The sequence below is a fragment of the Gossypium hirsutum genome, chromosome D11 (assembly GCF_007990345.1).
Source record: "Gossypium hirsutum isolate 1008001.06 chromosome D11, Gossypium_hirsutum_v2.1, whole genome shotgun sequence".
Lineage (NCBI taxonomy): Eukaryota > Viridiplantae > Streptophyta > Magnoliopsida > Malvales > Malvaceae > Gossypium > Gossypium hirsutum.
This window is the reverse complement of record NC_053447.1, coordinates 2,290,788-2,344,659: the sequence shown is the minus strand read 5'-3', so window position 1 is coordinate 2,344,659 and position 53,872 is coordinate 2,290,788. Positions and strand designations below refer to the sequence as shown.

Genomic DNA, 53,872 nt, shown 5'->3' with positions numbered 1-53,872 from the left:
ATCTTTGTTAAATCATCTCAAAATGGATGAAAAAGTTAACAAATTTTAATTTTGTTGACGTGGCATTCACGTGGATTGCCACGTGGATGACATGACAACATTTAATTATTTTTTAAAAATTTTAAAAATTCAAATATATATAAATTATTTTTTAAAATAAAAAATCATTAAAATTAATTAAATACTAACATGTCATCCACTTGGCAACCCATGTGTATGCTACGTTAGTGAAGTTCATAAACGTTAACTTTTCAATCCATTTTGGAGTAACTTGATAAAAAAATGTAAGTTGAAGAGATAAAAGAGACGAAAAATTAAATGAAGAGTTGTTTTTTTTTTTGTAAAGTTTGACTGTTAAATAAGTCATTATGTCAAAATTTAAAGAATAGAATTAGGTATTTCAACTAAAGGTGTCCATGGGTCAGGTTGGTCGGACCTATGCATGATATTAACACACTTTATCTTTGTCCAATCCCGGCCCAACTCGAGATATGGACTTAAAATTTTATCCAATTCTATTTTAAGCTCGCCTATATTATTTTAAAAAAATTTAAAATAAATATTTATATTATTTTTATTTTAATATTTAATAATTTTATATATTAAATTTTTATATATAGTCACTTTAACAATTTTTAATATTTTACATCATAGTAGTAGTATTATATACTACTATATATTTAATTTTTATGTGTTATAAATTACATAATATATAAAAAAATTATATAATATAAAACATTACTAACTTAAAAATGGGTCAAGCCGAGCTTGGGCCTTAAATATTTAAGCCTGAACCGGACCTATATTCTAAACATACTTAATTTTTTTTATTGAAACCCATTTTTCAAACCTAATATTTTTACCTAAACATTCTCAAAGTTAATGTTAGAAGTTGGACACATAACCCCATCATCTAACAAGTCTAATTCCAGCACATCTCTCATCCCTTTTTTGGTGGGTTTTGCTTAGAAATTAAATTTATTGATTATTTATATTCTTATGATCATGTTAATCATCAATCACTAACCTCTCTCCATCCTTTATTTTTTTCTGAAAGAAAGTTCATCAACCAATTAAAGAACGGCAAAACCTATATGAGGTAATAGTTGAGTGATCCAATTAAGCTTGAATTAGGTGCCAATTCATGACTATATTGTCGACAACTACATCACTAATTATTCTCCATTTCCTCTCATTTGTTAGATCATAAAATACCCATGAACAATTTCTACAAAAATAAAAAAAAACCCCATGAACAATAAGATAATATATTATATTGTAATTATTGTTATTGGCTATAGATTAATGGCACTTATACTATTCCTTTCTTTTCGTCTTCCAACAAAACAAAAAAAAAATGAAAAAAGTGCAATTAGTTTGTGTTAAATTGATAGTATGAGAACAATGCCTTTTGCTTTTGGTGATGCCATTAGGTTTTTAGCACTTATGAAAGCAAGCTTAGAGGAGTTGTTCATTGCATATATATACATGGAAAGTGATAAATAATAAATTGATTAATTAAATGAAAAATAAAAATAAAATAGTTTCCTTAAAAAAGAATGTGGGTGGGAATTGGGGATGGTTGGCAGTGATTTTGGTGTGAAGAAAGCCATGAGTAGTGGGTAGAGAATACTTACAATCACCCATAATTATTCCTCAACTCATAAATGGAAGGATGGTGCGTTTCAACGCACTCGAATTCATGTCCTCCTGCGTTGGCGATAATACCCATGTTAATTGAGTTAAGACTCAATTGACTATATTTTCACATTTTTAAAATTCTATATGTTTTAAATATTTGATTATATTATATCATGAATATGTATCATTATATGAATATGTTTATTAAAAAATTAATATGAATTTTAATTTTTGTTGACATTATTATTGTTACAATAATTTAAAAGAAGTGATTTTAAATAAACAAGCAATATAATTTAGATATTATATAAAAAAATCTTAAATATAATTAATAATTTAGATATTATTTCATGTCATTGTAAGATTGATCACTTGATGAAAGCTATAATGGATGGCTTTGATATTTGAGATAAACTTTAAAAAAATGTGAAATAAACATTCTCTTTTCCAAACTCTAATCATTCATAATATCATTTACTTTAAGAAATAATATTATAATATTAATATAATTGAGGGGTCTATTTGCTTCGTCTTGATTAAGTGATTGTATACATACTCTTGGATGCCATTTAAAAATTGGGTTGAAATAATTTATCAATGAAAAATCGCCACCATTTTCTATGGTTCTTTAAAAACATCATTAGGAACGATGCTCATGGCAATCGAGTTAAGATTCAATCGGTAATAATAGTCTTAATCATGATGGTTTTTTTAATAAAAAGAAAAAGAAAAAGAAAAGGAAAACGAAGAAATCGATTAATGAAGTTTCCAGGTTGGTCACTTTGTTATTTGTAATTAACTACTTTTTATCTTTATTCCCATGCAAAATAAGGAAAATTACTATTGGCAGATTCTTCTTGAAGACGAACGTTAAAAAAGAAAGAAAGAAAAAGAGTAGAAATGATTTTGATCCCAAAACGTGTTGACTCACCATTGTTTTGGTTGTTTGTAAATTGAGTCGACAGCCTTTTTCTCATTGTTTTTATCAGTCAATTTATACATTAATCTAGAACATTATGATTAACTCCAATTTCAAATGCTTTGATTAACACATTATGATAACCTCGAAGATGTTGCAAATGTTAAAAATTCAAATATCAAATTTAGTTTGATTTTCATGAAAAACATTGGTTTGGTAGAAATCAACTTGAAGTTTCTCCTCAAATATGTATTAAACAAAAAATCCAAAATCTTATAATATAAAATTCTATTGGTTGCATGTAAAGCAAACATAAAAGTTTTTCATGTAATGTAAAAGCAAATTACCAAGTAAAAACGACAGAATTGATGCCGTTTTCATTCATTTCCAAGTACGAATAAATTTTAATAAAAAGAAGGGAAAAGGAAATGCCGTGTTTGAGAGAAGGAGAGTGATGAAAGTGAGTGAATGGAAGAAGCAATTGCCGTGCAACTTTGTAATTACTCTTCATATTTATGATTAAAAAAGAAGAAGGAATAATGCAATATTTTAGTCTTCGATTTTGGCAGTTATCTAATTTAGTCCCTATTTTTTTTTATCTTGACAATTTTTTTATTTTGGTCTTTGTGATGACATGGCATTTTGAGATTGCGACACAATATCGTAGTGTCATGTTATCACAGTAACCAAAATTGAAAAAAATTGACAAGCTTCAAGATTAATGTGAAGCAAAATTAAATTCAAGGACTAAGTTGAAAATTTTTGTCAAGTTCAAAGGCTAAGTATTGCTTTATAACTAAAAATACAAAATATCATGGTTTTGGAAACATAAAATTATTAAATAAATTTTTAAAAAATATATAACAATATTAAAAAAAACATAAAACACAATTTAACTTAATTGATTTACATCAATTTGCGGGTCAATCAATTCTCTCTTTTACTTCGGACTTACTATCGATTCTTGATATAGTTTCAAAAAGTGTGCAAAATGCCAAAATGGGTAAGAATGGGGCATGGTTATAAAAAAGTTGAAAAATACTATAGGTCTCCATACTCTTCATAAATTTGAAATTTAATCACTCTATTTTTATTTTTAATAAGTTAATCCCTTTACTTTTTAAAATTCAAAATTTAGGTCTAATTGCTAACATTTGTTAATTTGTTTTTGCTAAATTGGTTGGCGAGACATTTTGAAAAAAAAAAACTTACTTAGTAGTAATGTAACTAAAAATTTGAGGTTGTAATAAACTTAGATTTAATAAATAATTTTAATGATATTAATAGTTGGACTTAGATTTTAAAGTCTAAAAAATATAGGGACTAAGTTCCTAGAAATAAAAATACAAGGATTAAACTTTGAATTTAGGAAAAGTACAAACTTTATAAAAAAAAAGAAATGGTGAAATTAGAATTACAAAAATAGAAAAAAAAAATAAATTCTATTTAATAGTAAATAATTGAAATTTTAAAAAGAGAGAGAGAGTCCTCGTGAAGAAAAGCCAAGCCACCCACACGAAGAACAAAGAGGAAGCAAAGGTTAAGGCACCCCCGTCAAAAAAACAAACAAACAAAAGAAAGAAAGAGCAGAATAAGGCGTCTCTCTCTTGGACTGATTCTTTCCCATCGCATCTCTTTTTCTCTCTTTTCCCCTTCTGCTACCTATATATGGAAATCAACGTCCTAACATGCCCATGCCATGGGGCAAAAAAAGTAGGTCAAAAACCATCTCCACCAACAAAGATGAAGCCATGAGAGAATTTTGGGTGATTTTGGGTTATCTTTCGCCTACTTGTTCTTTCAGTTTATTTATCCCTTCCTTCTTTTGATTGAATCCTAATCTTCTCCTAAGTTTGGTATCTGCTACAATGGCCGTTCAAGCTCAATACCCTTCTAATGTTCTTCTTTTAAACAGGTTCATCTTGGCCTCTCCCTAGTTCTCTGTTTCTTTCTTTGCTTGCTTATTATTTCTGGTCTAATTTTGTTTTGGGGGTTATGTATTTGCAGAAGTGGACAAGAGGGGAATGAGTTTCCATTGCAGCAACAAGCAGGAGGAGTTTTTCTCGATCAATCCCATTCTCATATGTTGTTCAACAATAATAATAATAATCCACGCAAAAGAGGAAGAGAAGTTGCAGGGGCGGCAATAACAGTGCCGATCAATTCATATTCCATGCAGACTCAACCGCCTCAGCTGATCGAGCTTTCTCAACTTCACCACCCAAATGTAGTCTCCACCGGCCTCCGCTTATCTTTTGGCGATCAACAACAAAAGTTACAGCAACATCAAAATCAGAACCAAAATCAAAGCTATGGGCAACAACAACAGCAACAAAATCTTGTTTCAAATTCCTCTGTTTTTGCATCCGATGATCTGGTCACCCAAATCAAACGCCAGAGAGACGAATTAGACCATTTTCTTCAAGCCCAGGTATTGGGTTTTCTCTTTTTCTAAATCGGGTTTTGGTCAATTTTTTTAGTTTTGGGGAAAATGTTGATGTATATTTGGGTTGTTTTTTGTTATTTACTGAAGGGCGAGGAATTACGACGTACTTTAGCGGAGAAAAGGCATAGGCATTACCGTGCGCTACTAGAGGCAGCGGAGGAATCGGTAGCGAGGAGGTTTAGAGAAAAAGAAGCGGAAGTGGAGAAAGCAAAGCGCCGGAACGTGGAGTTAGAGGCACGTGCGGCGCAACTTGGCGCGGAGGTACAGGTTTGGCAGGCGAAAGCCAAGGCACAAGAGGTGACGGCGGCTTCGTTACAAGCGCAGCTCCAACAGGCCATAATGAACGGAGGAGCTGGTTTGACGCAGCAAGATAGCAGGAGAGGTGGGGAAGAATGGCGGAAGTGCGCCGGCGGGGAATCAGAGGCGCAGGCGGAGGACGCCGAGTCGGCTTACGTGGACCCGGAACGTGTCGTAGCAGCTGCTTCTGGCCCATGTTGCAAAGCGTGTAGGACACGTGTCGCGGCGGTGGTGCTGCTGCCTTGTCGGCATCTTTGCTTGTGTACGGAGTGTGACCGAGTGGCTCAAGCTTGCCCGGTTTGCCTCACCCTCAGGAATTCTAGCGTCGAGGTTTTTCTTTCTTGAAAATTAAAAAAAAAAAAATCTTAAAATAATAAAATTAACGTTTCACTCTTTTTATTTTTGGTCTAATATTATGGTTGTTCACTTAAGAGCCGAAGATTTTACCTTTTTAACTTTTATTTTTTAATTTTTACTCGATTCCCCCTCTTGGAGGTAATGTACATGGCCACTTGGGCAGTGGCATCGTTTTTTTTCCTTGCCCTTTATTTTATATTTAGATTTTAATTAATAAATAAAATTCTTTTATTTGATAAATCCTTTGATGTTAATTATTTTTTATTATTTTACATTTGCATGGTAAATAATTATTCAATTGCCCCTCTCCAATGTGATAAATTGCAAAAAATGCGATAGGTATATTAAAAATTATCCTACTTAACTAAGTTTTTGTTTTTAATTAAAATAATTAATTAAACTTTTTTATTAACGATTTTCGTCACTGTCAATTAAATACTAACACATTATAATTTCTAATTTAATATAATATTTTTGCATAAAAATGATTAAAAATTATAAAAAAGAAAGAAAGTTATCAAATATTAAATACATATTGAAAAAACATGAAAATTAATATCAACTTATAAAAATTATAAATTATAAAAATCTAGTAAAATTATAGTTTTTTCTATCAAAGTAATAAAGCATATTTAAAATTTTATAAAAAAATATTAAAATTCTATAAAAATAATAAACAATAAAAAGTTAATAAAATTTATTAAAATCATTAAAATTTATATAAACTTATAAAAAAATCATAAAAACTTGAACTGGACCGGATCAGATCAGTCAGTTGGGCTAATTAGATCGAAATCGACAACGGTATCAATCCGAAGAATTAAATTTGACTAAAATTTGGATTAAAGTGATCTAAAAAAGAAAAAAAAAGTAGAACTAAAATAAAAATAAGTAAGGATTAGAGTACATTAAAATAACAATTTATCGAGTTTAGATGTTTACCCATATAGTTTGTTTAGAGTTGGAGAAAAGGGAAACATGGTATACCATATGTATGATATATAATCTGTTGAAAGAGTTAGTGAAAGAAAAGAAATAAATACCCCTTACTTTTAATCTTCGAGTTTTATTTTCACCTATGCCGAATTTACAGAATGGAAGTATCTTTAACACTAAGAAAATTTCAAACATTTGCTTTTGGTAAGCCTTGATGTTCATTATAGCATATAAGAGTTGAATTGGCAACTTGGGCACCACTTCTTTGTGGTAACATGCTCCCCCAACAATGGCCTATAAATTATAGAATAGGAAATCAAACTTTTCTCAACGAGGCATTCCTGTTCTGTGAACCTATTGTTTCTTTAGGTAATCTCAGACATTCAAGAGAGACAAAACTTCGACTAGAGACAATATCAACCTGTTAAAGTATCTATCGTTTTCAAGCAACCGAACTTCTTCAATACTGAAAGATACAAATAGATAAATGTGAAATGTGATTCATTTGCACTGAATTCAAAATCTGTGGAACAAAACTGATGAGAACAGTGAGAGTCAATAATTTGGTTTGTGTAGAAAAGTAAACCTAAGACTTTGTTAGGGTGCTTTGTTATAGATTAGATCACAATTTACACTTCAAATTATTCTGCAGCCTTTTAACAGTTCCTTAAGCTTGTACTTTAAGCTGGAATCTGATTATCATCACATGCCCATCACGTTGCATCGTCCTTCCCACTTCCCTCGATTATCATGGATTATTTCTACTTTGGTTCATGAAACTGTTTCATATTTTACTTTTCATCATACATGTTTATCACCATAAATATGATGCGAATAAAAATTATATTTGTTACCCTTATTTTAGTGAGATTTTGCATCGATTAAAGCTATAATTAGCTCTCATATAGGTCAAGCTTGTAAATGGCAAACTAAAACAAATATGGGTAAATTTAACCTAGGGTCATTAAACTATTAGTAACTTTATGTTCTAGTCACTCAACTTCACAAAGTTATAAAATGATCACGGAATTATTCGAAAGTTTTCATTAAGTCATTAGACTATTCAAAAGTTTTCATTTAAGTCATTGGGCTATTAAGTTTTTCTTTTCTTTTCTTTTCTTAAGGTCTGATTATCGAGCTCCAAGTGACAATTCAACAATTGGTATAGTGAATCGGTACCCATCAACGAGTAGAAGAATATATCTTAGATCCAAGTCGATCTGACGGTCACTATCGAGATTGGAGAAAAAAGATGTTTGGATTTTGATTCGTAGATTCATGAAATTCAAAGTTGTTTTATGAAAAAATTGAAATGTAGAAAAGAAAGGGAAGAAGAGCTTTCGATTGGTGTAGGCAGTGCGAACAGAGAAAACCATTAAATGAATTTTTTTGAATAATTTAGTGACCATTTTGTAACTTTTTGAAATTGAGTGATCAAAACGTAAACTTACTAATATTTTAGTGACCTTAGGTGCAATTTACCCTTTTTTAACCAGTAGACTGTTTTCAAGTGTAATGAAATCAAACAGACAACATCTGAGAAGCCAAGGCTGTCAAAATGGGGAGCAACGAAAGAGGACAAGAAAGTACATATATTTATAAGAGCAGTGCCCCATGTTCCCATCCCATGAATTGCTCTCCATTGCCTCCCTTTAAAAGACCTCGAAGTACCCGGACAATGTACCGACAGATGGTCTTCTTACAAATTTTCACAAGGACCAAAAAATTAAAATACCATAAAAAAAATAGTGTGAGATTCATGGTTATGATGGATTGGAACAGCCATAACCCTACAAAATGACTTGAAACATATCGAGAGAGGGAAATGGAACAGCCTATCTTGATTCTTTCCCATTAAAATCCAATGTTATACGAAGCCAAGTTGCCACAGCTAATACAGGGACATGAAAAATCAATCCGATCCATATATCTTTTTTTGTCCACATTTTATGGCTAAGATGCATGCATTGCTTTGAGTACAGACTTTGGCATTCTCTTTCATTTTTCGATGAGTTTTTGAGTAAGATTCATGGGTTCAAGTGCATGAACTTTCTCTGGTATCTCACAAATAAGTAAAAAACCATTGGGGGGGTTAGTGGGTCATTGCTTCTTCGTGTTTGGATGTATTTGGATGTATGGGGTGATGGTGTATGGCTAGTTTATGGTTGCATTGGGTGCCCCATTCCCAGCTTAATTTTTTCTAGTAGAGTCGGCCTCATTCTTTTTGGGTAAACTATATCTAATGTCACTAAATTATTAGTAAATTTGTATTTTGATCACTTAATTTCAAAAAACTATAAAATAGTCACTGACTTATTTGAAAATTTTCATATAAGTTATAAGGTTGCTAAAATCATTGTTATATGGCTTTCTACGTTTGCATCACCTGCACTAATTAAAAGCTCTTCTTCCCCTTCTCTTATTCATTTAAGTTTTTTTCATGAACCAATTTTAGACGTCACGAATTTGTGAACCAAAATTTAAACAACTTTCTTCTTCAATATCTGACATAGACTACCAAATTGACTTGGATATATATTCATTTACTTGTTAATAGGTACTAATCCATTGTACTGATCATCGAATTGTTACTTAAAACTTGCTAGTCGAACTTTAAAAAAGGTTTAACAATCTAATAACTTAGACAAAATCGTTTACCTTTCTTTTCCTTAATTGCAGGTTGAAGCCATCAAATCACCCTTGTGCTTCGGTAAAGACCATACAAGTGTTGGCTTGATCGATGATTTTAGGGTTTAGGTTTTGAAGCCCAATCTTTAAAGCCACCTATGAAATTTATTGGGTTTCTTTGAACAACTCAATTACAATAATTTGTGGAATTGAGTAATTATCAAAATTATACTATGATTAAATATTTTTTACTTTACTTTTATTTTATATTTCATAACAATAAAAGTGTATCATTAAAGTGAATGCCATTATACCATATGATATGGTATGGGAGGGCCTAATTAATGTCATTAAAGTTAATCAACAGAAATGATTCCACTTTCTTCTTCTTCTTCTTTTAAATAAAAATGGAGACTGTCAATCCAAATCAAAGTTGTGTCATCAGAATCAAATTCCACTTTAAATGTGCTCAAAACAAGGTTTAATTTTAACAGTTTCCCATCTTGCACTATTTTTAATTCATTCCATGTATTAGGTTTGCTCATCAATCTTATTGTTTGATAACAATGTGATCTTATCATAGTTAATAATTAATCTGATAAAATCTAATATATTAAATCATAATTTATAATGTTTATATGTATTCATTTAATCACCTTGTATCTTTGGATCAATTTTTTATTAGATCAGTGATGCACAAATTTTAACTGATTTGTTTCAGAATAAGTTGATTATTAACATTACTATCATTATATTAGATCTATACCTGATCATGGGCCGAGTCACTCATTTAGGTCTGAAGGCACGCCTAAAAAGTGAGAGGATTTGGGCAAAAATATATACCGAAAAATAGACCTGGACACAAAAATAAGGCCCGTTTTCCAAATAGACTCAACATCGGGTAGAATTTTTTGACTCGAGGCCGGCTCGAAACACATGCATGTACTTTTTCTTTTTGTAATTTCAATTTCTTGGAAAACATATTTTTAGTCTATTTAATGTACTATATTTTTAAAATTTATTTTTATATAAAAATAATAATCAAAAAAATTATTGCCATTGGATTGGATCGAACTCAGATTTATCATTTTTAATATAACCTGAGTTTAAACAAAATTTAAGGCTAATTTTTCGGACTAAACCCGAATCTAAAAAGCATGCTTAAAATTCTACATCGACCTGATCCAGACTATGATAAGGTTTAACCATATCTTGTCACCTGTAAAAATCCAAATACAATCCAAATAAAACAATTATTTAAAAAAAATGAGTAGGTTTAAAATGAGCTTGGGTTAGTCTTTTGTAATTATGGATGAGTTTGAGTAAAATTTTTAATCCATATTTCAAGCTAGGCTAGACTTGCAAAAAACATAAATTATGTTAATATTATGCTTAGTTCCACGGATTGTAACTTATTCTTGCGCAAAGTTTATTAACATTCCAATAAAGTGGGACTTTGTGGACATGGGACATTAATTGTTAAAGAAGATTAAAGGGTAGAACTAGAAAGATTATAGAACAAACATCAAAGGGAGCAAAATGATGCTAATTTTCAATTAACTCCAGTTTAACTAAACGGTGCCATTGTTCTTACTGAAAGAACATATGTTTAACCCTAAAACCTATTAGGGTTGGGCTTACCATTTGTGAGGTCCAGTGTGAGTAAGAGCTAGATAGGCAGAGTCTTACTTTTAGGAAGTTATTGGGCCTGACCTTTTGGAACATATGGTGTGGATGCCTACTGACTTCACAATTCTCACACCATCTACGTTACCTTTTGTTTTCTAGTTTACGTTCACTGTAAATCAAACTATTAAAATGTTTCTTTCATCACCAAATCAACAAAACATTAATAATTTTATTTATCAAATTTGGTAAAGCTTAAAGTCATGGTTATATATAAGTTCAGAAAAGAAACTAATAAAGGAGGAGACAATAAAGAGATAATAGTAAACTCTTACGGGGTGGAGAGACATAAATGGAGGAGATGGGAGAAAAATAATAATAGAGAGCTTCTATGGTGAGAGAAGGGAATCCCAAAAAATCCCTTGCCCTAGTCCAAAAAAAAAATATATATATATATATATATAGGTATCCTTGGTGGGACTAGCATTGTGACTAAAATATTCATGTACAACAAAATGTATATATATATTGAGTTCGAAGGAAATCATTTTATTTCCTTTCATGCATGTTTATTATAATCTTGAAATGATTTATATTTAATTCAAGTTCGAATTTTGATACTAAGTCCACTGTTTAAAATCTTTGATTTTCTCATTTTTATGTTAAAAACAGGCAAAAATTAAAAAAAGAAGAGAGAAATTACTTTGTGCCTCTCCATCAAAAATATATATGATGTTTATTTTTATCCATAAAACTCAAGTCAAAGACAAAACTAATAATACTTCATAAGTTAGAAACACTTGAATTTTTTAGTATATCCAAATGACTTATTGTTATACAACACACGACATAAGCCCCAAGCAATAGCTCTCATTATCTTCCCCATGCTTCCTTGGGCCCCAAGTTAACCCCCAAAAGTATCCCTTTTCCCTCTCTCTCACTAATTCTTCTGTTGTTATTATCTTCTCCATTTAATCGTTACTTTGCTCAACTATCTTTTTATTTTCCTTGAGTATCTTTCAAATTTTGGATAATAAATTATTAACAACTTTAGATTTGGATAATAAATAATATAATCCAAAAAAAAATTCCCAATAAATATAGCAAATCCAATTATGTTAATCACGAATCTAACCCTTGTTAATTGCACAAATATTACATGGTGTCAAATCTTAAACCCATGGATTTGGTGTCACGAAAACCTGCCGTTACTTCAGTCTTTTATTTTTCCCTATGAAATCTACCCTTGATTTCATTAAATCCCCATCTTCTTCTCTTCACTGTTGTCTATCTCACCATATATGGAAGCTGGAGATTCAAGAAACCATTTCCAAAGCAATAAACAAAATGGGTTTTTCTCTAGGTTTCTTTGTTACACAAGGAATAGTGGTAGTAATGGCAGTAACAATAGTTCTAGTAATGTTTCTTCTTCTTCAAGGTGTCGCAGTACCAGGTTTTATGATACTAGAATAAGAACGTCAATCCCATTTCTTGGATGCTTGCTTTCTTTGCAAGAAACCTCTTACGAGTAACACAGACCATCTACATGTATAGGCTCGTATGATGTTTTCTTTTAATGTTTATATCGACAAGGAAACCTGCATTTGGTTGTTGATTGTATGATATATGTATGTGCAGAAGGGACACCCCATTCTGTAGTGAAGTGTGCAGATATAAACAAATAGTGATAGATGAACTTAATGAAAAGTTGAAATTTCCAGTCACTGTAAAAGCTTTGAGAAACAAGGACCAAATGGAATCTACATCTAATAAGGCCAAATCTCATGGTTACCCTTTCCATACAAGCACTACTGCAGCTGCCTAAATGTCAAAGGGAGGAAGAAGAAGAAGATGATGTCCATTTTTGGTTTAAGAAACGTATGTGTTATAGATTTTTTTTTAACTGTAAACGTGTTGTATATAGCACATATGAGAATGTGACATAGCCTGTATCTATTTTATCATGCAATTTGATGTGGATCTTAGATTAGATTATTATTATTTTATTTTTATATTGTTCTTTGTTTATTTCTGCATTGGATTCTTTTGTTCTATTTTCAGTATCAGTAATGTGAAATGAGAAAATGGCATAATTGAATTTTACATAAAAAAGCTGTTCTCTTCTGTTTGATTTACATTTCATTGTTGGAACTTTTTCCTGCCATTTATACTTGTTTTAATTAAAGGGCAGAACTAGAGAGATTATAGAACAAACTTCAAATTGAGCTATAAAGGATGTTGATCTTCAATGAACCCCAGTTTAACTAACCAGTGTTTGGTTATATTGTTTTTAATTGATACGGACCATGGATGATATGATAAGGAGATTCATAAAATATTTTTCTGATTTACGTTACCATTTATTATTATTTTATACTTTTCTAATCATATAAATATTTTTTTATCACCCAATCGGTGATAACTATAGTGAGAATTTTTAAAATGTGAACCATGAGATCTAAAATGATCTTAGCCATTATGTAACAGCCCATTTTCAGTGAAATCAGAACAGTAGTTTCGGGACCACAAATCCGAAGTTGGAAAAAAAATTATTTTAATATTATTTTATGGTCTACAGTATGATAGAAATATCGTATGAAAATTTCGTTAAGAAATTTTACCGTTTACATGCCTAGCTTGATAAAAAGGACCAAATTGCATAAAGTACAAAAGTTGAATTCTAGTAGCTAAAGGTATCAAATAGTTATGAAATTTAAAATTGGAGGTCTTTATGTGGCAAATAAATCATTTAGAGGAGTTAGTAGATAAGGATGATTATTCATCATTGGAATTTAGTAAATTATTAAGGTTAATTTTGGAAAGTAAATGATAAAATGATAATAAATAAATAAAATAAAACAAATTATCATCATTTTAAAATAAAACATTGAAACCCTAGCCATGGAAGCTTGAATATAGACAAGCTTATTTTGTTTAATTAGGTGAGTATTCTTGTCCCGTTTTTAATGATTTTTATGTTTCGGAGATCGTAATAGCTTAATCTAGCTATATCGGGGATTAATTTGCAAAATTTTTAAACTATTAAGGTTTTTATATGGATGAGTATAGTTGAATTTTGAAGTTTTATGGTAGAAAATGAAAGGTTGTTATTAGATAAACAACTTTTGTAAAGAAAATTTTGATGAAATTATGATTTAGGGACTAAATTGAAAAGATGAAAAATTTATGGAAAAATTCTAAATTTTGTGAAAAATATGGGCTGCTATTGATATGTATAAAAATTGGTTAGACTTGAAATAATGATTAAATTGTATGAATTTCATTTTCTGAGCCTAGGGACTAAATCGTAATTAATTGAAAGTATAGGGGAAAAATAGTAATTTTTCCAAATATGTGTATTGGATTGAATTGAATATGAATTGTATTAAATTGAGTTAAATTCATTCGTATAGATCCGGATAGACTTAGTACAGAATTGGATCGAGGAAAAGAAAAAGTATCGGTTTAGTAGCTTACAAATCTACGTATACTTGTCAAGGTAAGTTCGTGTAACTAAATTGTATATTTGTATGATTTGAATTGAATATTGTTGTGTGTGTGATTTGTATAAATTGCCATGTATATTATTGATCACATATCCGACAAGTACAAAGTCCCGTTTGAACCTTAAAAATTCGATGGATAGAAATGACATGTCATTAGGGTTCCCGGATTGGTTGTGGCTCTGCATGTGTTGCAGACACACCACAACTCTTATGAGCATCATGATATTTGGCTCTCACGAGCTTCTTGATTAATGGCTCTCTTAAGCTTCCCGATATATAGCTCGATTGAGCTTCCAGATATACATCTCGATTAAGCTTCCTGTTATATGGCTCGAAAGAGCTTCTCGTTTACATACTCGTATGAGCATTCCTAAATATGAATTGACAGATTACAGTTTTGTACACTTTGTGTGTACTTCTCGTGTATCCAACGACATTTTAAATGGTTCAACAAGCACAGTTTTGTTACAAGATTATATGAGAATGACATAAACTGTTACTAGAAATGATATTACATGATATATATTGAAACTTGAAATGGAATGATACATGTATATGGAACTTGCTTGGTGATTATGTTCACCCATATTTATGGAATATTATATGAGATTCACATGGCTAACATGTTGAGGATATGTGTATAGGCTTTTGGCCAAATTGGTTTGAATATGTTATGAATGCTTACCTTAAATGTGAATAAATGGTAAGTTAAATTTCATGTTATACAAACTTAATAAGCTTAAATACTTACTTTGTTTTATTTTCCATGTTTTATAGTAATTCGAAAGCTCGATTTGGTTGGAAGTTGATCGGAGCTACTTCACACTATCCATCGTCCTTTTCGGTACATATAGTAAACTGATTTTGGTTATAATGGCATGTATAGGTTAATTTGGCTAATGTTGGCATATAAACATTTTGCTGAGATTAGTCATTTGTATGACTTGTATTTGGTATATATATATATGGCCTTGTCATGTTTGATATGTGTTGATATGGTTGAATGATGATGAAATTATAAGTATGTTGATGATTGGTTTCAAATTGAATGTTTGGTATAAATTTGCATATATGAGTATTTGGTCAATTTGGTAAGTATGGATTCTTGAATATATGTGGTTTTATGTCATGTATAAAATTTGATTTTGGCTTGGTTGAATGCCTTGATATAGATTGTTGATGTCCAAAAATGTATGGTTAGGTTGTTGGCAAATTGGGTGAGAAATGTGGCTTGAAAATGGTCTATTTTTGTCTACACGGGCAGAGCCATGAGCGTGTGTCTCAACCGTGTGTGACAGACGGTCGTGTGTCCCCTGTATCTTTTAATTTGCAAAACAGAATGCTCACACAGCCTAGCACACGGGCGTGTGGCTTGGCCGTGTGACCCAAATCAGAGAGCTCATAAGTTTGGACACGGACTGGGACACGGCCGTGTGTCCCTATTTCGGATGCTTACACGGCTTGAGACACGGGCGTGTCTCTTGACCGTGTGAGACACACAGCCCGACCACACGGGGGTGTGTCCCCTGCACTTTTGAAAAATTTTAATATTTTCCGAAAAAATTCTTTGAGCACCCGATTTAGTTCTGACTTGTTTCTAATGTGTATTTTAGGCCTCGAGGGCTCACATAAGGGGCATTATGCTTGATTTCGATTGGTTTCTGATATAAATGCTATATGATATGAAATATATGTTTACTTGTTCTATAAATTCCAATAATGCTTTGTACCTGTTCCGATGACGGATACGGGTTAGGGGTGTTACACATTAAATATAAATAAATGGTTCTAAGTTTTAGATTTTGTAGTTTTCTTACCTATCTTACATTATTAAAATAAAATCAACAACACACAATCTTTCTCTTTTCACCGTGTAATTAAAGTATTGGGTGAAAAAAATTGGATAATCTTTACTTCTAGATTTTTTTTTTTTTGAGAAAAATAGAAATGGAAAGCAAGATATTAAGGTTATTAAGATCAATCAATTTGTGTGTTAGGTATTTATTTATTTTATTAAAAAAATTGATTGACCATTTCATTTCATTCTAAAAAAAATGAAAATTTTTCCTTGATTGAGTAAAAAGTGACCAAAAACGAATACCTAATTAATCTTAATGACTCTAATCTCCTGCCTTCCATTCCAATTTTTTTCTTAAAAAAAAATTTATATCTAAAAAGTAAAGATTATCCAAACTTTTTTTCACTCTAAAACTTCAATTACAGAGTGAAAAGAAAAAAAAAAGAAGAAAGATTAAGTGTTGCTGATTTTATTTTAATAAGATAAAATAAGTAAAAAAATATAAAGCTTAAAATCATTTATTTTAATCCTCGTTATTCTCATTTTAAAAGTTTTCATTATAATTATCACCCACCAAATCATCATTAATATTTTTCTTTATCAATAAAAGAAAGTTAATGTCCTATATCATTGAGGATAAAATTTATATATATAAGGTTTAAGTTTACAGGAAAACATTTTATTTCCTTTCATACATGTTATTATAACTTTGAAATGATTTGAATTTATTATAGAATATTTGATAACCCGAAATTCGATCCATTCTTATGCCCCTAGAGCCTAACCCATTTCGCGAGATGGTATGCTTGCGACCTGGCGAGCCACACATCACTAGTGTCCCGCCTCACCATTTCGCCAAGTTCACAAGCCTCGCGTCACCGATATCACGCAAGGTATAATCTTCTCTATGCTTCCTTGGACCCTAAGTTGGCCCCCAAAAGTTGGTATAATCTGAAGTATTTATCCTACCCTCATTATTTTCTCTTACTTTGCTCAATTCTCTTAAAATATATTGAAAACACTCTTACAGTGCCAACTCCAATACCTCCATAATTCACTTTCTTCTCGCAAATCTTTCGAAAATCCAAGCCAAACTTCAAAACACAAACATCTTTGAATTAACAAGTTTTACAATAACTGGTTCGGAAATTGACTTGCGAAAATAACAGGTACAGAAAACTTTAAATTAAGATTCTGTATCATATTTTAAAAAAATAACCCTAATTCAGGGCCCTCTATTGTGAAGGAAAAGTGTCCCCCAAGCCGCCATTATCAATGTTAGTGGAAAATATCTTATCAAGGGTTCAATCAAATATTTGTAAAAGAAAATGCTTCTTCACTCTAATCCAATTCCTTTAATCAAGGGAAAAAAATATTAAAACCCAAATATTTTATGTATTTTTTAAATAATCTCTCTATCATATTTGTTTCTTTTAAAATAATATTTAAAAATTATTCATAACATTTTTCTAATTAAATGCGTTTTAGTACACTCGACCGTCGACCCTACATCTTCCTACATTAAAAACAATACCTATATCAATTGAATTAACACTCAATCGACATTTAATTGTTTAGTTGAATTCAACATGTTATTATAAATTTTTGAAACCCAAAACTTTTAGTTTTATTTTGGAAAATCTGTTTATGACAGCAACTCTGTTCTTATCACAAACAATATAATATGTTTCTACTTTTCCATTATGATTATATTGCCTGCTTACCATGTTTTCACAGCAAACTTATCCAATATCCACCATGGATAAACTTGTTTATTTAATTTAATCATTTGCACTTCCTTTTTTGCATTCAATAGTACTAGGTTGGCCATGGAAATGAAAGGGCGGTGAGGGGTTTTTCTTTTCTTATTTATTTATTTATTTTGTGGGGATTGGAAATGGAAACGTTTTAGCAATGGAGAACCACAAGCAAATGGTAATGGGAAATATGTGAGAGGGGACCTTGTTTGCATTGATTGTGACACATGGGGCTGCTTGAAATTTGGAAGTGTTGAAAAATGAAAACATTAGGCAAATTGGGGCCGTCTTGTTGCGAAACACCGCAAGTATAGGAAATTGAAAACTAGATTGAGTTATACATCTACCAATGAAAATTAATCCCTTTCAAGTAATAAATGTGTGGGTTTTAATGGGGAGAGACTGAAGACTAGTATCATCCACCAATAGACCTTGGGTGGGGAGTTGGATTATTTTTAAAGAAAATTTTAAAGTGTTATTAGTTTAAAATTAATAAATCTCAATAGATTGAATATTATCCTCAATCAAAATTTTAACTCTTAATTTTGTTGAGAGCTCAGGTGTCTGTGGTTGTGGGTTTGATAAAACAAGGGTAATTTGTCAGATTCAATCATGTATGGTTCACAACCATCTATCTAGGAGATGTGAACCTCCATGCTTGATAGTGTTTGAGCATATGCTCTTAAGTGGTAACATAATTGAACCCACCAAGTGCCAAGGCATGAGCCTAGACTCTATCAAGTTCAAATACTCACATTACTTTGGTATACCGCCTCTCTAAATTAACTTAGACATTAAAGCTCTTTGTAAAATAAAAAGATAAAATTTAAATCGGAGATAATATTAATTTATTAAAAGATTTATTGGCTCCAAAATCCAAATGAATGATACTTTGAACACTTTAAACAAAGTCAACCTCCTCTCAACAAAAAAAAATGTCTAATTTCTATTAATCTTTGACCTCTCCATTCAAACCCACACTTTTAAATTAGAAAAAATCAATTTCATTACTTAAAAAATGTTTTGTAAGGGAGAGATGGTCACTGTGTAAACTCAAAAATTATATGCATATGGATTAATACCAGCTCGATGTACCCTGAAATATTTTCCTTAAATTTACAGGAAGATAGTATTTTCCATTCCCCACTTGATAATTGTTTGTTGGTAAGAGAAAGATCTAATTTAGTCCACAAAAAAATATAGTATATGTAGAGGTGAAAAGGAAAAATGAGAAAAAGTGAATGGCTAAGCTCTGCAATCCTCACCTGAATATAAGCACCAGGCGATCCATGTCATGGGGTACATCAGGGTCTGAATTTATTATTCCCATTTAGATAATGACACCTTTGTCACCTCAATTTCCTGTATCCAATTTCATTATTTCTTCTTTACCACTGACAACTAATTGCCTGCATTGCTTTTCCCCCTTCTAATTTCTAACCCAAATCAATTAACATCTGTTTCTAAATCTGATGCAACTACAGCATATGATCAAGTTCCAAGTCCAGTTTTTATTGAGATTAAAAAAACTTAATACATAAGGTATTTTGACATTTTTCTTAAACATATTACTTGTATTACTTTTTGGTTTAATATGATATTTGTATTTGCTAAGAGTTATATGTTTTGGTACTTGAAAGTAACCGGTTTTTCTTTTTGCGTGCTTAATTTGAGTTTTTTTTTTTAAATCATAACTAACTAATTGTTGATACAAGAAATTAACAAGAAAGAAAAAGTGATGGTAACTGTTAAGTCAGTTCACCTATGACAAGCTGAGAGTTGAAGGCAAGAAATAAGGAAGCAGGGGAAAGAGAAATAGAAAGGAGAAGAGAAAGCTAGAGAATGCTCGATTATCAAGTAGAATGCTTGGGGAAAAGAAAGATCCCTATTATTTCGCATGTCGGGGTATATATAGGGGAGATCCCCTTATCTGATAATGCCATGCCATTGATGATATAGATGGTAGGCTGCTTGTGTGTCGACTAAGTGGCAAGTCCGTTACATGTCAGTTGTCATCAATCATAGTAACGTATGGTCTTGCTCTGAGATTCTCCTTATTGAGATTGTACGAGGTTATTTTACCTTAGTAGTCCTTCAATGATCTCCCGTAAGAGAATAAAAGCGGGTGGGGTGCAGTAAGTGGGTAGCTGGTCACAAAAAAACCAGTTGAATGGTCACCAAGGATACATGGTGGAGGGCCATCGCAAGTGTTTGCTAAGCCACTCTTTGTATTGCCACATGTCCAAGCTAAACTAGGGTATAACACTAATAATATTAACAATTAATCTTTGTTAAATCAACCCTAAAATTTAAATTAAATTACATTTATTGGACTGTATTTGATAAATTAAATATAAAATTAAATAAATTTATAATTAATACTACATTTATCATATTAATAAAATTAGAAAAAATTTAAATTTAATAATATTAACAATTAACTTCGATCAAATCATCTCTAAATTTAAAAAATGAGGTATAGAAATTGTTGATAAATAAAATGAAGGTAAATGGAACATAATGATTATGGCAGGCCGAAAGCAGCAGTACACCATAAATAATGTAAAATTCACTGAAAGATTGGCCTGTGAGGCGACTTGTTTGGAGAAAAATAAGAGAGCAAATCCAACGCATGAATGACATGGACAAATTGTTGATCCTATCCTTTTGCAGGAAAATAAGAGGTTAACATTTGTGATGGAGCCAACCAATTTGATTAATCATTTCATAATAAATCAGTTTCAAACTTTGAATAAATCAATGCAAAAACATAAATCCAACCAATAAGCATAGACTTAATCGTATCCACATGTTTTGGGGCAATTCAAAATAGGCTCCAATTTTGTTCTCTCTCTCTCGTCTCTTTCTCTCCCAATTTTCTTCTGTTTTGGGTTCTTTTTTTCACTTAGTTCTCAACCGTTGTCGTGGTAATCTTTTGGTGTAAGTTTTCGACTATTAGGGTATGCAAGTGCATGGTTGCATGCACGCAGCTATACCCTAATAGGTAATAAGTAAAATTATGGTGGTGTTAATCTAGTTTTGTAATTACTTTGTTGTAAATTAAAAAAAAAATCTTATCTAAAGCCAAGAAATATTGGAAAATCGTAATAACTTGTCAGCCACAGAAATCGAATATGCAGCACACTACATAAAAAGCTATCTCACTTTAGTTTATTTCGACACTCTCGATATATAATTCTTATTATATATTTAGTTTAATTTAATTACAAAATTAATAATAAAAACTAAAGTTTACGTATGGTATTTAAAAGTTAAAAAATTATAAAGAATTAACATAAATAATATTGATCTAAACAATGGGTGACTGTGACTTTGTGCAATTAACATGTGAGTTGAAAATAAATATCCCTACTGGAAGATATTTCACAACTCTGACCGAGAGCTTGAGCTTCAATGGTGACTGAAATACCCAAATAAGTAACAAAATCAAGAGCTTAAAAAAACCTGTAAATAGATAAAATATTATAATATGACCTTGAAATGTTGAGCTGACTAGTTTTCAACTATTGCACTTTTTTTGAGTTCTTTTTGCCCTTTTAAATCTGAGCCCACCATTTTTGTCTCCGTCAAAATCTAAACCTAAGGTTTCATTTATTTTCTATAAATGAAACCTAACCCATCTTCATTTATTCTCACATCTTCTCCTCCATTCCTCTGCAAACAAAAAAAAAAAAAAACATGGCCTTAACATTACGGTCTTCTACTTCCTTCATCAATCTAAAAGAAACCAAAAGCTTTAAAACCTCCGATGATCATTTCTTAGCCACCGTTTCCTTTGCTCAAATAAAGCCCTCGTGCCGTTTGCGACCAAAATATTCAATGTCAATGCAACAAGTTTCGCATGAGAAAATCTCCGAGAAAAAAGAGAAACTACACAGTTTAATGATTTCCCACACTGAAAACAACAGCAAGGTGCCTGTTTACGTGATGTTACCGCTCGACACGGTGACACACGGTGGTAACTTAAACAAGCCGAAAGCGATGAATGCTAGTTTAATGGCGTTAAAGAGTGCCGGCGTGGAAGGAGTTATGGTGGATGCTTGGTGGGGCTTGGTGGAAAAAGATGGACCTTTGAAGCATAATTGGGAAGGGTATTTTGAGCTTGTACAAATGGTTGAAAAACATGGTTTGAAACTTCAAGTTGTCATGTCTTTTCACCAGTGTGGTGGCAATGTCGGTGACTCTTGCAGGTACTGTATATACAAATATGATTCTGTTATGGTTTTGGAAAACATTAAACTAACGTTTCTTAATTTTTTGAATATGTTTAGTATCCCATTACCGCCATGGGTGCTAGAAGAAATAAGTAAGAACCCGGACCTTGTGTACACTGATCGGTCAGGGCGGAGGAACCCTGAGTACATTTCATTGGGATGTGATTCCATGCCGGTTCTTAGAGGACGAACACCTATTCAGGCTTACACCGATTACATGAGGAGCTTCCGTGAGAGGTTCAGAGATTACTTGGGACGAGTTATTGTGGTAAGTCATTTACTCTCGCGGTATTTATTACATCTTCAATCACGATAAATATTGAAATGGATACCACTCAATGGTGGACCACAGGCGTCACATGTTTTATGCACTTTTCTTACAGGAAATTCAAGTGGGGATGGGACCTTGTGGGGAACTGAGATACCCATCTTATCCGGAAAGCAATGGAACATGGAAATTTCCTGGAATTGGGGAGTTTCAGTGTTATGACAAGGTAATTAAACTTCAGAATTTTATTGAAATACTTAGAAATATGGTCTATAATTCAAATGATCAAACTTGGACTGTTGTTAAATGTTGAAACAGTTCATGAGAGCTTCACTTGAAGCAGCAGCAGCAGCTATGGGGAAGAAAGACTGGGGAAAAAGTGGACCACATGATTCAGGTCATTACAAGCAATTCCCTGAAGAAACCGGGTTTTTCCGAAAGGACGGCACATGGAACACCGAGTACGGACAGTTCTTCCTAGAGTGGTACTCCGGTATGCTATTGGATCATGGAGATAGACTACTTTCAGCAGCAAAAGGAACATTTCAAGGAACTGGAGCCAAACTATCAGGAAAGGTTGCTGGAATTCACTGGCATTACAACACAAGGTCCCATGCTGCTGAACTAACAGCAGGGTACTACAATACTAGACACCGAGACGGGTACCTCCCGATAGCTCGAATGTTTAGCAAGCACGGAGTTGTTTTCAATTTCACCTGCATGGAGATGAGAGACTCACAACAACCCGAACACGCAAATTGTTCGCCGGAAGGATTGGTTCGGCAAGTGAAGATGGTGACAAAGACTGCTCGAGTCGAACTCGCGGGAGAAAATGCATTAGAGAGGTACGATAGTGGTGCGTATGCACAAGTTTTGGCAACGAGTAGATCAGATTCGGGCAGCGGATTGAGTGCTTTCACTTATTTAAGAATGAACAAAAGGTTGTTCGAAGGGGACAATTGGAGGAACTTAGTGGAGTTTGTAAAAAACATGTCCGAAGGAGGTCGGAAAATTCCGGACAGCGACTCCCGAGGAACAAATCTTTACATTGGGTTTATCAGAAACAAGAATGTGGAGAAAACAAAGGAGGCTGCTCTTGCATAGAAAATTTGTATATATAATTTTCATGTATAATATATATGCTAGAAAACCAGAAAAGAGAATGTATATGTAAACATAGCAAAGACTATACAGTCCGTATGTTATACACTCATATGCCAAAATGATAGAATCTCCACAAATACATGGAGATTTCATTAACAGTGGAGTTTATATAAGCATAATGCTTATATTGAACCTTATTTCGATCTTCGCCTACTTGATCTAGACGACGATGTAACATGAGATTTTTTGACTCCATTGCTTCCCTCTTGTGATTCTTGTATTGCTTGTTTCAAGCTTTCCGCAACTTGACTCATTGTTGGTCTTTCCTTGGCATTTTTGTTTAGGCAGCTTTTGGCTAACTGTCCAACCTTTTGAGCTGCACTGAAAGAATAATCGTTCCGAAGTCGAGGATCGATGATCATGCTGAACCGTTTACTATTAGGAGGGAAATTTTTCACCCATTCAAGAAGCTTTTGCTCGGATGTCGGTCGGTTACGTTCCACCGTTCGTCTCCCTGTGATGATCTCGTAAAGTACGACCCCGAAAGTCCATATATCACTTTGGATTGTGAGATGACCAGTATCGATATATTCTGGGGCAGCATATCCATACGTTCCAACCACCTTGAACAAAAACCAGCCATAAATCAAAACAAAACACATCAAAGTTCTTACTGTTCTTGAATAGCTGATAAATCTACTTACAGTTGTAGATACATGAGTCCGATCCCCGGTCGGTCCTTCCCTCGCAAGTCCAAAATCCGATAGCTTCGGTTTAAAACTTTCGTCCAAGAGCACGTTCGAAGATTTGAAATCTCGATATATAACCTATACAATTAACCCAGAGGATGCATTCAATGAAGCATTTTTTTTCTCTATTTTCACACACACACACACACACACACACACACATTGCAAATAAAAGAAAAGATTGTGAGTACCTTAACTTCCAATCCTTCATGCAAATAAGCCAGTCCTTGAGCTGCTCCAAGCATAATCTCCAACCTTGTTTTCCATAGCAATGTGGATGTTTTATTGAAAAGATGATCTTCTAAGCTACGGTTCGACATGAATTCGTAGACCAGCAGCCTTTGGATCCCTCTTTCACCATCTGCACAACAGTACCCTAAAAGTTTCACCAGGTTTGCATGGTTGACGACACCCAGAAATTGAACCTCCGCTAGCCATTCCTTATGACCCTGTATCAGATTGTAGCCAAAATATCATAAGAATCTGAAAATATAATGCAGCTATGTACCATGAAAATGTATCATAAAAGCCAAAAACTCATGTATGTCTACTAAAAACAAGGCCATTCAGCAGAGAATCTTAAATGGCAGCTATGTTATTCAGATTTAGGTGTATATCCGACACAGCTAGCTATGTTATTCATTTCTACAATTAAAAACTGACATAACTGACCAAATTGAAAAAAAATTTAACTAAAAAATCAGTTTGCTCCTTGATTTAGCCTACAAACACTAAATTGCTCATTTTTAATTAAAGGGGCAAAATGCAATCTGACGCCTGGAACAGGGACTCCACAGTAATTAACCTATTGAAACCATAAACAACCCTTTTTCAAGTTTCAATCTTAGAAACAGAGCATGATTTCAGAAAGACCAGAAAATAAAAAAAAAATTAGCAGCAAAAATACCTGTAAACCGTGCGTGTTGAGTTTCTTGATAGCCACAACTAAAGGATGTCCTCGACCACCGAGTGGTTTAATCGTGCCTTTATAAACACTCCCAAATCCACCTTCACCGATCTTTAACGTCCTATTGAAACCATTGGTCGCATCGCTCAATTCTTCCAACGAGAAAACCCTTAAATTTTGCTGTTTCTCTTTGTACAATTCTGGGATGCTCTTCGAAGATTGGAATGATTTCGATGTTTGACTGGAATCTGAATAGTCTTGTGATTTGGCTAGGTTCTTCGCTTCAAAAACAGAGCCTATTCCTCTGTTTTTGTTCTTTGGCTTGTCTTTGATGAAGATGGGAAAACACTTCATTTTCTAAGACCCAAAAAGAAAATTAACTCTTGAAGTTGCCTTCAAAACCGCTTGCTTATATATAATAAAGGATGAAATTAAGATAATGAAAAAACAGAGACTGTATTTTGACTATAGAAAAACAGGGAGAAAATTTTCCAAGGCATGGCTAATTACTACTTCTCTCCAGGATATATTAATAATTAAAAACAAAATAACCCCAATTCAATGATTCCAAAATTAATTATAAAATTGATCCAATTTAATTTGACTGGATTGTAAATCAATACCAATTTTTCAAACCGGTTGCTATACCTTTTGATATATTGGAATAAATATATGAAATATTGATAGTTAGAAAGCCCTTTGCAGTCCCTTTCAATTTCATAGTTGAGCAAATTGGTCCTTTTTTTAAAAAAAATCGAAGTGTAACAATTAATCATAGTGTTAATGTCTTACATCAATTCTACATAATTTTTATTAGTTTAATAACAAATTTAGCTCTCAATGTTCACATATTTTATCAAATTGGCCTCAATTCTATAAAAATCAACAAATTTTGCCTTAACTTCTACACATTTACACAAAAGTTACGGGTTGAATTTGTTAAATCAAGCCAATTTAATAGAATGTGTAAACTTTGATGGCTAAATTTTTTATTATATCAATCAAAATTATGTATAGTTAATAATAAAAAAAAACATTAACTCCATGATAAACTGTCATTAGTTGCTCTCTTTTAAAATTAACAAGATTAAATTGCTCTATTTTTTGAAAAGGACTAATTTGCTCGATGTCAAAACTGAAAGGGAGTGGATAGCTTTTTTACCAAGATAGTATTGGTCGTTAGCAGGTAGCATTAGACAACGACATTTAACCCTTAGAAAGAGGGAAATGGTTTGAATTTTTGGAACTGGAAAACTAGAACAGCACCTTGATGGAAAGTTCTCGTTTGACTTTCTTCCTAGGAACGGAACAGAAGGGAAGGATAAGCAATGTTTTAAGCAACACGTCGTTTCAACTCGACTGACTCGACTGTGTGGGAGAATCAAGAATTTGGAATCAACTGATTTTATTTGATTCAGTCAAATTAATTTGGCTTTTCTTTTTAAGGGTTTTAATTGGTTGATGTTATAATTATAAAATCAACTTATTTTTATTTAATTACGTAAAATATTAAAATTAAAATAAACCCATTTTATGTGAAAGTTACAGGTTTTAATGTATGAATTATTAAAGTGTATTCCAGCCCCAAAAAGAACAAATAAATCCTTTTGGGATTTGGGAGTTGAATTAATTTCTTCAAGTCATTGGCTTTATGTGTCGTAATTTTGTCATTTGTGTATAATAAAATGTAATCATGGTCATGGACCTGGTCTCACTGCTATGAAGAGTACATAATTTGATGTTTGATATTGATCCCCCGCAATAAGGACAAATACAAGTAATAGTGTCTATGGTATGTCGGTTCATCATTAAAAAACAGATCTTCTATAATTTAAAAGATATGCGACTTGGTTTCCTAACGACGAAAGCAATCCACTTAAACTAGTCACTTTTTTTTTTTTACTCATTTTAATCATTAATTATTATATGGATCTTTCTCACCGTATCATTCATGGTCATTTTCTAGTTATTTAATGATATTTTAGCAAAACTTTTTACACTATTGATAATCTTTTACCTTTAACCTAAAATCTCGAACTCTGATCCTGAATCCTAAATCTTGAATTCCAAACCTCAAACTCAAATCTCGGGTTCAAGGTTTGGGTTTTGGATTTTGAGTTCAGGTTCGATGTTTAGAGTTTGAGATTTAAGATTTGGGGTTTGAGGTTTAAGATTTGAGATTCAAAATTTAGAGTTTTGGATAAAAAAAACCAAAATTACGTGTCAATGACATGGAAAATTTTGTTCAAATGTCTTTAAATAATTTGAAAGGGACCATGGATAATGTGGTGGGAAGAGGTCCATAAAATAATTTCTCCATTTTAACACTTCAATTAATTTTTTACCTCATTTAGCTCATAAATTTGCATTGTTTGTCAAATCACTCAAAAAATGGATGAAAAAGTTAAAGGCTATTTAACTTTGCTAATGTGATATATTTGTGGGTTGCCACGTGGATATCTCATTGTGTCAATTTTTTAAAATTGAAAAAAAAATAAAAATGATTTTAATTTTATTAAAAATATAAAAATATATTTTAAATTTTAAATTTTTAAGATGTGCATGTCACATCATTAAAGTGAATCGAACGTTAACTTTTTCATCTGTTTTGGGATGATTTGAAGAACAATACAAATTTAAAGAATTTTATAAAGCTGGAGGGTCAAATAAATTATTATGTGTTCTAGCTAAAATATTAATGTGAATTTTGTTGTGGGTGATTGAGGGAAATGTTTGTTTAAGAAAAATTTCCACTAACTTTTTATTTGGAATAATTAATGGTTTGGATAGAAATAAAATCCCAAAATAGATGAATTGAATACACAATTTACGAACAGTCAAAGAAATTTGACCTTTCATTCATGGGATTGTTGGGAAAATGGTAAAAGTTGGTGAGATGGGAACCAAGCAAGTACCTTCCTCTGTTGGTGAATTACCAATTTAGCATCTGAAAGGCCAAATTGAAGTAGAGAGAGTTTTGTCCGCATAGTTCATAAAGATGGAGGATTTAAGTTCAAAATATTTAAGTTGAAACTTATAATGTGCAATTAAAATGCGTGAATCTTTTGTCTAAATTGTTTTGGTACATAGTTTATGTTATAATAGTTTAATTATACACCAGGTGATTATTTAAATATATATATTTTTTCTTTATGAATTATAAGAGGGCCAAACCTTAACAGCAACGTGACTCGAACTTAGGTCATGAACACCCTAATTATCAAACCAACACACGGGTTCATATGAATACTTCAAACCTTGTATTATATATTAGAAAAAAGTCAAGAAAGAGTTCCATTCTAACACATTTGCTTGACCTTTTTTCTTTCCCTCTCCTTGTCAATTTAATCTATAAATATGAAGCGAATAGTAAAAGCAACTAAAATCAAAGTCAACAAAAAGCAAAATCGTATTGATTATACCGCCGGGTCTACCAATTAATGGTGTTGATTTAGTACCAAAAGGATCTTGACTTTGCCAATGCCACTTTTATTTAAGACATTACACCTTAATTAGACTAAACCGATTGGTTATCATAATTCATATGAACTGATGATTAAATTTTTTATCAAATGCTCGTTTAATGCGCTTCCTTCTTTACCTTTTATGTTGTGTAAAAAACCAACCAAACGATTCAGCCAAGTTAAGTTTGACTAAACCCTAATAAATTAGGACCTAATCACCATTTTGACAAAAGGGACAAAACGTTGATGAGAGCCTCTTTACTTATGAAAAGGATAGGTCCTAATTTTCCTTTTGGATCAAGTATTTACCAAGTCCGTACTAAATTAAGTTAATCCTTATCAATTTAATCCATATAGTATTTTAAAAAAATCAAATAAAGCAAACTACAATTTTTTCATTTGCAAAACCATATAAAATTTCAAAATATCGACTCTATTAACAACTAACATTTTTTCAAACCGTTTACTTATTAAATTGATTCATTTGATCAGATCAAGAACTTGCCAGATACATTCACTGCTTGGCACGGTCAGCATAGGTTGCACCATGGTCCATGGAATAGTCGCAACGAACTCATTACAACACATTGATTTGGGGACCATTGAGACCATATCAAAGAAAAAGCAGAACAAAGACAATAACCAAAAAACCAAAGGCAAGCAAATTGATACAAAAAGCAACAATCTGTGAAATATATATATGGGACAATTGATCAACTAGTGAATGCTTAAAGGTATAATATACCGCGTGTTCGAGGCAATACACAGCGCAGACACTGAATCAATAAAAGTACAATGGAAGGTAAAAGCTAAAAGGCAATTCAATAGTTACTCTAACAAGAAAATTTTCGGATGAAGAAGCCGAGTGGGAAGGCTGATAAAATTGAAATTTAATACTTGCTGGTTGCACATATGCTTTATGGTAATTCCATTTAGAACATATGAAAAAGGACCTAAAACATGATTACTTGAAAGGCTATCGAACTATACCTGATTTTTCGAGAGCGGTACTTCCAAAATAGAAGCTAGGGAATACAAACTCATGAGGAAGCTTTTTTAATCCCAGTATTATGGGTTGTGGAGCTTGAACCCGAATACTCTTGGAACATAGATTTGTGATGCCTTTAGTGGCTTCAGGTGCGAGTATGTCATCAGGAACAGGTGAGGGAATGTGGTCCCGAAGTAGGCTCCGTCAATGTCTAGATAGAATTAAGGTAAACTTATTCCATGCTCGAGGCAGAAATGTTGGAAATATAAACATTGACATGCATGCATGCAACAATAAGTAGTCAATAATTTCAGAGGCTAAAAGGATACTGCCTTGATACTTAGACCGAGGGTAGTAGATATCTTCGCATCTAGGGCAGAATATTTTTACAGTGCTTGACCGAGGGAAATCTGATTGACCAACTGGAAGGCACGGTTGGCCACAGCAGTAAACTCTTGGGCATCTACCAAAATCGTAGTTCTTGTACTTGTCTAGCTGTAAAAGTTTCAAAAATATCGTTGTAATATTTTGTATATTAATATGTGAAAAATGAAATAATCACATTGAATACTACAGCGAGCTGCTCACCATAGCAGCCATTCCTTTGCTAGTCAATATGAACCGAGCATGGATCAGACCGTAAAGCATTTCAGCCGCAGATTCAACTAATTCATTTTGCTCCTCTGTAAACATATCTCCTATCAATGTCAGCCCAACAGAAATTACTCATTACAAAAATACATGAAATAGACACTTACCATGTTGGTAGATGACAAATTTTGAAAAACTTGTCATCTTCGATATTTAAATGCAGTCAAATTAGAAAAATGCTGATCATGGAACTAGATGCATCATGCATTGAAGAACATATACGAGACTAATGTTTAACATTCTCAGAAACTTATAACAGAACGGCACTCAAATATCCAAAATCAAACCGTAAGCTTACCATGAGAAGATTCAATATCCAAAATCAAGTCAAGCGCATAATCGTAATAAGGAACTTGGCTGCTTAGACCACAAAGGTTAAAATCATCTTGTATATAGTCATCATCAACTTCACAAAAGAATTCGTTTCCTCGTAGGTTGCAGAACCATGAGATCCAGGACGTGTCATCCCCATCAGAACCACTAACATCTGACTCTTCAGTGTCGGTATGTGACACCATCAAATTTGCACCAGCATATGTCACACAAGAAGTGAAATAGGAAAGTGATGCCACCAAAAAAGTAAAAGGAAATGACCCTCACTTTGAAAACATGGTTCACAAAAACAAAGAATCTACTACCGCATGGATAATCACGAAACAATAAAAAGTACAATCTTAAAAACTTAAACATGGAGGTTTATATGGCTAAAACCAACCTACCTTCAATGCAGACACCTCTTTAGAGCTATAAACACAGATGTTGAGAAAATCTTATTCATATAAATATAAGGTTTGGCAAATATTCATGTAATCTCATCAAAGCAAACACTTTGACAACCTAAATTAAGAATGTTAGCGTAAAAAACACATGCCAAGAACAATCTTTGAGCTTTCTCATATTTTCTCACTCAAACATTAATAATATTAATAACAATAAAATTCACAATTTGATTTATAATAGCTCAAATTACATACATTTCAAACCTTTGGGCAAACTTAATTTCATTAGAATCAAATAAACGTAAAAACATGAAAAAAAAATACAACTTCAAAATATTCAGACCTGAACCTAGATATGAATTTAAATAAAGATAACAGAAAACACAATTCTTCATATTGAAACGAAAAATATTCTAAAAAAATGCTCTAATTTAATAATTGAAAGAGGGAGATGTGATTAATAACTATACCATGCGAGGCGTTTGCTTTGGGTAGAGAAGTGGAGCGAGAGTCGCGATGATGATCGGGTGGATGTTTTCCCACGAGAAGGGAATGTGCGGACTTATCCTTGCCGTTGGTCGCCCTCGAAGTCGACGGTGACGATCGTTCCAACTGCTTATCAAGCGCCTCGTTGATTCGTTTCCGATCTACAGACCCCAACTCTCCCTTGGAGCCACCGGCCGCTCTCTCTCCTCTGTACATCTTACTAATATCTCTTCTCCTCCTCCCCCTCCTCTTCTTCTTATTTGCTGGTGATATTAATCGCCACCGTTATCGCCGATTCATAGCGTGAAATGACGCAAATGGCCCCTATGTCCCCCAAAAATCTAGGGTTTTCTCTTGGTTTTTTTTTTTTTCGGTTATAAATTTTAATCTTTCTATTTCAGAAATGGAGCTAAGCGCTATAGCTAGCTAACCCTTTTTTTATTTTTTATTTTTATAATTTTTCCTTTTTATCACTCTGGATTTTATTGCGTTTTTTAAAATTATTTAGCGAAATGAAAAAAAGAAAAAGAAAAGGGAAATTTTTAGAGAGAGACAAGGTTAAAATGGGAAAAGAATATTTTAGGTTCCGGCGATATGTACGACAAATCGGCGAGGACAGCTTTTGGCCTATAAAGAGGTTGGGGGGCATGCATTGGATGTGTGATTTACCTACATATTCTTTAAACGTGGCATGTGATCTGATCAGCTTGTCACATGTTGGCTACTATAGTAAAAAAGAAATTATTGAGAGGTACAATATTTTTATTATTGGTTTACAAAAAACTTCACTCAATTTCTTTTATAAATTTAGTGCTAATGAATTTCAAATTTTATATATATATATGTGTAATTTGTCGAGGAGAGGAGAGGCCAATATTGTCGGAAAAAAAGGCGTGAAGCGTGAAGTGCATTTGTTGAGAGTCAATATTATTTACGATGAAGAATTTAGTTTCCCACCGAGGCGGCAGAACATATTGGGTGAGAATGCTGCCCACCCTAACCATTTCAATCAAATGAGCCAAAGTTAGGATTTAAAAAATAATAAGTAACTTTGAAAGTTGAAAGAGAAGGAAAATCTAAAGGTAGATGGAAGAGAATCTAATGAAGTGTGAAGTGGGGACAGTAGCTAGTTGAAGCCGTGTACTTCCCGTAGGTTTGAGACAAATCTTAATAAAAAAGTCAAAATCCATTAAAACCATTGGTGTGTCAAGACCCAATCAACAATACGAATAATATTTAAAATTTCACAACTATTTTAAAACTGAGTTTAATTATATTTTTAATTACTTCTATAATTGTCTTTATATATAAAACCAAAAATTATATACATTAACAAATTTTAAATCTATTTTTTTTATCAAATTTTCATTGTTATTGATAAATTTTATCTAGTTGTTTCCTCTAGCCATGTAAATTGTAATGCCTAATGTCTTAAACCCATTATTTGAGCAATCAACCCTAATTAACACAAATTTAAACCTGAACAGATATTAACTCCCTACAAATCAATTAATTAAAAATGAAAGAAAACCTGAAAAAGGTTTCAGCTCCTATACAATCAACTAACAATGCTAATCCATATTTAGCTGTGCTATCCCTTTCGCATTCTTTGATAGCTTGAGCCTCAACAAAATCTTACCCTATTTTTATTCACAACAATCTTATAACCAACGTATCTCCACCTAATGCATACATCAACATGCTAAAGTCCATCACATACTTCCCCCAATCATGTGGCAACCTCATCAACCTCAGAATGGAAAACAAAGCTAGGAAATGTTGTTGTTATATCCCTGCATGATTCGTATTATATAATGGATGAGTTCCCAAGAGGAGTTGAGGGTTTCTACATAAACCAAGTAAATTGTTGGTAAAGCATACCTGAGGTATGGAAGGGTCATGATTTTCAATAGTGATGGGTTACGGGAAACGAAGTTTTTCCATTCAGATATATCGATCTTCCCGTCCTGATTAACGTCCGCATCCAAGAATGTCTGCTCGCAAATTGCCATGGGTCAGTAAAAAGTTGCATAGTAAAATCCCACCAAAGACAACATGGTGGATAAAGAGTACGAGGAATCTTTCATTTATTCTTATTGTAAACCAGATACCTCAAATGGACAGCCACATGAAATCCACTAACTTTAGAGGTATCCATTACGAGAAATAGTCTACAGTTCCAAGTAATTAGGAACCTAGGTAACTTTATGCAACTAAACCACAACAAGCACTCACCTTATCAAGAATTGCCTCAATCGTTTCATCAGCTAACTTCATTTCAGATTCACATAACAGTGCAATGACCATTTGCTTGACCTGCCAAAATCACAGAAGATAAAATTGCCTGCAAGAGGTTTATGTACAAATGTAACTGAATCAAAATATGAATATGGGGGGGCATGCAGCAATTTGTAATATTTAAGACCAGTTCTGCTAGGCATTATATATAAATAACAAACATGCAAGTGCACACATACCTCGTTACGCTCAATAAAACCCGTTCCATCCATGTCATAAAGTCTAAACGCAACTGCAATGTAAAACAATCAACTTAAAAATGAGATGGAAAATTAACACGATTCCGGCATTCAAGATCATTATATCAACTGTTTACTTACAATTCATCTTGTCCTCTTGTGAGACATTTGGATGGAAAACATTGAGTGCTCGAACAAAATCACCAAAATCAATGACTCCCTTCTTCTTTGCGTCAAATAAATCAAAGATCTGCATATATTAGAAAGTTGCATAAATTAACCAATTCATATCTTTAAACTGTTCGACAGAATTCCCAATTCCTAACTTTCATATTGATTATTAAAATTATGTTTAAAGAAGGAAACTGAGATGAGCAAAGAAATCTGCAGCCTATAGATGATCATGCCCTCAAAACCGATGTAAATATGATAAATATGCAACCGAGTCACCCATTACTAACACATCACATGCCCATCCAACATAATTTAGACAAAAGCAAGTCGAAACTCGAAGTAAAATTGAATTTCCCACAACAATATCAAGCGACAAAATATATTACCCGATTTGCGAAAATGTTCTCCTTCTTCCTATTCTGAAACAGTGCTAATTTAAACTCTTCCTGCAAATACAGCAGAAGAGATAGAAGGGCATCAAAACTTTGCATTTAAAAAACAACAAAGAGAACAATGACCACATGAAAACCATATAGACAGTACTGTACCTTGTTGATCAGCCCATCATCAATCACAGAACTGCTTATGCTCTTGAATAGCTCAAAGAGTGCTTCAACTTCACTAACACTAACTGCAAAAAAAAAACCAATCAAGTAGTCAAATTTTAGCAAAGTTAGCAAACTTTATAATCTATTCCAAGCTGACCCAAATAATCCAAATCTTTCAGGAAACTAAAACCAATAATAATTTTGGAAATTTTCCTTCTTAATGGAATGCAAAGCCATGTTTCTTGACTAAAATAGCCTCTAAAAATTGATGTTTCACCTCATAAAATCAACCAGAGAATTGGGTAAATGCAATGAACCAAAAAAAAGACGTGATGATTTGTAAACTCACAAGCAGTTTGAGACGCTAGAATAATAGGATCTTCGTGTCCAGGGTATTGTCTTGTTACTTTAGATTGAAAGCAGCCCATTTACTGGAAAAAGAAAAAAGAAACAAAAAAAAAAGAGGCAGTTGCTAGACTAAAGCGCCAAGGCTTTACTATGTTCTCTCAGCAAAACCATTTTTAGACCCTGCATATTCATTCACAGCATGAAATTAGAAATCAAAAAAGGAACGAAAAATATACTAAAATGTCACCAAAAAATCGAAATTATACTTGAAAAAATACAAATTTAATTTACGTCATTACAATCGAATCATAGATCTTTTAACAATGCGAATCAATTTAAAGCGAGGCTAAAAGAAAAATCATGTCCATCCTTCTACAAAAAAAAAAAACTTACCTACCGGAAAAATTCAAAATCCGCCGCTAAAAAATGAAAAGAAAAAATCCGCAATGAAACCAATCAGTGAAGAAAATGAGGGAAAAGCCGAGAGCGGATTATAAAGGAAGACAAGGTTTTTTTTTTTTTGACTGATTAATCAGACGGTTGAGACTGATTTGATCTGATCAGAAGAGAAAAGCCCATTTTTCCCCTAATAATTTTGCAGCTTTATTTTTTTTAATTCTCGTTAGTCTAAAAGGAACAACAGTGAAACGCCAGAAACGACCAGACTTTCGACGATAGAGAAAAAGTGATTAACACTGGAAAGAAAAAGAGTTGGAGAGGCCAAGTAATAGGACTAAAAAGATGCGAGTGACTGCACGTGACTTTGACGCGAGTAGTTGAATTCTATTTAACGCGTCGTGATGGAATTTGGAATATTCTTTCCTCCGTGTGTATCAAGTAAGCACCGTCCATGGTTCCTTTCGGTTTTCAGAAACAAATCTCCACCGTTGTTTTCTTTTTATTATTATTATCTTTAGGCCTAATTTATGGATTTGACCCTTAAAGTATACCCATTTTCTCACTTTAATACTTAAACTTATTTTCTCCCAATTTGATACCTAAAGTATCAATCACTTCTCAATTTGGTACTTAAAGTATGCTTCAGTTATATTTTTTAGTCCATTTTTTATGTTAAATTTTTTCGCCGTCTTTATGTAAAAAAACAATTATTTCATTTTATTAAATGTATATTTAAAAATATAATAAATAAAACAAATATATAAAAATTCATAAAAATATATAATCTAAAAACATATAAATTATAAAAAAATATAATTTAAAAAATGTAAAGCATTTTTCTATATTCTATATTTTATATTTTTTTATGTGTATATACATTTAATAAAAGAATATGTTTGTTTTTTTACATAAAGATGCCACATGGCACTTTGTGATTAGTTATAAGATTCTTTTTAACGCCCGTAGAAAATGGACTAAAAAATATAACAAATGCATACCTTAGGTACCAAATTAGAAAGTGATCGATATTTTAAGTATCAAATTGAGACAACAAAAATAGATACTAATGTAAGAAAAATAATATACTTCAGGGACCAAATCAAAAATTAAGCGTTTAAAAAATTATGTTTTCAAATATCAAGAAATATTTCCAAGAGTGTAATTCCATAGTCTCAAATTTCAATTTAGCTTTTGTTGAAGTCAACTCCTAAACCATCGACACCTCAACGAAAATTCTATTTACCTTTTAATTTGGGTGCACGTGTTTGGGAATTAGAACATGGTTTTCATAATTCCCATTTCAATAACAACAATAAATCACATGAAGTGTTCGGTTTTGGTACGTATGATTCACATGTTATCTGTTATCTTATGAAAAAAGAAGCCAATTATCACATTATTTACTATATTTGAGGATTTTCTTCTCTCCTTTTCATGCTTTTTCATTCCTCTAAATGCAAAAATTATTTTGATTTAGATATCTTTGGAATTAAGTTTAAGTAACTCAAACTATTAAAGGAATTAAAACTGAATTTTTTTAATATTTAATTTAAATAATCGATAGACTTAATTCAAATTGATAAATCGAATTTAAAATTAATGGTAGAATCGAAATTTTTTTATTAAATAACCGAGTACAATTAAGTCAACTCAATTAATTTAGTCATTATCTCGAATCAAAATCGATATTTAAAAAATCATAACTCAACCCAATTTCAAATTTCATTTTGAGTTGATCTTAAACTCTTTTAAGATACTCTTAATTAGAGGATTAATGTCGAAAAGGAAAAATAATCTCATATTTAATGGGGAAAAAAGTGAACCCCGACTTTGTAAAAACAATAATCATCTTTTCTTTTATCAAACGTACTTTTATTTTCAAATAAATTTATTACAAGTTTAATACATTAGTTTTCTTAATGTAGTATTTATAAAAGTTATATATATATAAATAATTATATTTATTTTATATTTTACGATTTATTTGGTGAAAATATATAATTAATTAACAATATTAGGATGATTAATAAATAAAATTGTAAATTTATTTAATTTTGTGTTTTATTTTTTAGAAATGTGTGAAAATTTTTAAAGTTTTTTATTATAAATTTTCATCAAACTAACCATAAAATATGAATTAAACATTAAAAAATTTATAACTTTTACCAAAAAGCAGATATCGTGTTGGATAAAGAAAAACACATATTTCGTGCTGGATTGATTATTTGTTTGTGTTAAATTATTAGGGTTGATTATTTATATATGTTATTTTGTAGAGTTAAAATTTAAAGATTAAAATATGCTCTAAGCAAGGTTTTCAGAATTAGATTGATGGTCGAAATGGTCATGTCACTGGTTTGTACGATTCAATTAAATAAATCATTAAAAAAAACCAACTCAATCCATTTTTATCTTGGTTCAATAAGTTCGTACGGCTCAACTAATCTGATTCTTCTCTCCAAATCGATAACCAACCAATCCAATCGAGTTCAAACAACCATGGCTCTAAATCTCTACACCTTATACAATTGAAATTTAGTCCTCCTACTTCTATGTTCAAGAATTTAATCCCTCTAATTTTTAGATTTAAAAATCTGCTTTCAAATTATATATAACCACATAACATTTTAATTATATTAGCTATTTGAATTAATCAACAACACCATAAAAATGTAAAGATCAAATTATGTAAAAATTTAAAGTATAAGGATTAAATCTTAATTTTAAATATTTTAGAAAGACAAAAATAAAAATATTATAAAATAAATAAACATTGAATGTAACAATGAGATATTTTTTAAGACTTATTTTCTAAAAAAAAAAAAGGAGAAGAAGAGACTTTTCCTTTTTGTCCCATTTGTCAACGGCCTAGTAATGAATTTTATATTTTTAAAAAAAAGAAGAAGTTGTTACTAAATTTAGCCAACAAATCTTTATCCAAATAAGCGAAAATATTCTATTTTGGAACTTAAGAATATTATAATATATTATATTATATATTATGTAAAAGTTTTAAACTTGAAGACATATGTCAAGTATATTGTCCACACATTAAAAAAATTTATAATCTATACTATTTATTAATTTTCTACTGAATTAGTGTCACATTTAATCAGACCATTAATTTTTTCGTAACTAAAGAAAATTATTGATTTAAGGGTGTAAAAAGCCCTTAAAATTTTCAAAAAAAAAACAATTAAGCCCCTCCTTCTTTCACTCAATTGAGCACTTAAATTTTTAAAATGCATCAAAAAGGCCCTCAAATTTCTTCAAAAAAAAGCAATTAATCTCCTACTTTTTTTTTCAATCAATTGGATACTTGAACTTTCAAAATGCATCAAAAAGACCCTCAATTAGTTTGGGCTTAATTGCTTTTCTTGAAAAAGCTTGAGGGTCTTTTTGATGCATTTTGAAAGTTCGAGTACCCAATTGAGTCAAAAAAGAAGTAGGGGCTTAATTGCTTTTTTTAAGGTTTGAGGGCCTTTTTGATGCATTTTGAAAGTTCAAGTACCTAAATATGTGCAAAAAAAAACACAGGGGCTTAATTGTTTTTTGAAAAAGTTTGAGGGCTTTTTGCACCCTTAAATTAAAATTATATTATTCGAGAGTATTTTAGTCTTTTAATTTTAATAATAACCAATTAAAATATGAATATAGTGGGATTGTTTTTTAGACAATACCGAGAACTACCCATAATCCATCTTCAACCCTTAAATAGTAGGATAATGCACTTCAACGCATTCGAAACCACGTCCTCCTGTATAGTGAGATTTGAACTCGCGACAATTAAATTACTAAAATCTTAAATTTATCACTCAATCAAAGCCTCATTTTGATATATTTTATATATTTTTATTTTAATATACATAATTTATTATCTTCATCAGTAAAATAATTAATTTCAAATCATACGTTTCATTGTTTATTATATATTACTTTTAAACAAAATTTGTAATTTTTACATGTAGAATTTCTAGTAATTTTTAAACCTTTGAAAATGTCTTAGCTTGCTATAATGTTTTTCCTTTTTATATAATATATAGTCCCTGCGCATCTTGTCCCCACCAATCAATTTTTATTTTCTTTGACTTTTTCACGAATAATTCAAACATACGACTCTTTAAAAGAAATACTAATTTATCTTGATTTTATTATATATTTCCTGCAGTTAGTTTTATAAAAAGTGGATATTTGATACATTGGTAATGTATTTTATTTATTTCATAAATAGTTTTAAAAATTGATATATTCTTTCGTATATTTTATAATATCCCTATAAAATATTTATCACGTTTGTAAGTAATTTTCCTAATATTACTTTTATCAATTTAATATAATTAAATTAGCTTTCAAGAAGGCAATTTTTTAATATATATAATACATTCAATAAAATAGATATCAGTGGATTCATGGCGCAATGGTAGCGCGTCTGACTCCAGATCACAAGGTTGCGTGTTCGATTCACGTCGGGTTCAAAATCCCGATCTTAATCGGGCATTTTGGGCTTTTTCTTTCACGTTCGGGTCCATAAACCTCGGATCCGGACAAAATATGGATCTTAAAATAAGCTCGTAGGCCCAATTTCAGTTCATTTCCATTACCTATACTAAAAAGCCTGACAATATTTATGCCGACATCATATAAAATAGGGTTAATATAATTTTTTACCTCCTCAACTTAATAATTATATTCACTTTCGTATTTATATTTTTTGTCGCTTGAATTTGGTAACTAAGTTAATTTTGGTCTCTGAATTAAAAAAAATATAAACATTTAACGTTGTGGCATAATCTCATAATGTTATATCACTAAATTTTTACACTTTTTCTATTTTAAGGATAAAAATGAACATAGTTGCCATGTTGTAGTACCAAAGTGGACTAGAAAAAATTACAAATACCAAAATAAGCCTAATTGCTAAGTTCAGAGGTTAAAAATTACATTAACCCTATAATATATATGTATATGTATACAATTCTTCTTCTTTTTAATTAAGGAGGGTAAAACCTATTACATAGCAATCAATCTAGAAAAAAAATAAACTAGTAACGTCCTCACGCAATACATTCAAAGTAAAATCAAGAGGTTGGGACCAAAAGTAAAAGCCAATAACCATTGCTTCTGCGACTTTTGCTAAACAATAAACCATCATATTGTATTCTCGATATGTATGTCTAATACCAAGATTTCAATCTCGACGTAACTGATCTTGGACAGTATGAATATAATTGTGATGATAAAAAAAAAGAAAAAGAAAAAGAGAGACATTGGGATGATGTTTTGAGTTTCATAGAGGTAATGCAAGGATGCCCACGAAGACGTTAGAGTAGAATCAACTTCGTGTTCTTCATGTAAATGAGAGCTAAGGCGAAAAGAAAAACAACAAAGGGTCAAAAAGTTGTGTGAATAAACACCTATAAGAACAGGCCACCAAAAGGCTAGGGGAAGACCCAATTTCATGAAAATGATGTTTATTTTACATCACACCCCACTCAAATGGTATGAACTCCTCGCTATTACTCAAATAATCAGTCTATATATTGAGTACAATTTGAAGATATTCCAACTTTATATGAATATAATTTTTGTATCATTATTGAAAGTTGTTCAATTTTGTACGAAAGATATAAATTCACGATTATTATTTTATAAGTGTTAAATACGATTATTGTAATATTGCAATTTCACATTAAATTTTTTTTTATGATTCTCTATTATGTATACTTGAAGGATAACTCATAAATTATAGATAATAACTCATAAATTAAGCTTGGGTTTTTTTTAAATAGTGAAGGGTTGTATTAGAAGTGTGAACATTTTACCTTAGTATTTGGTGTGGGTGGGTAGATAAGTTGTATAAATCGATCATGTCATTTCCTTTTTTCAACCTTTTTGGTTCTATTCTTCGAGATAATGATACATTTATAATAAAAAGGCAAAAAAAAAAATTGCTTATATTAGCTGAAAACATGCCCCCAATATCAACAAGAGGTTGAACGTAGGTTAAATTTTGTTATTAGCCCTTGTACTTTATGAAGGTTATAGATTTAGTCCCTATGCTTTTTAAAATTTAAAAGTTCAGCCATTACCAAACTATAATTATTAAATTCATTTCGAAAAATATAGGGGCTTATAACGATGCAATTTAAAATATGGATTAAATCTATAATTGCATGCATAGTACAATACTAGTAGTTGAACTTAGTCAAACGGATTTAACTGCTACTGGTTGGTCAAGATTAAAAATTCAAAATAATACAGGGACTGAAATTGAATCAATAAAAAAGTATATAGACAAAAATTGATTAACTTAAAGTACAGAGATTAAACCTACCATTTTTATAAAGTATAGAGACTAATAGCATTTAACTTCATATCATTGTAGGGTACATATGGTCCAATTAATCATTCTTTGCACTCCAAAAAAGTGTGTGCCATTGACCTCTCTCTCAAATGAAAAGGAAATAGTAAAATGTACCCTCCTCTCTCAATTGTTCTTTTCTTCTCCTTCTTCTTCTTCTTCTTGCATAATTTGATGATTATTGATAAAGGACTGAATTGGAAAAAAAAGACTTGATTTTTGCAACTTTGATTGAGATTAATAAATTGTTATTAAGCATCTAGTTTTGTTAATTGGAGAGATGGGTTTGGAACTTCATTAACATCCATGGTTTCTTTCTCCAGCTCTTCTGCTTCAAATGTTGAGTGTACCCCGTACAACACGTAGAACACAGTTATTAAACATCCCCATATTGCAAACCTTTTGAACGACATCGTTTTCAATGTCGTCATAAGGAAGACATTAAGGAAAATGGATATAGCAGCCGGCCATGGCATCAACGGCACTGACCATTCACTAGGTTGACCAAACCTTGGGACCATGTAATGAAACAAAGCTGTAATAATAACCATGATCCCACCGAATAGAGGCAAACCCCACCATTGATGTTCCATTTTCCATGAAACGGAGAAACCTATTGCAGTTAAGGTCAAGAAACAAAGGAAAGACAGTGTAGGGAATGGTGGGTTTTTAGCTATGATCACATATTTTCTATAAATGAGAGCATTGGCTACGAGGTAGAACACTAACAAGGTGCCGATGGAGATCATTTCGATCACTATGTCAAGGTCGGTGAAGAGTGATATTGATGCCGTACAAAGCCCTACAATATCATGGATGTTAATGGATCAATTTCTCTTTTTCAATACATACAAGGGTTTTTAAAGAATAAAATGAAACGTACCCAAAAAGAGTGTGGCATTCAATGGGGTGCCTGTTGAAGGGTGAACCTTAGATAGCCATAATGGAACTAGCCTTGCCCTTCCTATAACACAAAGGTACCTAGCTTGGCCTAACATGGCAACCAAAAGAGACGCTATGATCCCTAAGCTTGCTCCTGCCCCAACAACATTCCCTGCCCATTTCCAGCCAATTCTTTGGAAAGCCATTGAATATGATGCTGTTTCAGCTATCTATACGTATCATATAACAAAACAATGTCATATAACCATATATATGTGTATATATATCAGTTTATTTCAGGGTTTTGTTTGACCTGTTGGTAAGGGACCATCATGCATAGTGCCAAGGCCATAAGACAGTAAAGTCCCGAGACAATGAGGACTGAACCGACGATACCAACTGGAAGGCTTAGACGAGGGTTTTGAATCTCTTCAGCCAAGGTTGAGACTGAGTCATATCCTATGTAACTGAAGTAAACTATGGCTGCACCATCAAGCACGCCTCTAACACCATATGGAGCTAACCCTTTTGGCTTCACCAAGTTATTAACATTCCCATTGTAGAAACTGGCGATTATGATGAACCCAAAGAAAACAATATGAAAGATTGTCATAATAAGGTTCAACATGGAGCTTTCCTTTGTACTGCAAATCCCCCAAGAAAAGAACATCCATCACTTTCAAAATCCAAATAAAACAAAAAACTCCAATTATCCAAAAGCCACTGAGGGCAGTTTAAGAGTTCAAACCTATGGCTTAGGCAAAGAGTTAAAAGAAGAACAACAGCAACAGCAATGAAATCCAGCTTGTTATAGCCTTGTAGCAGTCCATGAACTTCAACTCTCCATGAATTTGGATCACTTACTCCAAAAGCTGAGCATAAATACTCTGTAAAACTTCTTGCCACAGCAGCATTTGATAATACATACTCCATTAATATGTTTGCTCCAGCAAAATACCCCACAAATTCACCTACAAAGAACGGGAAAATGGAGAAGTGTTATAAAATGTAATGGTGTTATTGGTGTGTGTATATATATGTGTGCGTATGTACCGAAAGTCACTCTCAGGTAACTGAAGGCACCACCGGCAACTGGGACCTGGACTGAAAATTCAGTGTAACACAAAGAAGAGAGGAGTGCTGAAATTCCAGCAACGATATACGAAATGAAAACAGATGGGCCGGTGGTGTTGCGAGCAACATTGCCGGTGGTGACGAAGACGCCGACACCGAGCATTCCACCAACACCGAGAGCTACTAAATCGAACCACTTGAGTTTCCTTTTCATATCAGCACCAGACCTTAGCCTGATTCGATTAAGCTCTTGGTCTGGGGTCCACGTCGCTAGCATTCTCTTTCTGAGCCTATGAGGGGTTTGGGAAAGTGATTGGAAGTAGTTGAAGAAGAAAGGTTTGTTGTGTGTGGACTGATTTGTTGCCATGTTTGTGAAGGAAAATGGGGGTGTTGGTATCTCTTTGTAGCTTTAATTGCCATGAGAAAAAGCTTGAGGTGAGCGTTTTAAATATGCACTTAGGGGAGGAGAGAGAAAGAGTACATGTTGGCTACTTGCTAGATAAGCTATCTACCCTGTTTCCAACCCTAATTGAAAATAACCAGTTGACCTTGGGTTATATTCATGCCGACAATTTTACCCATTTCATCTTTTACATCCGGGATTCACATTGAATATAAGTTAAATCTTGTATCAAATAATATCTAAACATTAAATGAGGCTCAAATACATATGATATACTTGCATCATAGACTCATAAAAAGGAAATAATTAAAAGTAAATAAAAAAGACAACCCATTATTTGCCCAAGGAAAAAAAACAGTACAGGAAGAGACTTTGACCTAATCTTTTGGAATTTCGTTATCAAAAAACCTAGAAAAAGACGTGGCTATCAGAACACTTTGTTAAAAGCAATCAAAGATTGCTTCACCATCAATATATGGTCTCTGAGAATAAATAGACTCGATTCCTCAACAAAAAATGTAAAGTTTTTACTTTCTTTTTTTCCCTCTAATCATTTTACCATAACTGTCATGAAAAACAACAGTATATTTATATATATATATAATATGGCAGGTGTGTTGAGTATAATTGGATCATATATGTGGCCTGGAATACATGCAATACAGTTTGTAAAAAGCTTCCTCCGCCGCTCTGAAGATGCGCCACCAGTTTTCTTTTTCAGAAATAAAAAAGCTTTCGGCGCTTCACGTTATGCTAAAAATGCAAATCCTTTTCCTTTTGCTTCTAAGATCTGGTCACGTTTGATATCTTTAATTTGTCTTTACAGATTATCTTAAACCTTTACCTCACAATATAACCCCCAGAGAGCACATTTTAACAATTTCAATCATTAGCGTATTTAGCAACTATTCTATCACATGGACATGCATGAAACCTCATTTTTATTAGCCATAAAACATAGAGAAGGGAAAGGGAAAAAAAATAAAGTACCCAAAGGAGCTATCAGTTAACTGCATGCGAAAGAAGTTTTAGGGTAAAATCACATCCTGGGTCACTAAACTATTAGTAAGTTTATATTTCGGTCATTCAATTTCAAAAAGTTATAAAATAGTCACTAAATTATTCGAAAGTTTTCATTTAAGTCACTGGGCTATTAAAATAATTATTGTATGACATTGTTTGCTTGCACCGCCTGCACCAATTGAAAGTTCTCTTAACCTTTCTCTTCTACGATTTAGTTTTTTTTCATCAAACTGCTGTAAACATCGTAAATCTTCTCCAATCTCGACACTTACTGTTAAATCAACTTAGATCTTTTACTCATTGATGGATACTAATCAACCATACCGATCGTCAAATTGTCACTTGGAACTTGCTAGCCAAACTTTGTAAAAAAAACTTAACAACTTAGTAACTTAATAAATAAAAACTTTCGAATAGTTTTTTAAATAGTCTAGTGACCATTTTATAACATTTTCAAGTTAAGTGACTAAAAGGTAAGTTTACTATTAATTTAGTGATCTTGGATGTAATTTACCATTCCTTTTCATAAAAAAAATTATTGTGAATTTTGATGATTCTTTGTAGGTATCTCCTTTTGGTAAAGTGCATGGTTTTGACATATTGGCTACAGAATCAAATCAATGGTACAAATCCAATAATTAATCAAGTACTTAATTATAATTATTTTAATCCTCTCAGAATATATCATTTATCCAATCTTCCCTTTTGGTAAAATTCATAGCTTAGAGGCTAAATCAGCATATACCCCATGTTGTCCTTCCTATGCAAATTAAATAGGGTCTTTAGCATCCTATAGATAAGACTCAATTGCATAAAAACATCATTAGATCACACATTGGTGAAGAAACTTCATGTTCCTCGACGTGTCACAATGAGATACACATATATATATATATTTGCTTGTAATATTGTTGGACTATTTATATGTCAATAGCTACATGGATTTTGGATACGTGTGGAAGCAAAAGGAAAAAGGCCATGGGAGAACCCCGTTTGGAAGTGTCCACAGTGTAGGTAGGATATTAAGTGGTTTATGTGTAAATACTAATTAGGATTCAAAAGCGAAATTATTAGTGATGAGGTGGGTATATGGGTTTTCATTGAAATATGCATTTAGGAACCAATTAAACCCTACCTGACCTTCATGTCATCAATTTGCTTCACAAACCAAAGCAATTCTTCACCAAAAGACTTGTAATTAAAATTGAAACTTTTCATACCTCAATCTCCAATATCAGAAACCCTAGTGGAGGAATTTATTTTCTTCATTATTCTTAGTCGAATTTGGTATTGAAATCATCATCTTCGAGTGGATCTTGACATTAAATTTTAGGAGACCTAATTAACATTTTTTAATTTTTTTAATTTTCAAGAATATTCAAAAAATTTAAGGGACCTAATTAAATTTTTTAAAACCCTACCGATTTTAATAATATTAATCTCAAACCATAAAATTGATAAGCAGACTTATATATATATAAAAATTCAAAGATGTCCCCTCCACCCAATTTGGGATAAATTGAGCTCTAACCCTCTCATTCTTTTAAGTCCTTATAAATGTCAAAATTTGATAAACTGAGCCCCATCTCCCAATTTTCTCTACTTTATATTTGCCCTTAATAATTTATTCCGGTTCCATTAGTGAACACTTTGCTCCTAAAAAAAGTGAAAAGAAAAGTTGACTTCACTATGTATATATATCTGAGAGTTCGTGGTTAAGATTTGAAGAAGGATAAGATATTTTTTTTTGCAACTGTGTCCTTTATTTTGATCTGAATTGAGAACATAATGAACACATTGGTTGACATCAATTTCAGACATAACAAGATCATGTCTCTGCAACTTGCTTGATTAATCTTGATTTTATGACAAATGTATACATTTAATGACGACATAAGATAAAGCCTTAGCCTTAATCAAAATCATCTCTATATATCCTTCTTGAAGTCCAATTACAGTTAAACATTTAGAATTAGCTTTAAACTTAAGCATTTAGCTGCTTCTTCTTTTGTATATAAAATATATACCACACAAAGTAATGAAATAATTAAGATATGGACATAGTGGATTTTTTTTTTAAAAGAAGCCCCTTTAAAACAGTAATTAAGCATATTCAGACAACTAAAATAAGTAGAGCATTAGGGGGAGTGGAATTTATTCAAAGTGCACTCATAAATTATATTAAGTTTAAAGTTGAACAAAGGATGCTAGTAGGAAACGTATTGGATTAAATCTATTTAAGTCTTTTATCATTATTGGATGTAATTGTAAAAAAAACAAAATATGTAATTTTTAGGGTAAAGTAATTATAAAAAAAAATTTCTAAACATGCTTGATTGATGATATAAAAGATTTAAAAGCTATCCTCCCTAATTATTTCAATTAACGTAATTTTTTCAATTCTCAACTTTTTAATAATTTTCGTAATTAATTAATATTTTTAAGTTATTTATAAAAAAAAAAGTCATATTTTATATAGTATAGCATTACAAGAAAAATGGCTTTCTGGTTGACAAGGATAAAAGTCATTTGTTGTCGCAAAAGGAGAAAAATCCGTTAATTAATGTAGGTATATGTAGACTTCATTCTTCATAATCATGGTCAAATATTTTATTTTTTATGGGTTCTGGAATTAGTTCTTTTACTGTGAGGACCTTTGGTTTTCAACTTTCCATTCCCACTCTTGAATTTTATTTATTCCCCTAATAAATTGCAGTCATTTTTGCTTTATGTTATGTATATTTAACTCGATGAGTATGAGTATTATTGTTCATATAGGAGTACTGAGTTCGAATGCGCTGAAGTGTCTTATCCTCCTATTTATGGGTTAGTGAGCGGCTATAGATAATTTTAGATATTATATTAAAAAGAACAAATATGATCAGGACTTATAATAAAATTGTTAAAATAATAATAAATATATGACTTCAAAAGGTCAAATCCTATGTTCTTAGGGTCTGTTTGATTGGCAGTAAAATATTTTCCGTAAAATGATTTCTGGAAAATGTTTTACTTTTCTGTAAAATGACTTACAGGAAAATATTTTCTGGTGTTTGATTGAATCTGTGTAAAATATTTTCTGCTGTTTGACAGATTTCCTGAAAATATTTTCCGGAAAAGTTGTTTTTTACATATATTAATATATATTAATAAATTTTTATATTTTAAATTGTTTTTACATATATTGCAATGATTTATTTATAATAATACTCAATAATAAGCTACAATATTGATCGTTATAAATTGGTAAAATATTATCCACAATGAGTACTACTAAGAATATTGAATAATTATAAATTGCTTCGAAACCATAATGAGTACTAGAAATAATATTATCCAAATACATAATTAGTAGTACACCACATAGTAACAACATTGTCGAAGTGCATAATATTACACCACATAAAAGTATCAATATCTTCAACCCTGAGAAAATTTTTGAAGCCAAATTTTTCTATGCTTCTTACTTTTAACTAAAAACATTTTGGCCTCTGATTCATGACTCCCTAAATAATCACACACAGAACACAAGAAGTCATCATCAAATCCTTCTTCCTCCATCGACATCACTTGTTCGTAAAGCTGTGCTGTCTTGTCGGCAGTAAATTGTTTCAAAGCATTAGCAATTTCGCCTAGTTGCTCACCCACAAATTTAATTTGTTCATCAACGAGACTTTCTTGACTACTTTTTCTTTTACGTTTGGATGTGCCAGATGAAGATACATTTGTTCTTACCTCTTCAGCCTCTTCATTGTCGCAGTCTACAGGCATTGAATCTTCATTACCATCATCCAAATCTATGTCAGCAAATGTTCTGGCAAAACTCCCTGTTGCCATATCTTTGCCAACAACCACAGCCATTTCATCATAATGATCAATGCTTTTATTCAAAAATGGTTCATACTTCTTGTGTGCCTGTTGGATATTATACACAATTAGAATAACAAGTAAAAAACAATTGAAATATACTTAACATATATATACATATATTACCATCACTGTTGCATCGTATGTTGCTCTATCACATGTGATCATTTTCATGTTATCATCCCATCCAAAACCACTTTCACCTCGAATTTTGCATATAATCTGCCACTGGTTTTTTACTGTCCTCAAATGATTTTCCACGTGCTTCGTATCGCATTGGACTTGGAATCTAGAAGAAATGGCGTCGGCAACTCGATTAATAGAAACTGATTTGAAAGTATTAGAAGGCTTATTTCCTTTTCGAGCCTCCTCTGCTAGAATTTCAAGGAAAACATGTTCCATCGGTTTTGTCCACCTGAATTGCTTGGAGGTCCCTTCTTTGTTGCCCTTACCCATTCTACATTAAATAATTGTCATTGTCAATAATTCAATATCCAACAAGCTTAAAACATAATAATCAATTCAATATCCAACAATGTTAAAACATAATCAATATCTAACAAATTCAAGACATATATCAAAATCCAACAATCTAAAATTTCAATATCATTATCCAACCAACATTTACTAAAACATACATAACATAGAAACAATAATCCTAAGCCCTAAATCTACCTAATATTTCTAGCCATATAATCAGTCCACATATTTTGTGCAATTTCATCTGTCTTAGCAGACCATTCTCTTGCTTCTTGTCTTTCTTCTCGCTCTGTGAGAGTTTGTATTATCGAATCAGACTCAGACGCCTCGTATAATCCTTGGTTAAGTAAATCACTAGGATCAACTCCCATTATATGATTATGAATAATAGAACAAGCCAAAACTATATCTACTTGAGTTTGAAAATTCCAAAATGGTTCAGCATCTAATACACGAAACCGTTTCTTCAAAATCCCAAAAACACGTTCAACAGTGATCCATAATGATGAATGGCGAAGATTAAAGAGTTCCTTTGCATTTTCAGGTCCTTCAGCAGCAAACTCTTTTAAATGATATCGGACACCACGATATGGGGTAATACATCCAATTCGAATTCCATATCCAGCATCAGCAAGATAATATTTACCTACAATTTTACAATACATAATTAATACTAATAAACTATGAGCTTACTAGAACTATTTGTGATAAATATTACCTTCTGGAATTCTTAATCCTGTTGGGCGTGAAAGTGCATCATTTAAAATACAAGAATCATGTGCACTACCTTCCCAACCAGCTAGAACATAGGCAAATTTCAAATCAAATGTAATGACAGCCAATACATTTTGTGTCGTCCCCCCTTTACGGCTACGAAATCTTCCTTGCATGCTAGGTGGAACAGATGCACGAATATGAGTTCCATCTAATGCTCCAATACAATCTTTAAAATAAGGATAAAACATTGGATTGTTTCTAATTTCACTAGGAGTTCACTCATCAGGTAATCTAATAACTAGTCTATACAATTTCAAAATAGCTCTCAATACAACCCTAAAGTAATGGTGAATTGTCTGAGTTGATCTATAATATCTAGATCCAATCACTCGAAACCTTACATTATGACCAATTATATGTAAAAATATAACTACTTGCTCCCTAATATTGACAGATTTAGACGATTGTAACAAATTATTCCTACTAAGAATATCACATAAATTAAAAAAGGCGATCGGTCTCATCCTTATCACATCAATACAATGCTGGTCACCACTATATAAAATACTATTAATATAATTTTCTCTTTCATAATCTCGATTCACACGAGGGCGAGAAGCAATTTCCTTCATAATTTCTAATTTTTTAATCCAAAGAGCCCCAAAAGCTAAAACTGAAGCCACGACTCCGGCAATTGCCATTTGATGTTGATTACAATCCATCTACACAAAATTATGCCACACAGATATATGATCATTATAAAAAGATGCAAGATTTTCATAAGATCACATAAAGTTGCCATGACTATGCATACATGCATATCAAGCTAATTGCCATAATTAATACAAAACTTCAACAAAATAATTTGGTTAATATAATACTTCAACATATTTGATATTGTAGGAAATTAGTTTTCTTGTAGGAAATTACAATTGCTCCAAGATTTTGTTTTATATTATTAGGATTTCAATATCATGTATAATTAATTAATTAATCATGAATTTGAATGGGAAATTGCAATAGTGGATGGTAATGAGTTGAATAAACATGGAGTATTAGTGCTGCCCCATGATTATTGTAGTTCAATGATTACTATATAATATGTTGTTAATATTTAGGTATACTTGAATATTTTATATACATAATTAATGGTGAATGTATTAAGGAAGCGTGTCTATTATAACGATTTGATTAAATTAATTATTTATTATTAAATAAATTAATTTTATTTATATATTATTAAGAAGAATCAAATAAGTAAAATTGGAATAGAGTTAATATTTACTGTTTAAAAAATATCATTCATTAATTTAACAAAGTTAATATTTTTAAAAAGGATTTATGGTTCTGTAAAAGAAATCTTTTGTTTGAAATGAATTGCAATCGGGAAAAATAAATGTTAAGCTTATTACAAATTGGACTTATTTAACTTCTTTCTAATAATATAGAGATTAAATTAATTTATTTAATAATAAAAAATTAATTTAATTCGATTCCTATAATAGAAAACCTCCCAAATACTTAACCTAAAATCTTAAAATATTTTAGTTGACTTGTTATAATAATTTGAAACTTTTATATATTTGATAGTATCTTTTCATTAAATTAATTAAGGTTTGAAGAATTTATGAGTAATTTGAAAACCATATTAAATATATATATGCCTTTCTAATCCCCACAAGAATTAAAAAAATAAAATTCAGTCAAGCTTATTAAAACCTCCAATGGACTTCTGAGACAATTCAGTATCCTAAACACTTCAAGTTTGTAATTACAGCAGGCACTCTATATTAATCAAAACTCCCCACTTCCTAAAAGGTTTCAGTTTGAGTATTCTACAACAAAAAATCCCTGTATAAAGCATCCATTAATTTTATGCCCTTCTAAAACTAAAGATTAACTCCTAACTACTTCACACAAATGAATTAACATGAAAAAAAAGGTAGTTTCAAGTCTCAGCCACTACAAAAGCAGAACCTTATCAAACTGGACTTAACTTTCTCCACAAACTCATTTTTCTTAAATCCAGCAAAAATTTGTTAATATATTTGGGAGATAAACATGTTCGGTTAACTTGAAAGGTAAAGAAATTCTGCTGATGAATGATCAGACCATCGCCTACAATTGCTGCAGATTACCAGTAAGCTTGAATTACAATTTTTGACCAAATTTATTTAATACCTTAATTTGTTATGCATTATTTGTTACCCATTTTCAGGACCACGTGTAGTTTATAGAGGAAAATAAAATTTGGGACCATTACCAGGAACAACAGAACAACAGAACAACAGAACAACAGAACAACAGGAACGGCATTGAATCTTTTTCAAGCAACAGGAGCAACAGAACAAGTCTTGAACACCAATTTGAAACAATATGGTTCAGCATTAGTTTGACTATAATCGAATAAAATGTTTCAGATTGAAGTAAATTATTCAGCAAGTAGATAAAACAAATCATTGTCTCTACTGATTTTTTTTAATGAAAGCATAAATAGTTGTTTATTCCCCTGACCATAACATTCATCTATTCTATTGGGAATTTAGGCAAACAAGTAGGACAAGAAATTAGGGTGTTAAGGCTGCAATTTTTTTCAATTTTCCTTTCCATTTAACATTATTCACTCATGTAAATTTCTTTTGTTTTTTCCAGCATAATACGAACTGTAATCATAATCTTTGGACTCTTAAAAAGCCAAACATTTTATTTTTTCAATTTTCCTTTCCATTTTGCAGGCAGAGATGAAGAAGCCAAACATTTTCTCTCTTAAAAAGAATCATCCTTTAGTAGCGAAAATTGAAAGAGAAGACATAACTATCTCTTTGCTAACTGATTTGGCCATGAAAGTATCCAAATTACCTATTTTCCAGTTAACCTAGAAACTGTTTACAAAAAACATTTGCAGAAAACTACCCATTTGCAGAAAACACATCTACTACAAAAACTTGCAATAAAACTTGCAGAAATCAACAGATCCCCTAACATAGAGCTTGTAATTTTACCTTCGATAAACCAGCAGAGGTGAACCGACACGCTAACGAGGCAAGCAAAGAGAAGAGGTGAACTAGCAGAGAAGATGAGGCAGAGATGATGATGCTGCAATCGATAGGGTGAATAGAGGAGCTGTGGAAAGGGTGAAGAGAGGAACAGTGGAAAGGGTGAAGAGAGGAGCTGTGGAAAATGTCTTACCGATTTCTAAGGGGTAAGACATTTTCCGGAAGGATGAGAGGCTTTTACCCGTGTTGCGGAATTGATTTTCCAAAAGGAAAATATTTTCCTTCAATCAAAAACCGGAAAATGGGGAAAACCAATTCCGGAAATGGTTTTCCCCTATCAAACAGACCCTTAGTGTTTATACTTTGGGTTATTTTTATTTTGGTTATATTTAATCTTTTTATATATATATATTAATTTTAAATTTTAGCTATAACTAATTTATTTTGGTTATTATTCCTTTACATCTATATTATATTTAAATGATTTATTCAATTAGTGTCACACTTCAACTGGATTCAAATTCTTCTTTTTATAAAATAATAAATATTATAATGAAGATATTTTGTCATTTCAAATGATATGAAATCTTTAAAAAAAACAATTGATGTGATTCAAACCCAAAACACTACATATAAGTTTC

The 53,872-nt window shown here is 31.8% G+C and overlaps 6 protein-coding genes and 1 non-coding gene across 10 annotated transcripts; 3 read left to right on the top strand and 4 right to left on the bottom strand.

Annotated features, from left to right (window-relative positions):
• The first annotated feature begins 3,981 nt into the window (after window positions 1–3,981).
• LOC107912195 (BOI-related E3 ubiquitin-protein ligase 1) lies at window positions 3,982–5,900 on the top strand. Its single transcript, XM_016840270.2, has 3 exons — window positions 3,982–4,475; window positions 4,568–4,991; window positions 5,094–5,900. The coding sequence occupies exons 1-3, from the start codon at window positions 4,429–4,431 to the stop codon at window positions 5,646–5,648; spliced, it is 1,026 nt and encodes a 341-aa protein (XP_016695759.2). The 5' UTR covers window positions 3,982–4,428; the 3' UTR covers window positions 5,649–5,900.
• A 15,655-nt stretch (window positions 5,901–21,555) lies between these two features.
• On the top strand, window positions 21,556–23,771 carry LOC107912196 (beta-amylase 3, chloroplastic). Its single transcript, XM_016840273.2, has 4 exons — window positions 21,556–22,122; window positions 22,204–22,414; window positions 22,530–22,640; window positions 22,733–23,771. The coding sequence occupies exons 1-4, from the start codon at window positions 21,611–21,613 to the stop codon at window positions 23,516–23,518; spliced, it is 1,620 nt and encodes a 539-aa protein (XP_016695762.2). The 5' UTR covers window positions 21,556–21,610; the 3' UTR covers window positions 23,519–23,771.
• Window positions 23,563–25,676, bottom strand: LOC107912197 (probable serine/threonine-protein kinase PBL19). The gene is made up of 4 exons (XM_041105471.1): window positions 25,175–25,676; window positions 24,459–24,716; window positions 24,223–24,345; window positions 23,563–24,141 (listed from the first exon to the last, which is right to left on the bottom strand). The coding sequence occupies exons 1-4, from the start codon at window positions 25,526–25,528 to the stop codon at window positions 23,713–23,715; spliced, it is 1,164 nt and encodes a 387-aa protein (XP_040961405.1). The 5' UTR covers window positions 25,529–25,676; the 3' UTR covers window positions 23,563–23,712.
• A 3,627-nt stretch (window positions 25,677–29,303) lies between these two features.
• Window positions 29,304–32,068, bottom strand: LOC107912198 (casein kinase II subunit beta-2). 2 transcript variants are annotated; one of them, XM_041105469.1, is made up of 4 exons: window positions 30,576–32,068; window positions 30,215–30,324; window positions 29,956–30,121; window positions 29,304–29,837 (listed from the first exon to the last, which is right to left on the bottom strand). In XM_041105469.1, exons 1-4 carry the CDS (start codon window positions 30,793–30,795, stop codon window positions 29,707–29,709), a joined length of 627 nt encoding a protein of 208 aa, XP_040961403.1. In that variant the 5' UTR covers window positions 30,796–32,068; the 3' UTR covers window positions 29,304–29,706. The 2 variants fall into 2 exon arrangements, with proteins under 2 accessions (XP_040961403.1, XP_040961404.1); XM_041105470.1 differs by having other exon boundaries at window positions 30,215–30,309; window positions 30,576–32,067.
• A 900-nt stretch (window positions 32,069–32,968) lies between these two features.
• On the bottom strand, window positions 32,969–35,751 carry LOC107912199 (calcineurin B-like protein 1). Of its 3 annotated transcripts, none has more exons than XM_016840278.2 (9): window positions 35,423–35,751; window positions 35,031–35,209; window positions 34,682–34,764; window positions 34,520–34,579; window positions 34,101–34,209; window positions 33,960–34,012; window positions 33,718–33,798; window positions 33,364–33,476; window positions 32,969–33,275 (listed from the first exon to the last, which is right to left on the bottom strand). In XM_016840278.2, exons 2-9 carry the CDS (start codon window positions 35,107–35,109, stop codon window positions 33,212–33,214), a joined length of 642 nt encoding a protein of 213 aa, XP_016695767.1. In that variant the 5' UTR covers window positions 35,110–35,209; window positions 35,423–35,751; the 3' UTR covers window positions 32,969–33,211.
• A 4,080-nt stretch (window positions 35,752–39,831) lies between these two features.
• Window positions 39,832–39,903, top strand: TRNAW-CCA (transfer RNA tryptophan (anticodon CCA)). The gene has a single exon. It is a non-coding gene; the product is annotated as a tRNA-Trp (tRNA).
• Window positions 39,904–41,662: 1,759 nt separating this feature from the next.
• Window positions 41,663–44,165, bottom strand: LOC107912201 (cationic amino acid transporter 7, chloroplastic). The gene is made up of 5 exons (XM_041105468.1): window positions 43,725–44,165; window positions 43,420–43,642; window positions 42,985–43,315; window positions 42,673–42,901; window positions 41,663–42,591 (listed from the first exon to the last, which is right to left on the bottom strand). The coding sequence occupies exons 1-5, from the start codon at window positions 44,110–44,112 to the stop codon at window positions 42,041–42,043; spliced, it is 1,722 nt and encodes a 573-aa protein (XP_040961402.1). The 5' UTR covers window positions 44,113–44,165; the 3' UTR covers window positions 41,663–42,040.
• Between the last annotated feature and the right edge of the window lie 9,707 nt (window positions 44,166–53,872).

Coding starts and splice junctions, on each gene's coding strand:
- LOC107912196 (XM_016840273.2), top strand. CDS start 21,611: ATGGCCTTAACATTACGGTCTTCTACTTCCTTCATCAATCTAAAAGAA. Junction 22,123..22,203: donor AATGTCGGTGACTCTTGCAG/GTACTGTATATA, acceptor GAATATGTTTAG/TATCCCATTACCGCCATGGG. Junction 22,641..22,732: donor AGTTTCAGTGTTATGACAAG/GTAATTAAACTT, acceptor ATGTTGAAACAG/TTCATGAGAGCTTCACTTGA.
- LOC107912197 (XM_041105471.1), bottom strand. CDS start 25,528: ATGAAGTGTTTTCCCATCTTCATCAAAGACAAGCCAAAGAACAAAAAC. Junction 24,346..24,458: donor ATGAAGGATTGGAAGTTAAG/GTACTCACAATC, acceptor TTAATTGTATAG/GTTATATATCGAGATTTCAA. Junction 24,142..24,222: donor GGACTCATGTATCTACAACT/GTAAGTAGATTT, acceptor TTTTTGTTCAAG/GTGGTTGGAACGTATGGATA.
- LOC107912201 (XM_041105468.1), bottom strand. CDS start 44,112: ATGGCAACAAATCAGTCCACACACAACAAACCTTTCTTCTTCAACTAC. Junction 42,902..42,984: donor TGATGGTCCCTTACCAACAG/GTCAAACAAAAC, acceptor TGATACGTATAG/ATAGCTGAAACAGCATCATA. Junction 42,592..42,672: donor GAATGCCACACTCTTTTTGG/GTACGTTTCATT, acceptor ATGATATTGTAG/GGCTTTGTACGGCATCAATA.
- LOC107912199 (XM_016840278.2), bottom strand. CDS start 35,109: ATGGGCTGCTTTCAATCTAAAGTAACAAGACAATACCCTGGACACGAA. Junction 33,799..33,959: donor GTTTTATTGAGCGTAACGAG/GTATGTGTGCAC, acceptor TGATTTTGGCAG/GTCAAGCAAATGGTCATTGC. Junction 33,276..33,363: donor ATGACCCTTCCATACCTCAG/GTATGCTTTACC, acceptor CGAATCATGCAG/GGATATAACAACAACATTTC.
- LOC107912195 (XM_016840270.2), top strand. CDS start 4,429: ATGGCCGTTCAAGCTCAATACCCTTCTAATGTTCTTCTTTTAAACAG. Junction 4,476..4,567: donor AATGTTCTTCTTTTAAACAG/GTTCATCTTGGC, acceptor ATGTATTTGCAG/AAGTGGACAAGAGGGGAATG. Junction 4,992..5,093: donor ACCATTTTCTTCAAGCCCAG/GTATTGGGTTTT, acceptor TATTTACTGAAG/GGCGAGGAATTACGACGTAC.
- LOC107912198 (XM_041105469.1), bottom strand. CDS start 30,795: ATGGTGTCACATACCGACACTGAAGAGTCAGATGTTAGTGGTTCTGAT. Junction 30,122..30,214: donor GCAAAGGAATGGCTGCTATG/GTGAGCAGCTCG, acceptor AAACTTTTACAG/CTAGACAAGTACAAGAACTA. Junction 29,838..29,955: donor TCGGTCTAAGTATCAAGGCA/GTATCCTTTTAG, acceptor AATTCTATCTAG/ACATTGACGGAGCCTACTTC.